Here is a 67,494-nt window from a genome sequence, read left to right as displayed (position 1 = left end):
TAGGAAGTTGAGAAGTAGAAGTTCAATCCAGGTTTGGGCTGGAGATGCGAAGACTCACCACCCTGCCTTGCCTACCTCTCATTCACAGTAATGGCTATGGAGCAGAAAGACGCCGTCAAAGTGCATAGCAACTTCTTGTCTACCTGACCTGAACTCAGTGTCTGGGTGTGGTTGGGAGAGTCCCATCTTTGAAGAGGCTGTGAGAGGAGGAGTGGAGTAAAAATCCTAAATACTCAAGAGTCAAAAGAGGAGAGAACATTCACAGTAACCCGAAGACCTTGGGTACGGTCTACACTGTTTCAGGACACTTGCCACATCCTTGTGGAACGATTCTAGTTTCCCTGTAAATATTTTCAAATATTGAGCTGAGAATAAAAATAACCTTCATGAATCAATGTGAATTTGATTATGCAATTTAGAATATGAACTAAAAGGTTTTTGTGTTTTGACCTAAACCAGGAGAAATCCCTGCAGAGAGACCTTATAGAGGAAGGCTGAAGTGAGAAAATGCTATTTTGTTCATAGGAAAGAGGAGATTGGTTATGATAGAGTAGGTGAGAATTCTAGAGACTGGGGATCTTTCGTAATGCATCATCCCCTTTTCTCTTTTTCCAAAAGCTTCAGCTATCCACCTTCTACTGTTCTATCACAGGCCATCCCTAGGCCAGTTTTGAGGTCACCTATTTGACTTGCAAAGAACTCAAGGCCTTTGCCTCTGAAATATATGTGAATCAATTGGATTCCGAGTTATAACGACTCTATCCATTGGGCTTCCAAAAATGATGGATTTGAACTGCTAACCTTTTGGTTAGCAGCCAAACTCTTAACCTCTGATGCTAGGGTGCAGGCGTATACTAAAAAAAAGAAAAAAAGTTGCCTTTGAATCAATTCGGACTCATAGGAATCCTTACAGGATGGAGTAGAACTGCCCCCCAAAGTTTCAATGGATCGACTAATCGGTTCAAACTGCTGATCTTTTTTTTTTTTTTTTGGTTAGCAGCCTGAACACTTAATCATTGTACCACCAGGGCTAGGACTGGAGAAAAGGTGGCTGAGTATGTGGTTATTGTTGATCGTCCAGAGTCTCTGACTTTCTGTGGTTACAGTCCCCGTCTTTAGACTCCTTTTGAGCTAAGAGCAGTATGTGAAGTGTAGAGAAGCCAGATACAATTCTTTAGGAAAAGTTCGTTTTCAGTAGGTTTCATCTAAGTGTAGAAATACGTGGAACAAACAGGAATTTGATTTTTTCACTCTTTGCATTTCAACAAAATCTAGCAAATTTCCCTGGTTGCAGTGGTGATTAATCTCAAAGCTGATGGCTTGTCACAATATTACTCTCAATGCTTCTCCTACCACATCCATGCACAGAAATTGAGAAGTCTCTGTTGGTGCAATTTTGTCATTCGTTCCAGAGAGGCCAATTCTGAAAGACGAGCTGTCGCTGAACAGAGGGTTTTTATTAATTTTCCATTCTCCTCTTTATTTTCAGTCATGCCATGGCCTGTTTTCAGACCGCAATACTCTGGCACATACACTAGGTGTCTTCTGGCTTCTCTAGGCTTCCTAACCTTGTTTCCCACATGTACATTAGAGTTACAAACAAATAATATTAATTTTACTTTCCTGTTTAGCTGATGGAGTCCCTGGATTTTGCAAATGGTTAACAGCTTGGTCTGATAACCAAAAGATGGAGATTGGTGTCCACCCAGAAGCCATGGGAAGGAAAGCTGTGCCATCTACATCTGAAAAAATCAGCCCTTGATAGTCCTATAGAGGACAATAGTACTCTGATATACTTGGAATCACCATTTATCAGAATTAATTCAAAAGCAACTGTTTTTTTTTAAGCTAATAATGGAAAACTGTAAATATAGAAAATAGGTTCTATTAAAACAACAAATGATAAAAATAAATAATAATATTTCCTCTGATTTATATATTCTCGGGTTCTGGGTGTGAAACCAATCTTAGAATATCATAAGCTACTACACAGTTCTAAGGCTTGATGATTAAGTGGCCAGCACCACATTCCACATACCCAATTCCTGAAATTGTTTCTACTTTATTTAATAGGAGGACTCCAATGTGCTGGCACGGTTAAATTCATATAAAAGTATCTCATGTTCACAGACAGGGAAAACACAGCTTTTAGAAGGCACCGATCTGCAGACCACAATTTGAACAGCACTAAAAGATTTTTTTTTAAAGAAGAGACAGAATGTACCGGAGGTGAGAAGATAGCCAAGGAAATCCTTCCTTCTTCTTTTTTATTTTTGCTTACATCGAGGCTTAGTTTACAAAGAGTAAAATGCATGAAATTCAGTTATTCACCCTGATGAGTTATTACTTGTGCTTATCTCATGTAACCAACATCCAGACCAAGACAAAGAATTTTTCAGCTCTCAGAAGCTCCCTTGTTCCTGTCCAAATCAATTCCAATCGTCTGAACTCTACCACTATTTTCCTGTGTTCTGAAATACTGTATATGGTATCATACAATATGCTCTGTTTTGAGTATAGATTTGTTCCCTCAATATATATTTTTTCTTTTTTTTGGTAATTTTAGCTTTTATTGTTAATCACAGTGACAGAGGACAACAAAAGGATATATATTCAAAAATGCTTTTCTTAGCTCTGAGATCACTTTGAAGTATTATTTTTGTATGAGTCCCTTAAACACTTAAAACATCCACTTGTTACATCCAGGATTAAAAAATTCTTTCTTGGAACCAATTAAATTTGAGATTATATAGTAGAAGATACTGTAGAACCCAGCTCCCTCTTCTCAAAGGCCCAGTTTAAGCAGAGCAGCAGCAGTTACATTTTGTAAACTCCTCTGTTTTTAATATAATTTGACTCATGAGAGAGTAATCTTTCCCCTGCCTATAATGGTCTCCTTCCTTCTAAATCGCACCTGTTTCAAATTACAGTTCAAAACTGCTTCTCCTACAACATTTTTTCTAACTACTTCTGAATAATGTCTCTACTCTGAATAATGTCCCGATAGCACCTGTACTTCTTTTCATAAAGTAGTTGTTTCAAAATCTTTTTTAAATTTTTTATTGTGCTTTAAGTGAAAATTTACAAATCAAGTCAGTCTCTCATATAAAAATTTATATACACCTTGCTATATACTCCTAGTTGCTCTCCCTTTAATGAAACAGCACATTCCTTCCCTCTACTCTCTATTTTCGTGTCCTTTCAGCCAGCTTCTGACTACCTCTGCCCACTCATCTTCCCTCCAGAAAGGAGCTGCCCACGTAGTCTCATGCATCTACTTGATCCAAGAAGCTCACTCTTCACCAGTATCTTTTTCTATCCCATAGTCCTCTCTGACCCCTATCTTAAGAGTTGGCTTTGGGAATGGTTCCTGTCTTGGGCTAATAGAAGGTCTGGGGGCCATGGCCTCCAGGGTCCTTCTAGTCTCAGTCAGACCAATAAGTCTGGTCTTTTCACAATATCTTTATATTTTTTATTAGATGCACCCATATTGTTTGTAGTAGCAGACATTCTTTTTCATTGCTGTCATAGTCCATCGCATTAATACTGTCATTGATGTTGTTAGTTCCCTTTAAGTTGCTTCAGACTCAAAGCAACCCAATGTACAACAGCAAGAAATACTGCCCGGTCCTGTGCCATCTTCACTATGGTTTCTATGCTTGAGCCCATTGTTGTAGCCGATATGTCAATCCATCTAGCCAAAGGTCTTCCTCTTTTTCACTGACACTCTACCTTACGAAGCACGATGTCCTTCTCCAGGGACTGGTCCCTCCTGATAAAAAAACATGTCCAAAATATGTGAGACTAAGTCTCCCCATCCTCACTTCCAAGGAGCACTCTGGCTGTACTTCTTCCAAAACAGATTGGTTCTTTCTTCCGGAAGTCCATGATATATTCAGTATTCTTTACCAACACCATTATTTAAAGCCATCAATTCTTATTCTTTCTTATTCCCTGTATAGCTTTCACATGCATATGAGGTGACTGAAAACGGCATGGCTTGAATCAGGTGCACTTCAGTCTTCAAAGTGAATCTTTGCTTCTCAACACTTTAAAGAGGTCTTTTGTAGCAGATTTATGCAATGCAGTATATCATTTGATTTCTCAATCGCTGCTTCCATAAAACTGTTTTCATTAATTTTACTGTTCATGTACGTATGAAACAACTTATACTGCAATGGACATTCTTGTACACATCTTTCAAGGGCACTAAGCATGCGTTTTCTTGGGTCTATATGGAGCTGTGGAGTTTCTGGGTTCTAGGTTATATGTATATTTTGCTTTAGGCAATATTTCCAAATAGTGTACCAGAGAGGAAGTACCAGTTGATACCCTCATCAACAATATATGAAAGTTTCAGATGTTCCATATTGTCAGCCACACTTGTTATCATCCGTTCTTAATGTGTTTTTAATTTGCATTTTCCTTATAGTTAGTGATGTCCAACTGTTGCAGGGCACCAGACCAGCAGCAGGGGTGGCTCCAAGGGTCACAGGTCAGATTCTGAAAAAAGAGGCAGTAAAAGCCATGTCGATCAGGCAAGTCATTAGTAGTTCACCCACATACAGAGATTGGTACTAACATTCTAATGATGGACAGCAAAGCATCAAATGTCACCCAGGTAGAGGTCCATGAAGAGTAATGTGGGGTGTGAGCTTATATATCTAGTCCTTATGTGCAAGGAATTGTGCTGGGGGACCAGGAAAAAACATATCTAACCTATAATGGATGGGGTTGTTCTTGTTCTAGTCAATGGATTTGAAGTGATGTCACCATGAAGCCAGGTATCTGTCGTGCTTTTTCCTGGTCCAGGCTTCTGCTCAGCTAGGTACTCCGGTTCTTCCTCAGAATCCTCTGCACACAGAACTCATCTTGTATATTTTGTGGCCCTCACACAGTACCTTTCGAAATTGTTTATTGGGCAGTTGATTATATTCTTTTGCTAACTACCTGTTCAATTTTTGGTCTGGCTCATTAATTTTTCTTAGTGTTTTATAGGATTTCTCCATATATATCATATAGGGGTCCTTTGTTAAACATAAGTTCTGAAATATCTTCTCCCAGGCTGTAGTACTACCCTCTTCTTAAGAGAAGACAGCTTGAAAAACATTGTTAGAAGAGAGAAAAAAAAAAAAAAAAGGTAGAGAAAGAGAGGAGCAGTTATTAAAAAATGTGAACTTTGGAGCGGGCTGATGGGATGAAATGTCCTAGGGGCAGCAATAGTGTTATTTGGTCTGCGACCCCCTTACGTATTTCCTAGTATAGCAGTATAAGATAATATATGTTTAGAGGCTTAAGAAATAGTGAGGTTTGATCTGCAAACAAAAGAAAGGATAGGAGAGTAAGAGAAATAAAGAAAATGTCAGGACCTCAAAAAATAAAAAAGTACTTTCAAATGACAGTAATAAACTCACACCTATCGGTGACCATACAGAACATAAATAGCTTAAATGCACCCGTAAAGAGACAGACAGTGATAGAATGGATAAAAAAGTAGGACTCAACAATATGCTGTTTACAAGAGAAACACCTTCGAAACAAAGACATAAATATGTTAATAATCAAAGGTTAGGAAGAACTACGTCAAGGAAATAGCAACCAAAAAACAAAAGGAGTGTCAGTACTAATCTCAGATAAAACAGACTTTAAAACATAATCAAGCATAAAAGACAAAGAAGGACACTATATAACGGCCAAAGGGACAATGCACCGTGAGGACATATCCATATTAAATATCTACACACCCAATGACAGGGCTTCAAAATACTTAAACTCTAACAGCACTGAAAAGAGAAACTGACAGCTCCACAATAATAGTGGGAGACATCAACACACCACTCTCAGTAAAGGACAGAATATCTAGAAGGAAACTCAAAAAAGACAAAGAAGATCTAACGGCCACAATCAACCCACTTGACCTCATAGACATATATAGGACACTCCACCCAAGAGTAGCAAGGTACACATTCTTTTCCAATGCACATGGAATGTTCTTCAAATAGACCACATCTTAGGCCACAAAGCAACCCTCAACAAAATCCCAAACATTATGATAATACAACGCACCTTCTCTGATCACAGCACCAGAAAAGTAGAAAGTAATAACAGAAAGAGCAAGGAAAAAAAAAATCAAATACTTGGAAACTTCATAACACCTTGCTTAAAAACCACAGAGCAATAGAAGAAATCAAAGACAGGCTCAAAAAATTTCCTAGAATCAAATGAGAATGAACACACATCATATCTAAACCTCTGGGACACAGCAAAGGCAGTTCTCAGAGGTCAAATTATAGCAATAGATGCACACATCTAAAAAGAAGTTACAGACAAAATCAAAACATTAAGAATACAACTCAAACAAATATAAGCAAAACAGCAAAAGAGCCCACATCCTCCAGAAGAAACAAAATAATGAAGATCAGAGCAGAAATAAATGAAAGAGAAAATAGAAAAATAATAGAAAGAAACAACAAAATCAAAAGTTGGTTCTTTGAAAGGATCAACAAAATCGACAAACCATTGGCCAAATTGACAAAAGAAAAAGAAGAAAGGACTCGAATAACTCAAATAAGAAACCAAATGGGAGATATTACAACAGATTCAACTGAGATTAAAGGAAACATAACAGTACTATGGAAAACCAGTGTGACAAATTTGAAAACCTGGAGGAAACAGACACATTTCTAGAAACACACAACATAGCTAAACTAACACAAGCTGAGGTTGAAAATCTAAACAGATCCATATAACAAGAGAAGAGACTGAAAAGGTAAAAAAAAAAAAACAAAAAAAAAAACCAACAGAATGAGTCCTTCAAGGTGCTGGCCCCTTGGCACCACAGAAGCACTATTGCTGCTGCTGACCTCTCTGCAGATGTACTGTTACTATTGAATGTTCATCTACTTGCAACACCAGGGAAACTCAGCAACTAGTATGCCCAAATATAAACTTTTTATGCTCAGAGATAGGTACTTGGAATAAGGAGAGGTGCTTTTGTAGCTGGGAGGACCAGGAACTTAACAACAAAAGAGTGGAAGAAGCTCTGAACTGTGGGAAGCAACTCAAGGAGCTAAACTTTCAGTTTGACCTTGTATTCACGTCCATCCTGAATCGGTCGATCCACATGGCCTGGCTGATCCTGGAGGAACTGGGGCAGGAGTGGGTTCCTGTGGAAAGATCCTGGCATCACCATGGAGCCTTGATTGGTCTCAATAGGGAGAAAGTGGCTTTGAATCACGGAGAAAAACAGGTGAGGCTCTGGAGAAAATGCTACAATGAGTCCCCACCTCCCTTCAAGGAGTCTCATCTGTCCTACCAGGAGATCTACAATGACTGGAAGTACAAAATGTGAGACTTACCTATGGATCAGCTGCCACCATCTGAAAGCCTAAAGGATATTTTGGAGAGACTTTTTACCTACTGCTCCAGAAGTATTAAGTGGCAAAACCATCCTGATTTCTGCTCATGGAAATAACAGTAGGGTACTCCTGAAGCATCTGAAAGGTATCTCAGAAGAAGACATTCTCAACTTTACTCTTCCTACTGGTGTCCCCATTCTCTTGGAACTGGATGAAAACGTGAATGTCATTGGACCTCACCAGTTCATGGGCAACCAGGAGGTGATGCAAGCAGCCATTAAGCAGAGGATCAAGGAAAAGTGAAACAAGCTGAACAATAGTCTTTCCCCAGAGTGGACTCGGAATAGGTGCAAAAGCACTGGCATGTAGTGTGTTGTGGGTGCTGATGACTCTCCCCATCTTTGTTCCTGTCTATCTCTCTCTTCTCTCTCATGAATTTGCATTTTGCCTGTAGGGCAGAGTTTGTATAGGTAACTTATCTTTGTCTAGATAGTGGCTTTAGGATGCCTAAGTGCTTTTGTCATAAGGTCCATGAGGTAGCAGTCCTGCAACCCTGTTTGAATTAGTTACCAACTTAGTAACAAGCGGGGCTTGAGGAAGGTCATACGTTTCTGAGATGGGAGAGTAATTAGTGGAAATAAAGTTCAAGATGTCCATCATTCAATAAATCATCATTATTGAGTCACCATTGCCAGGCACTATTCCCAGCCTGTGGTTATGGCTATAAACAAAAGATAAAAATCCTTAAAGTTTGTATTGCTGTTCATTTAGTTATCTTAAGTAGTTCACTTCACCTTTATATTAACTAAGACTTTCTGGGATGATGTTAAAGGGTATTAGATAATTCACTACACCGAAGTACTTTTTTACTAGTCTTTTCGTCTAGGAGGCCCATTGAATGGGAATGGCACAGGTGGGTTCCTCCAAGCAAACGATGATGACAACGTCAAAGGGCAGGAAGGCCCTTGAACTTGTCTCTAGTTCAGGGACATCTTGGTTTGGCATTTGGTATAATTCCTTTTGCCCACTTGAATTAATAGCACGTAGACAACCATAGCTGTTTGGGCTCTGCTTTTGTTTTTTGTGCTTTAATCTTTGGATCCTTAAAATTGGTTTAGAAATAAAGTTCTGTGACTAAAAAAAAAAACTCCCAACAAAAAGAAGCCCTGGCTTAGATGGCTTCACTGGAGAATTCTACCAAATATTCAGAGAAGGGCTGGCACCAATACTACTCAAACTGTTTCAGAACATAAAAAAGGAAAGTATATTTCTGAGTTCATTCTATGAAGCCAGCAAAATGCTGATACCAAAACCAGGGAAAGACACCAAAAATAAATAAATTAATTAACATACAGACCAATATCTCTCACGAAGATAGATACAAAAATTGTCAACAAAAATTCTAGCCGATAGAATTCAGCATCATATAAAAAAAATAATAATACACCAAGACCAAGTGGGATTCACATCAGGTATGTGAATGGTTCAATATTAGAAATCTATGAATGTGATCCGTCACATAAATGAAACAAAAGAATCACATGATCATCTCATTGGTGCAGAAAAGGTATTTAATAAAGTCCAACGACGTTTCCTGATAAAAACTTCCAATGAAATATATATAGAACAGAAGTCCCTCAACATAATAAAGGGCATCTGTACAAAACAAACAGCCAACATCATTCTTAATGGAGAGAGGTTGAAAACTTTCCCCCTAAGAACAGGAACAAAGTAAGGATGCCCTTTATCACCACTCCTATATAATATTATGCTGGTTGTCTTAGTTAGAGCAATAAGGCAAGAAAAACAAATAAAGGGCATCCTGATTGGTAAGGAAAAAGTAAAACTATCCCTATTTGTGGATGATATGATATTATACTTGAAGACTAAGGTGGGCCTGACCCAAGCTTTGGTATTTTCAATCGAATCACATGCATGCAAAAGCTGGACAGTGAATGAGGAAGACTGAAGAAAAATTGATGCCTTTGAATAGTGGTGTTGGTGAATAATATTGAATATACCATGGATTGCCAAAAGAATGAATAAATCTGTCTTAGAAGATGTACAACCAGAATGATGCTTAGAAACAAGGATGGTGAGACTACATCTTACATGCTTTGGACAAGTTATCAGGAGGGATCAGTCCATGGAGAAGGACATAATACTTGGTAAAGTAGAGGGTCAGCAAAAAAAGAAGAAGGCCCTCAACATGATGGATTGACACAGTAGCTGCAACAGTGGGCTCAAGGAGAGCAATGATTGTGAGTGAGCATGGCACAGGACCAGGCAGTGTTTTGTTCTGTAGTACATAGGGTCACTATGAGTAGGAAGTGACTTGATGGCATCTAACAACAACAACATGCTATTACACATACAGAACCCAACAGATTCCACAAGAAAACTACTGAAAATAACAGAAAGATTTGGCAAAGTAGCGGGATACAAGAGAAACATACAAAAATCAGTTGGATTCCTACACACCAATAAAGAGAACTAGGAAAAGGAAATCAGGAAAGCAGTACTATTTATAATAATTTCTAAAAAAATAAAATAATTAGGAACAAATCTCTCCGGGGACATAAAAGACAGATGCAAAGAAAACTAGAAAACACCACTGCAAGAAACCAACTGAAACCTACATAAATGGAAAAACATACCATGCTCATGGATAGGTAGATTCAAAATTGTGAAAATGTTAATTCTACCAAAAGCAATCTATGAATACAATGAAAAACTGATCCAAATATCAGCATTCTTTAACAAGATGGAAAAAGTAATCATTAACCTTATATGGAAAAGGAAAGAGACCCTGGCTAAGTAAAGCACTATTGAAAAAAAAGAATAAAGTAAGAGGACTCACACTACCTGACCTCAGAATCTACTATACAGCTGCTGTAGTCAAACAGCCTCATACGGGAACAATGACAGACACATTGACTAATGAAACAGAATCAAGAACATGGGTGTAAATCCATCCACCTATGGTCATCTGATCTTCAACAAAGGCCCACAGTCCCTTAAATGGGGAAAAGATAGTCTTTTTAACAAATGTGCTGGCAAATCTGGATGTCCACATGCAAAAAAGGAAACAAGACCCATACCTCACATCATACACAAAAACTAATTCAAAATGGATCAAAGACCTAAATATAAAACCCAAAACTATAAAGATCATAGAAGAAAAAAATAGCATCAATGCTAGAGGACTGAATACATGGCTTAAATAGGATACAAACTGTAACTAACAATACACAAGCACAAGAAGATAAGCTACATAACAGGGATCTTCTAAAAATTAAACACTTATTTATGCTCATCAAAACACTTCACCCAAATAGTAAAAAGAGAGCCTACAGACTGGGAAAACACCTTTGACTATGACAAATTCAATAAAAGTCTAACCTCTAAAGCCTATAGAAAAATCCAACACTTCTACAACAAAAAGACAAATAATCCAATAAAAAATTGGGCCAAGGATATGAACAGATACTTCACAAAGAAGACATTCAGGTTGCTAACAGACACTTGAGGAAATGCTCGAGATCACTAGACATTAGAAAAATGCAAATGAAAACTACAGTGAGCTACCATTTCACCCCAATATTACTGGCAAGAATAATTAAAAAAAAAAGTGGATAATAACAAATGCTTGACAGGCTGCAGGGAGCTTGGAACTCTTATGCGCTGCTAGTGGGAATGAAAAATGTTATAACCATTTTGGAAAATGATATGGCGCTTCCTTAGAAAGCTAGAAATAAAAATACCATAAGATCTAGCAATCCCACTCCTAGGGATATATCATGAAGAAATAAGGGCCATTACATAAGCAGACATACGCACACCCATGTTCACTGCAGCATTATTTACAATAGCAAAAAGATGGAAACAACCTAAGCGCCCATCAGCAGATGAATGGATAAACAAACTAGGGTACATGCACACAGTGGAATACTAGGCAAATCTTCGAAACATTTCACAAAATGGGTGAATCTGGAGGGCATTATGCTGAGTGAAATAAGTCAATCACAAAAGGACAAATATTGTATGAGGCCACTACTGTAAAAACTCATCCAAAAGTTTACACACAGAAAGAAACAATCTTTGATGGCGGGGTGGGGAGGGAAAAACACTAACTAAGCAATAGATAACGGATAACTTCGATGAAGGTTAAGGCGTGCTGGAAGTGCCTGATTCTGCCCTCTTGGCCATGCCTCCCAACTTACTGTTTCATTGATTTTCTCTCTTTTGTTTGTTTTCGGTGTCATTTATTTCTGCTCTTATTTTTACTATTTCCTTCCTTTTGCCTGATTTGGGTTTATTGTGGTTTTTTCTTTTTTAGGTTGTTCAAGTGAGAGCTTAGATAATTGATGTGAGGCTTTTTTCTTTTCTTCTGTAGGCATTTAGTGGTATAAAATTCTTTCTCAGTAATGCTTTAGTGTGCCCCACAAATTTTGACATGTTGTATTTTCATATCCTTGAGACTTACTCTTTGACCTACAGATTATATAAACATGTGTTGCTTAGTTTCCAAGTTGGAAGATTTGTTTTATCTTTCTGTGTCTGATTTTTAGTTTGTTTCCATTGTGGTCAGAGAACTCACTCTATGATTCAATTCTTTTACGTTTGTTGAGGTTTGTTTGATGTCCCAGACTATATGCTCTATCTTAGTACATACTCCATGGGGACTTGAAAAGAATGTGTATTCTGCTCTTGTTTGGTGAAGTGTTATTTAAATGTTAATTAGGTCTGCTGGCTGATGGAGTTTTTTAGTTCTTCCATATCTTTGCTGATTTTTTCTTCAGTTGCTTTTCAATTATTTAGAGACAGTTGTTGAAGTCTCCAACTATACTTGTGGATTTGTCTACATCTCCTTTCGATTCAATCAGCTTTTTCTTCACATATTTTTCAGCTCTGTTATTTGGTGCATACATACTTAACACTGCTGTTCAGGTAGTCCTAATTTATCTTTTATTCATGTTACAATGAGCAACACTTACAACTGTTTTTTATTTTTAATCTTGTCATGGGTAATATGTAGTACAGTGTGTAATTTTTTGATGTCATCATGTCTGTAAGTTTATATGTAATGTTTTCAACTTTCCAGGACAAATAAATATTATATTTATAATGATACTGAAAATAAAAGGCAATAGTAATAAAATTGTTTAGTTTCTAGGTTTTATTTTTTCCTGTCTTTTTATGGATTACTCAAAAAAAATTTTTTTTTCATTTTAATTTACAGAGTTTGTGAGTGTATCTCTTTGCATAGATTTCTATAGTGGCATAACCATATATGTATGTATGTATGTATGTACATATACATGCACACACATTGATAAATCACAATGTACTGGTGTCATCATTTTACCAGTTCAAGTTAAGTGCAGCAACCTGACCTCCCTTTTTTCCTATTGTTGTTGTTTTGGTGTGCCGATGAATCAATTCCGACTCATAGCAACCCTCCCTTGTTTATAATATTATTGTTTTCTCTAAGTACTTTTACAATCACATTAGATTGTGTTATACATTTTGCTTCAACATCAAACATAATACAGGAAACTCAAGAGGAGAAGAAAAGCTTATTTTATTTACTCATATTTTTGCTTACCATACTCTTCCTTCCTTCCTGATATTCCAAAATTCCGTCTTTTATTATGTCGTTCATTTCCAGAAAACTTACTTGAACCATTCTTTTAGGGTAGCTCTCCTGTGGTTTCTGATAAGGTATCCATTCTCGTTCTAATTGTTTTTTTTCTGAAAAGGTAAGATGCCATTTCTTTCACTCCTTTCAAGATTTCCTTTAGTTTTGCTTTGCTTTTAGAGCCTGTAAGTTTTGATTGACATTTCCAACTACAACCCCCATTGCCATTCAACTCACAGGAGCTTCTCCTCCCAAAACCATATAAGAACCCAAATCTCCAGGTCAGCAAACTGCAGAGTTTCAGACTTGGGTATTCCAGTGTTTAGAAAAGGACTTCACAAGGCTGTCTCTTAGGGTTGGAAAATTCATCATGTAAACATTCCATAAAGGGAAAAGCAAACAAAGTTTTAGTCAATGTACAAGCAGAATTGTACAAAATTCGTTCTGTGCTCAGTGAAAGGCATTACGTATTTTCTACCTCCTGAAATCCAAAATATTCCTGAATCTTGACTTTTTCTTTCTTCTTGCTATCTCTGCTTTTTGTCATCCCTGTCTCTTTTCCTCTGAATTACAGAAACGTTTATGCTTCTGCCTAGAGTGTCACAAAACAGACTATGACTGGGAAATGTGCTACCATTGCTTTTTCCGTTCTGGTTCTATTCAGATTCCTGTAGAGCAAAGAGAGGGAAGAGAGAAGTGAAGAAGCAGAGCTTTAAAGAGAAGTAACTAGGGTAAAATGAAAGGCTTCTACCTAAGAGAAATAATTAGAGTAAAATAAAGTTTGCCTGTACACGGTCTTGAACCCTGGGCCCTTAGATTAAAAGCCTGCTGCTCCGCCGACTGAGTTACCCAGGCCCCTTTTTTGTGTTTTTTTTCCAGAACCCATCTTTTAGGTTCATTTATGGAAGTTCCAATCCACTAGCCACAGCCTGGAAACCCCATGGGGCCCTTTTACTCTGTCCTGTAGGTTCTCTATGAGTTGGAATTGAGAATAATAGGTTTGCTTTTTTGGTTATACATGACCAATCAGTTCCATATTTAATGTTTTCAAATAACTTTCCTTGAATTCTCTTCATTGCCAAGAAGATTTTTGTTTGAAAGAGATGTTGTCATACCTAGGAGCATTTCCCTGTTTCTCTCCTTGACTTGTATCACTTTAGATTTTCAGAACCAGAACGGCATCCCCTAGACAAAGCACTGCCAAGTTTCTGACTATACTGCTAGACATGAAGGACTTCATTACCCGCCAAGTGTTGTGATTTTATCCTTGTTTCCCATTTCCCCACTAGTACCTATTTTCCTGGAAGCAACCACTCATGCTACTCTTCATATCCCTCTGCATTGTTTTATACATCTTTCTTGCAACCTTGGAAGGCAGAGGAGAAAAGAGTTGAAAGGGAGGGAATTTGAAGATGGCATGAACATTCCATAACAGTGGGTAAGCAAGGAAGCCTGAATTTAATCTTCTGCATGTCTATGCTTGCTTTCCTTCCTGAACTTCTCTACCAAGTGTGAGCCACTCCTCTGTCTCTTCATTTTGTTTCTCCCCCTTCTCTACCTTTTAATTCTCTTTCTTTTCTTCCCTCTTTCTGTCTTTATTCACTGTTTGCTGCCCATATCCAAGGGAAAAGGATAATTATCTTGATGAATAAATGTACATTAGGACATACCACCCAGACCATGATCCAAGAGAGTTCGCTAGTTTTGACCTAAACCTGGAGAAAATATTGTACAGGGGATCTGGGAACAAACAAAAGGGGGACGTTTTAGTGTGAAGAAAAGATTAACCTCTCTGGGAAGGAAAGACTAAGACGGTCATGGGAAAAGAGCATTGCTTATTTCTGCAAATATCTCAGCGATTCCCAAAATCCAAGACTATGAAAAAACTGAATTTGTTTTTTTTTTTTTACTTTAGGAATTTATGTATTTCTCATCTCTCCTACTCTACAGATATGTAAGGCATCTGTTTTCAAGTGGGTCACACAAAATTGACTTGGATTAGTTTTTGGATCAATGGGCCAGGGAGTTAGGGAAAGACTTTTAAGCAAAAGACCTGCCAGTTTAGCATTTCAATAACTCAAGCACATCTCCAAGCTATTTTGGCTGTCTTCTCTGCACTTGAAGTTAACTTGGAAACCAGCAAACTGTACCTCAGACATCAGGACCACTCTTCCAGGGAAATTTAGGACCCATAACGCTGGACCACCTGCATATTGGGTGATTCTTCTTCTTTTTGGTGGAGGATCAAGTTGTTCAAACATATGTTTTGAAAGGATTATAATAAAATATTTTCCTTGCATTAAAAGCAGGCATTTCCAACAAGGGGTACTGTTGTTTGAGCCTGCTGACCTTTCTCCCTCATGTAATGCCACCTTATTTTTGAGACAGGAAAGTTCTAAACACACCAACCTATAGCGCTCTCTCTCCTCATGCTGTCATCTGCATGCCTTTATTTCAAAGTTCAGTTCTTGACTCATGTTTCTCCACCAAAATGCATCATTATTATCAGTGACTAGAGGAGAGTGACCTTCAAGAAATATGTCATTTGTGATCCTCTCAAAATCTCAATTTATTAATTCTAAGTAATTGTGATTTTCACGGTTTTCAGCTGCTGTTTAATTCCTTTTTTGAATGTGGTTAAATTTTCTTCTGATTGCAAAGTGAGAAATTTGACAATAGAAACCCAATACTCCTTAACAACACTTTCACTTTCAGGTTTGGACTAATTCTTTAATGTATTGCTCTAGTCATCCTATGGACAACGCCTCTGCTTATGGATCAGAAGACTGAAAGTTTGAGTTCCTTCTTGGTGCCTTGTTTCTGGTTTGACAAGAAGTAAAAGCCTCTTGAATTGACTTCTAATGGACAGTGTTTATTTCAGGGAACATGAGCAATTGGGATGTATCTGTTTATTCTTACTGGTTTCTGCCCTCCCTCTCCTCACCCCCACACATAACCCTTTGGGTGCATCTCCCTCAGGAATCTGATGTGGTGTTAAATGACCACATTATGACTTTATTTAAAGCTCTAAAGACAAGAATCTGGAATTCTGTTGGAGAATGTAAGAAATGTACTTGCCGATACTCTTGTGATATTAATTCAGCTAGGTGTGTTTGTGTGGTGTGGGATGTTATCTACAACATGGTGGTTGAAAACTTCCAATGAAAGTCGTTTTATAATCAAGCAGAATAATCACACAGGAAACCATGCAACTCATTTGGTTTTTACAGTTCCCAACATTTCCATTCTTTATCCTTTTGAAAACACTTTTTGTGTATTCATATGAAAATAAACACATTGTTTGATGGTGTGCCTTTCACTGTTTCCCCATTTCTACTCCAAAGCAAGAAGCCCTTCACCACACTGATATGCTCAATAATCCTCTGATCCCCTTTTCAGTGTCATTGAAGAGCAAGACAGAAAAAGGGGGACTGAAAGAGGAGAGAAAGAACAGGCTCGATCATTTCATTTGGAATTTGCTTAGTTTTCTGAGTAGTGTTTGGATTGTGGGACAACCTGAAGTTACCAAGCAGAGGAGCTTCTTCCTGTTTTACCTTTCATTCCTGGCACTCCTCCTCTACAAACCCATCCACGGTCTCCAAAAATTGGATCACATTTTTCAGACATGGTGGCAACAGACTTCATATAATTTCAGGTTTGTGAGTTGATGACACTGAGTAGGCTTTGTATGTATAAATGCACAAGTCTTGTAAGCAATACTTTGATATATAACTAAAATGACACCCCCTCCCCCCCCCAAGCAGCTGAAATAGCTCAGTTGGGAGAGCCTTAGGCTGAAGATCTGAAGGTCCCTGGTTCAATCCCAGGATTCAACAGTTTTGTTGACCTTTGCATAATTATTATCATCACTTTTTTTTATATAACCGTTGCATTGCAAGGCTTTAAGATTGTAGTAGTACTAACTGTAAATAAAGTTTAGCAAAATCTTGTCCGGAAGGAGGGTAGACCGCACGCTTAGCATGTAAGAGGTGTAGGGATCTATCCCCAGCACCTCCGGAGTTTTCCTCTGTTTCAACCTGTTTAAACTCATTTTTAAGGAATGGAGCCCTTGGGTGGTCCACTAGTTGAGAACTCGGCTACCAACCAAAGAGTCACTGGCAGATTCTAGGAAACACTATGGAGCAGTTCTATCGTGTCCTATACTGGCACTACGCTTCGAAATCCACTTGACAGCAACCATTTTAATGTTTTTTTTTTTTTTTTCTTCCCCAAGGAATACAGATATAGTTCTCCTAATATGTAGTTCTTCCATACCATTCGTCCACACATAGAAAGTAAAAACATAACCCTGTGTATTGCCTTGAATGCTATTCCATTCACAGGCTGTGAGCCTCTACATCCCCTAAGGAGACTTTGACAACGGAAGGAAGGCGTTAAGAAAGCAGAGAAATGAAGAACCACTTGAAACACCCAACAAAAAAGCCTGCACATTGGCAGGTGGTTCACCTTAGCTCCCATTTGTACTATTATTTTACAGACAAAAAGGCAGAAAATGGCCTGGGGGAAGGCTTCTGCGGATAGTTTTCTTTAGTGCATTGTGTTTTCTGGGCCAAAGGATGGAGCAAAAGCAGAGAAGCCCATCTTAAACCCCACTGATTTCTCTACTGGTGCTCTGTCTAAAAATGAGAGATGGACGGCTGTAGGTCCCGAGTCTTTTCAGAAGAATGAGTGGCTTGGACGCTTCGCAAAGTAACGCAGACTGTCAGGGAATTAGAAGCCTTCCTAATACGAAAGTAGAAGAAATAACTAGCATCAACACATTCCCAGCTGGTATTCCATAATATCAATTTTCCTGTATTTCCTCACGGACACCATTTTCCTCCTTATTTTCAATCTTTAAATAAAACATTTACTGGAAACCTCAGTTAACATCAAAAGGAGGTAGACCATGTGAAGAAGCAGGGAAAAGCTTTTCTGTCAAAATGGAAAATAGATACAGTTAGTTTCCGACTTAGGCTATATTTGACTTACAAAGAACCGCACTTACCACTCGCATTTTTTTTTTTTTTTGTACATCTTGTAGTTAGTAATATCTTCTAAATACAATGTTGGTTATGTTATTGTTTTCGTGCCAACCATGCAATATAAATAAAGAACAAATTCATTAAAATATTGGCAATAAAAGGCAACAGTAATGAAAACTAAAAAAAAAAAAAGATATTGGACTTACTAAGAATTGACTTGGGACGCTGTCCTTAGCGGGGGACTACTACAAAATAACAGGTGAATGGATCCCAAGTATGCTGAAAGCTTTCTTTGTAAAGAACCGCTGCTGCCTCTGTTCCTTCACGGTCAATCTTAGCACATCTGCTTTGTATGACCAGTAAACTTCTAGGAATTTCCAGTTCACTCTTGGTAACTTTCTAATGCTTTATGGTTTCAGGAATGTCTGTATATGTATTCCTGTTGAATCAAAGCATCTTTAAGAAAACACAGAATTTGTTGTTTGTTCCCAGCACTTGCACCTGGAATGTCATTACTTCTCAATATTCTTCTCCAGTGAAAATACCCATAGCAGGTAGTCAGAAGAGAGACTGTATGGTTTCCAAGTGTGATTGGCCTCGGCATGGTTTTGTTCCTGGGCTCAATTATTTATTTGTTTTAGGGTCCGTTTTTATCAACAGACGTAATGTGGTCATTTCATGTGCTAGCTCTTCTTCCTGTTATCCATTTGTTCTCTCCAGGCACTTTAAGAAAGCAGTAGGAAAAATTGAGAGATGCATGTGGGGAGAGTAACATTGACTTCATAAAATAGGAAGTATTCCCTCCTCTTCCGTTTTCTGGAAACCATTTTGTGTTAACTCTTTAAATCTTTGTTGGAATATCCTAATTAATCTTTCTGGACCTGGTGATTCTTTTTTTGGGTGGAAGAGTTTTAAAATTACTAAATCAAATATCCTTAATATAGTGCTATTCAAAATACATATTCATATTGGGTGAGTAGTGGCAGTTTGAGTTTTTTGAGCAATTGGTCCATTTCAATTAAGTTGTCAAATTTATGTGTTTATAGTATTTCCTTATTATTCTTCTGTTGTTTGTAGACTTTATAGTGATATCCCCTTTTTTATTCCTGATTCTGATACCATGTGTTTTTCTCCTTTTTTTGGTTTGTTTGTTTTTGTCAGTCTTACTAGAGGTTTGTTAATTTTATTCATCTTTTCAAAGAGCTTGCTTATTGTTTCATTGCTTTTCTCCATTTTGTTTACTTTCAATTTAATTTATTTCTGCTCTTATTTTTACTATTTCTTTACTCCTGCTTGATTTGAGTTTACTTTGCTCTTCTCTTGCTCTCTCTCTCTTTTTTTTTTTTTTTTTGGTTCTTCAAGCGAGAGCTTAGATAATTGACGTGAGACTTTTTTCGTTTCTTCTGTATGCATTTAGTGGTATAAAATTCTCAGTACTGCTTCAGTTTGTCCTACAAGTTTTGACAGGTTACATTTTCATTTTTATAGCCTTGAGACTTCCTCTTTGACCTATAGGTTATATAAAAGTGAGTGGTTTAGTTGCCAATTTGGAAGATTTGTTTTACATTTCTGTGACTGATTTTTAATTTGGTTTCATTGTGGTCAGAGAACCCACTTTGTATGATTCAATTATTTTCAATTTGTTGAGGTTTGTTTGATGGCCCAGACTGTATGCTGTATCTTGATATATGTTCCGTGGGGACTTGAAAAGAATGTGTATTCTGCTCTTGTTTGGTGAAGGGTTATATACATATTGATTAGGTCTGTTGGATGGTGCAGTTTTGTAGTCCTTGTATATCTTTGCTGATTTTCTGTTTAGTTGCTTTTCAGTTATATAGAGACAGGTGTTGAAGTCTCCAACTATACTTGTTGATTTGACTACATCTCTTTCAATTCAATCAGTTTTTTCTTCACATGTTTTGCAGCTGTGTTGTTTGGTGCATACACACATTAATCACTGTTATTCAGGTAGTCCTAACTTATCTCATGTTAGTGTTACAATGAAACACTACTGTTTTTTTTTTCTTATGATTAGTAGTATGTAATACAGTATGTAATTTTTTACTGTCATCATATCTGTAAGTTTGTATGTAAGTTTTCCAACCTCCCAAGACAAATAAAGCTTGGATTTATAAAGATACTGAAAATAAAAGGCAATAATAATGAAAACTAAAAAGAAGAAAAGAAATATTCGACTTACAGCAGAACCCACTTAGCAAGGAGTCGTTAGAACGGAACCCTGTTGTAAGTTGGTGACTTCCTGTTCCTTTTGGTGGATTGATCCTTTTATCATTAAGTTATGTCTATCTCTGTCCCTGTTAGTTTCTTTTCTGAAGCTTTCATTATTTGATATAAATATAGCCACTTGTGTTTCTTTTGATTAATGTTTGCGTGATATATCTTTTTTAAAATTCTATTTAATTTCTATCTAACTATCTAGTTACATATACAAAATGAGTTCTTTGTAGACAGCTTATACAGGCAGTCCCCAGGTTACAAAAGTCTGACTTCAAGACAACTCCTTTTACCCTTTAATGTTAGGTAAATTTGCCCTCACTTTGAAATGATTGAGCCAACCCTACTCCAACAAATTCTTCATCACAACCACCTTTACACGCTGCATGTACAGCTTTTAATCGTGGAAAAGGCTCCCAGTCTTTTCTTGCACTAACCAAGCCAAACCAAACCCAGAGCCATCGAGTCGATTCGTACTCTTAGCGACCCTGTAGGACAGAGTAGAGCTGCCCCATAGAGTTTCCAAGGCACACCTGGCAGATTTGAACTGACGACCCTTGGTTAGCAGCCATTGCACTTAACCACTACACCACCAGGGTTTCCTCTTGCACTAAAGGAAAGCTAATTAAGAAACATATGTACCTGTTTTGACTTATCTACAATTTTCTTCAAAAAATTTTTATTGTGCTTTAGGTGAAAGTTTACAAATCAAGTTAGTCTCTCATACAAAAATTTATATACGTCTTACTATGTACTCCTAGTTGCTCTCCCCCCAATGAGATGGCATACTCCTTCTCTCCACCCTGTATTTCCATGTCTATTCAGCCAGTTTCTGTCCCCATCTGCCTTCTCGTCTCCCCTTCAACCAGGAGCTGCCCACATAGTCTCATGTGTCTACTTGATCCAAGAAGCTCACTCTTCACCAATATCATTTTCTACCTTCTAATCTAGTCCAATCCCTGTCTGAAGAGTTGGCTTTGGGAATGGTTCCTGTCTTCGGCTAACAGAAAGTCCAGGGACCATGACCTCTGGGGTCCTTCTAGTCTCAGTCAGACCATTAAGTTTGGTTTTTTGACAAGAATTTGAGGTCTACATCCCACTGCTCTCCTGCTCCCTCAGGGGTTCTCTGTTGTGTTTGTTGTCAGGGCAGTCATCAATTGTAGCCAGGCACCATCTAGTTCTTCTGATCTCAGGCTGATGTTTGTCTACAAATTTGAGTTAAAGACTTAAACATACACTTAGGAATGGCTACCATTTCTTTTTAGGTTCTGGTTTTCTTCAGATTCCTGTAGAGCATAGAGAGGAAAGAGAGGTGTGAAGAAACAGAGCTTCTAAGGGAACTAACTAGGGTAAAATGAAAGACTGCTATATAAAATAAATAACAAAGATCAAAGCCTGAACAGGGACTTGAACCCTGGACCTTCAGATTAAAAGTCTTATGGTCTACCAACTGACCTACCCATGCCCACTTATGCAGGGTTTCCTTAGTTCTTCTCTTAGGATCTTATATGCTGGTTGCAATGCACTAGCCACTCCTTGGTAATCCTGTGGGGGGTTCTTCTCTGTCCTACAGGTTTTCTATGAGCTGGAATTGAATTGATGGTAACAGGTTTGTTTTTTGGTTATATGTGACCAATTGGTTACATGTTTCATGTGTTCAGATAGCTTTCCTTGAATTCTCTTTGTTGGCAAGAATATTTTGTTTGAAAGAAGCGCTGTCATCCATTGGGTCATTTCTCTTCTGTCTTTGCCTAGTGTCTCTTTAGATTTTAACCACCAAAGAGGCAGCCCCTGGAGAAAGCACTACCGGCTTCTGACCATACAGCTAGAAGTGGAGGACTTCATTACTTGCTCAATGTTGTGATTTCATCCCTTTGTTTTTTATTTCCCCACCTGCACCTATTTTTCTGGAAGCAACACGAATGCTACTCTTCTTCATATCCCTCTGCATTGTCTTGTACATCTTTATTGGAGCCTTGGAAAGAAAAGAGTTGGAGAGAATTTGAAGACCTGGGTTTAATCCTCTGCATCTCTGTGCTTGCCTTTCTTAATGATGTACCTTGTCTACCAATGTGAGCCACTCCTTCTACTCAGCTTCTTTCTCCTCTTCCTCTTCCTTCTTCATGTCTTTACTCACTGTTTCCTGTCATATCCAAAGGAAGAAGATAATTATCTTGATGAATTAATGTACATTAGGACATACCATCCAGAGTATGATCCAATATAGTTCATTAGTCTGGACCTAAACCTGGAAAAAATACTGTACAGTGAATCTGGGAACAAACGGGGAAGTTTTGGTGTAAAGGAAAGGCTAATCTCTCCGAGGAGGAAAGACAGAGCATTTCCTCTGGGAAAGAGTATTGTTTACTTCCTTAAAAACTCAGAACTTCCAAAAAACCAAGGCTATGTGAAAACTGTGAGAATTTGTAATTGTTATACTTTTTTTTATATATACTTTAGGAGTTTATGGATTTCTCTTCTCTCCTACCCTATGAATACATAAAGCATAGTTGGGGGTGGGTCACAGAAAACTGCCTTGGATTCATTTTTGGGTCAGTAGAAAGAGAACTCAGGGATGACTCTTAAGCAAAATACCTGAGGGGTTAGCATTTCAGTGAGAGAAGGGCCCCTCTATGCTATTTTGGCTCTCTTTCCCCCACTTGAGGTAGCTTGGAAGTCACCAAATTGCACATCAGACTTCCAAACCAGGTCACAAGGGAGGTTTCGGACCTACTACCCAGTTCCACCTTCCTGTCAGGTGATTCTCCTACTCACTGATAGAGGATCAAATTGTTAAAACCTATGTTATGGATGGATTAAAATAAAATATTTTCCTGGCTTTAAAAACATGCATTTCCAACAGGTGGAGCTCTTGTTTTAGCTTTCAGACCTTTCTCCTTGGAGCATTGCCATCTTATCTTTCAGAAAGGAAAGGTCTGAACATACCAGTCTTTGGAGCTCCCTCTCCTCATGCTGTCATCTACACCCCTTTACTGAAGAGTTTATCTCTTGACCCGTGTTTCTTCACCCAAAGCACCATTATTATCAGTGACTTAGAGAAGAGCACCCTGGAAGAAATATGTCACTTCTGATCATCGCACAGTTTATTAATGCTATGTAATTGTTTTCAGTGGTTTCAGCTGCTACTTGATTCCTTTTGGAATGTTATTAAATTTTCTTCGAATTTCAAAACATTTGAAAACAGAAACCGAATGCTCCCTAGCAACACTTTCCCTTCACATTTGGACTGGTTCTTTAGTGTATTGGCCCCATGGCCCAATGAATAAGGGTTCTGATTCCAGGTCAGAAGACTGAAGTTTGGAGGCCCTTCTTGGTGCCTTATTTCTGGTATGGCAAGAAGTAGGAGCTTCTTGAAATGGCTTCCAATGGAGAGTGTTTATTTTAGGAAACATAAGCAATTGAGATGCATCTATCTATTCTTACCCTTTTCTGTCCTCTCTTTCCACACCCCCTCTACATAGTCTTTTGGCTGCATGTCCCTCAGAAATCTTTGGTGTGATATTAAGGGCCCATGATATGTGACTTTATTTGAAGTTCTAAAGACAAGAAACTGGAATTCTGTGGGTGAATATAAGAAACATAGCAGGGAAGGAATTTTATTCGGATACTTGCCAATACTGATGTTATTTTAATTCAGCTAGGTGTGTGTGCAGCGTGGGATATTTTCTACAACTTGGTGTTTGAAAACCACCAACGAAAGTCGTTTTACTATCAACCAGAATAACGGCTCTGGTAAAACCCAGAGTTGCACAAGAAACGTTTAAAACCTTAAGCCTAATCTCTTTCCATACTGAACTAGAGTGGCCAGTGATAGCGTCGATGGCTCAAATTTGGGAATTATAGTTTCAGTGTTCGTGTTGAACATCTCCGTGTTCCTTGAGTGCTGTAGTTTGGGTTGTCCAAGGTCCTTTAAGCACTCATCCTCCATTGACTGCTCTGTCAACAAACACAATAGAGGGCCACTGGAATCCATTGCGATTGAGTCAATTCCGACTCTAAGATCTCTATAAGACAGAGTAGAACTGCCCTATAAGGGTTCCAAGGAGCAACTGGTGGACTGGAACTGTAGACCTTTTGGTTAGCAGGTAAACTCTTAACCACTGCGCTACTAACTAGGGGCAAGAAAATCACCTGGAAACTTTCCTCTCATCTGATTGAACAGATATGACTGCTTAGATGATTAAAAGAATTAAAGGGTTTTCATAGGCAATTTCGTTTTCCCCTTTCTCTCTGTCCTTGTTTTTCTATCCTGATCTTCCATGATATGCTAACTAAAACTGAATATTAATGGCCACTTGTTGTGGTGGAAGTCTTTTGCTTTGGGGCAAGGGCTGATTTCTTTTCTTTCTCTTCCTTCTTGTTTTCCTTCTGCTGATGCCCTGCCCTGGGAGATGCTAAGCCCCAACAAGCAGAAATGGAAGAACACTAAAAGCAACGCTTGGACCATCAGCTTCCTTTTCCTGTTAGCAGAGCAAACATGATAAAAGAAATGAAATGAGGGTTGCCAAAAGGTAAAGTGGAGGTACCTGGAATTGAACCAGGGATGTCATACATGGAAAGCACACCCTCTACCACTGAGCTACACCTCCTGAAGCCTGACTGGCTTGATGATGACTTGTCTTTTGATAAAAGCATACTGGTATTTTTCCCGTGGGTATCTTCCCTATACCACCACCACCACCACCCCGCCCCAGGGAAAAAAAAAAAACCCTAAGACTTGCCTAGAAGGAGACCAGTGGGTTAAATTCTGCTCTTTCTGAAATTGGTATTCTGGATAATGTCTAGCAGCCTTACACGGACAAGGTTAACTGGATTGTAGTCTGAGTAAACTTTTCTGGTTCTAGGTTCTTCCCGCCCTGGTAATTTCCTCCAAGATGCACTCACCAGCAGACTCTTTAAATGAAAGTTACTTGCCTCCACCAGGAGAGTCCCAAGAAAATCACATCTCTCGAACATATATCACACTGATAATGACTCCTAATGGAGTGCTCCTTAGACCACTGGCAGTCACGGGCTTTAGTGGAACTGGCTAATTGAATTTCACTTCTAATTGGATCGGTGCCCTGCCAGCAACTGTTTTCCAGCTGACTCTCATTGCTCCTGTCACCTTTGGCCTCCTAAGCTTGTCCTTAGTTCTGATTCCATACCTCCATCTCTATCCCTCCCTTGAGGATCATGTCCACGTTGATTTTAGGGGTGGGGGAGACTTCAAAACTCCATGAGCTTTACCCGAACTGACTCTTTTTTCCAGACTGAAGGAATCTACAGGATAAATGCAGAGTCCAGAACGGCATATCAATAACCGAGCGATCCTGTCAAACTCCCTTCTCTCTGAGAAGCCACTGACATAACGGTAAAGCTTGCTATAGATAAAGATGTTTGAAAGAATAAAGTCAAAGAGCCCTGGAAACCATCAAAATATGCCATCGGTGAGTCAGAAAATAAGAGGAGGCTCTGAATAATACTAAACAGATAGGGTTGGACTGGAGAAGAAAGGACCTAAGTAAGGGGTGTTCTCTCACTGGGATGTTTTCAGCTTAGCCTGTATGGCCGATGATCTGTACAGTGAGTCCAAAGCCTGTTTATCCAAGATCCTCCATGTGATATTGAGGAACATATTGCAGGCAAGTCTCTATTTTAATGACTTAAAATACGGACCTTAAATATTTACTGGTATTAAAAGTAAACTATTCCCCAGAAATGTGGGCAATGCTCCAAAACTTCTGGTCATTTTGTCATTAAACATCCATCTGTACACCAACCTCATTAATCCCTCCAGAATGGCCTTTCTTATTTTCCCAAGGACCTTGCTCATTTTGAAGTATCGTATGGTAGATGTCTAACCTAAATTTTCTTTTTCTCAAGACCTGTATCTCCAGGATTTTGTGTATTCCATGTGACTTGCTCTTCTGCACTATTGTACTACATGTACATTTTTTCTTTTATCACAGAATTGTAAATGGCATAAAGCAGAAAACAGCTTTGTGATAGTCCCACTGGTGAAGGCAAGGAAGGTTGGAAGCATGCACTTTTGCTTCTCTTTGTCTTAGACAGTATGAGTGCTGGAGGGTATTTGCTCTCGGGTGACTTGGCACAGGGGGCATACATCGTTTTGACATAAATTGAGGACCTTTCCAATCCTGGGAGAGGACCCGGGACTTTTAGACCTTTAATCTAGGACTTTCCCAAGTGAGCTATATCTGTCACACTTTTACTTTCACCAATGCTAATAATTTTCTCAGCTTTCTGTTTGGAAAGCATTCCTTGAGAAATGTCCTTCCATAATTCAGATGAATTTGGGAACCACATGCCACTACATAGGGTGATTGATCCTAACTATTACTGCTAGCAGAGAAGAAGGTGGAGAATCAGAGGGGGAAGGTATGGAGGGAGTCAATGGGTAGGTCCTCAGCCTTCTGTCTTTTGACACAGGCCCAAATGAGACCACAAAAGGCTCTGTCAAAAAAAAATCCTTAACAGATTGTCTGAGGACGTCTTTACTTATCTTTCAATCCTCCTAGTTTTCTTCGTGTTGTTGTTGTTCCTGAGTTTACTACAAAATGGAGCTCAAGGGAGCAGGAGCTTTTCACTTTTTCTTATTCCTTCTTGTCTTGCTTGTTCTGATGCAACCAGATTGGGAGGTACAGTGGGATTTGAGAGGATCTTCATGATCTTTCTGTCATCAGAGGTGTGGCTCAATGGGAGTGTGTCTTTTCCTTGAGAGAGTTTGAAACCATATACTCATCTGCTTTTTACAATTCCAACATTTTGTTCTTTTCTCCTTTTGAAAACCTATTTTGTGTATTCGTATGGAGATAAACACATTATTCAAGGGATTGTCCTTAAATGTTTCCCCATTTCTACTCCAAAGCAAGAAGCCCTTCACCACACTAATGTGCTCAATAACCCTTTCTTCTCCTTTCCAGTGCCATTGAAGAGCAAGACAGAAAAAGAAGGGCTGAAAGAGGAAAGAACAGGCTCTGATCATTTCATTCGGAATTTCCTTAGTTTTCTGAGTAGCGTTTGGATTGTGGGACAGCCTGAGGTTACCAAGCAGAGAAGCTTCTTCCTGTTTTACCTTCCATTCCTCACACTCCTCCTCTACCAACCCATCCACAGTCTCCAAACCTGGATCACATTTTTCAGACATGGATGGTAACAGACACCATATAATTTCAGGTGAGTGAGTAGATTAATATGGAATGAGATTTGTATTTAAAAGCACACTAGTCTTGTACACTGTACTTTGAAGTATAAGTAAGGTTGCAGCCCTGGTAGCCAAAATAGCTCAGTTGGGAGAGCAGTACACTAAATGTGTGAAAGTCCTTGGTTCAGTCCTGGGTTTCAGTAGTTTTGTTTACTTTTGCATAATTATTGTCATCCGTTTTTTAAATATAACAGTTCCATTCCAAGACCTTAGGACTGTAGGTGAACTAAGTGGAGCTGAATTTCAGCCAACTACTCAGGTATGAACACTCTATATTTCCCACTCTAACATCAACCTATTGCTTGAGATTCTTTGTTAGGGATAACAGGTGATTTTTTTTGTGTGTGATTTTGATTTTTTTTTTCTTCTTTTCAATGTTTTGGTTTCACAGTATCTATTTTCCACTGGAAACTCATGGTCACTATCAGGAGAAAATAACCTACAGTGCACCAACCTCAGAACTGCATCAAGTCACAAAAAGAAAATTGGTACAAAGTGAGAAGCAGTATTAGGATAGGGACGTTGGCTGTACAGAAACTGGAGACCAGATACTTTACCCATTAGGTCATACAGCCCATCTGAGCTCAGATGCTTGTGTTTTCTTTCTTTAAGAAATGTTTGATTGAAAAAACAGTATCTAGAGTATTTTATTGCCTAAAGAAGCAAGGTTTCCCTTACATTCTGTTAAGATGGGAGACATACGGCATTTACCAAAACCTTAGTAGCCTCCATTCAATATCTTAAAAATGAGGCCAATGACCACTATGAAAAAAGGATGCTATAAAGATTGATCAGGCATGTGACCACATTTCCATGTCCATGTAACATGTGAAACATAAATGTTGGTAGGTCCTACTGTATCCTCTCTGCCTAGTGGGTCTCCCAGAACACATACTCAGGTAACATCTTCTCTAGCCAGTGCTATCTAACAGAAATATAATGCAAACCATAAATGAGGGACACTCATGCAGTTTTCAATTTTCCAGGAGCCACATTAAACAAGTAAATAAGCATGTGAGTTTTATTTTAACCATATATTTTATTAACCTGATGCATCTGGAACATTATCAAGCAATCAATTTAAAAATTATGACTTTTGGTTTCTAGTCTGGCATGCAAAGAGCTTGGAAGGAATCTTTCCCATCCTCAAAACAAGAAAAAAGCTGAGAAATTCACAGCTCTTCCTAGGCGTTATCGGGGAATTGAGATCACTGGGAAAACCAACACCCTGAGAACTTGAAACAAGCAAGTTGATACAGAGAAACACCCTTATTTGGAGCAGGAACCTTCAGGGCAGCTGGAAACAGCATCGATTAGAATTATTTATTGCTGGAGACTGAGTGTGGACTGGCTTAAGAGGGAAGAACTCCTGGAGGCCTAGCTTTAGGGGGCGCGTCACACTTTTTTGAGTTTTGCCTTGAGGAGCAGCACCACATTCTCACTGTGACCTTCAGAGAAAAATGCCCTGGTTCTTCCTGCAAAGGGAGGGGGAAAAGTAACTATTTTAAAACAGTGCTCTCTTCTTAACAATGGCCTGCCCTCAGGGGAAACTACTTTATGAGAGCCTAACCAATAAGGATTTTATCAGATCCTAATTTTTTTTAATCTTATAGGGTCACTACGAGTCCGAATTGACTCGATGGACCTGGAATTGTTTTTTGGTTTTGTAACCCTTGTGGAAGAAGGGATATACCTAACTGCAGCCCACTCTAGCCTTTAACATGGAGGAAGGGAAATACCCAACTAAACCCCCTCTAGCCTTGGAGGTGGGGGAGACTTTTGTAAGTGAAAAGGTTAAACAATACTTTGAAGATATATCTAAAAATCATGCCCCAAAGCAGCAGAAATAGCTTAGTTGAGAGAGCCTTAGCCTGAAGATCTAAAGGTCCCTGGCAATCCCGGCTTTCAGCAGTTTTGTTTTCATTTATAAAATTATTATCATCCTTTTTTTTAATGTAAGAATTGTATTCCAAGGTTTTAGGGTTGTAACAGAACTAAGTGTAGATAACTTTAACAAAAGTATACCCAGATGCGGGATGTAGCTTAGTGGTAGAGCTTATGCTTTGCGTGTATGAGGGCTGGGTTGGATCCCTGGCATCTCTGGAATTTTTCTCTGATGAAACACTATTTAACCCATTCTTTAAGATATGGAGCCCTGGGATAGTACAGTAGTTAAGAACTCGGCAACAAAGCAGAAGGCCACCAGCAGGTTCTTGGAAACACTATGAGGGCAGTTCTGTCGTGTCCTATACTGTCACTGTAAGTTGGAATCCTCTCTACCAGAACATTTTTTTTTTTTTTTGAGGGCATACAGATTTAGTTCTCCTAATACATTCCATACCATTCCTGAACACATAGAAAGTAAAAACATAACCTGGTGGATTGCCTTGAATGCTCTCCCATTTATATGCTGTGAGCCTCTACATCTCATAAGGTGACTGTGACAATGGAAGGAAGACATTCAGAAAGGGGAGAAATGAAAAACCTGATTCCAAGGGAATCACTTGAATCACCAGAATCAAAAGCCTGCACTAAAGAGACAGAAAGACAGAAAAAGGGGTGGGCGAAAAGTTTCCCCACAGAGAGTTTTCTTTAGTGCCTTCTGTTTTCTGTGCTAAAGGACTGAGCGAAAACAGAGATGCCCATCATATGCCCACTGACTTCTCTACTGGTGCTTGGTCAAAACAGAGAGATGGAAGGCCGCAGATCCCGAGTCTTTCTAGAGAAGCGAGTGGCTCAGATGCTGTACAAGGGAACTAAGATTGTAAGGAAATTGGAAGCCTTCCTAAAACAAAAGTAGAAGAAATAGGTAGAATCAACACATTCCCAACTGATATTCCGTAATACCAATTTTCCTATATTACCTCACTCCATTTTCCTCCTTATTCTAAGTCTTTAAGTAAAACATTTACTGGAAACCTCAGTTAACATCAAAAGGAGGTAGACATATGGGAAGCAGCAGGGAAAGGTTTTTCTGTCAAAATGGAAAATAGACTCCGGTAACATACTACTTAAGTCTTATTTGAGTTACAATGAACCGCACTTACCGCTCACTCTTTTGTGTACATCTTATCATTAGTAATATGACCTATATGCAATGTTGCTTACATTATCATTCTCATGCTAACCCTGCAAAATAAATAAAGATCAAATTCATAAAAATATTGACAATAAAGGGTAACGGTAATGTAAACAAAAAAAAAAAGAGAGATATTCGAATTAAGAACTGACTTGGGACACCACTGTTAATGGGGGACTACTACAAATAAAAGATGAAGGGATCACAGGGGTGGTGTAGTAGTTAAGAGCTATAGCTGTGAACAAAAAGGTCACCAGTTTGAATCCACTGGGCGCTCCTTGAAAATCCCATAGGGCCATTCTACTCTGTCCTACAGGGTCCCTAGGAGTCGGAATTGACTCCAGGGGAGCCAATTTTTTTTTTTTTTTTTGGTTATCACAGGTATACTGTACGCTTCCTTTACAAAAAGGTATGCTGCCTCTGTTCCTTCATGGTCAATCTGATCACATCTGCTTTGTATGATCAGGAAACTTCTAGGAATTTCTGGTCCCCTGATTGTACCTTTTGAAATTTCTGATGCTTAATGGTTTCAAAACTATCTCTAACACTGGTTGTATTTCCTTGAATCAAAGATCTTTGGGAAGACAGAATTAGATGTTTGTTCCCAGCCCTTCAGTCTGACCCTCTATCAAGCTGGGATGACCTCACTTCTTGATTTTCTACTCCAACACAAACATGCATAGCAGGTATTCAGGGGAGAGACTGTCTGGCTTCTAACTTGGACTGGTCACATATTAGCTGTGTTCCTGAGATCAAATACTTATGTCTTAGGATGCATTTTATGGATAGAGGCAATGTGGTCATGCTATGTATTTGCTCTTTTTTTTTCTGTTATCCATGCGTTCTCTCAAGGCCCTTTAAGCAAACAGTAGCGTGTTTGCCACAGTCATCACTGAGCAGAGGAGCAAGGAGTGGAGAAAAATTAGGGTGCTATGAGCAGAAATTCCAAATTCAAGGCCCAACTCTAGATCCACTGAATTTGAGGTTCAAGCCCTCAAAGTGATACAAGATGCTAAAACTTGAGAAACACTGCTGTGTACATTTGAGAAGGAAATGCTAAGGGCCAGGTGTGTGCTGAGTAGGAACAGTGGCTCCTGGGGTTTGCAGTTCATTCCCAAGCAATTGCTGCATCTCCCTTACATGGAGAGTTTCTCATGTTTTCAAGACCTCCAATAGTTTAGATGACTTTGGAGGTCACACAAACAGCCCTTGTTTTTTCTGGATGAATTCACAATGGAAGCAAAGTGTTATTCTCTAGTCAAAATACCTGGAGTTCGATCAAGCTATTTGGGTGTCTATTATGGATTGAATTGTGGTTCACCAAAATGTGTGTTGTAAATCCTAACCTCTACACCTGTGGTTTTTTGTTTGTTTTTATGTTATGAGTGGATTAAAATAAAATATTTTCCTGACATTAAAAACCAGCATTTCTGACAGGAGGTGCTCTTGTTTGAGCTTCCAGGCCTTTCTCCTTCAAGCAATGCCATCTTATCTTTGAGACGGGAAAGGTCTGAACATACCAACTTTTGGAGCCTCCTCTCCTCACGCTGTCATCTGCACCCCTTTATTGAAGAGTTTCCTTCCTCACTCTTATTTCTCTACCCAAAAGTATCATTATTATCAGTGTCTTAGAGGAGAGCGCCCTCGAAGAAATACATCACTTCTGATCATTGCACAGTTTATCAAGTCTGTGTAATTGTTTTCAGTGGTTTCAACTGCTACTTGATTTATTTTTGAATGTTATTAAGTTTTCTTCCAATTTCCAAGTTAAAGATTTCAAAACAGAAGCCAAATGCTCCCTAGCAACACTTTTCCTTCACATTTGGACTACTTCTTTAATTTATTTGTCCTGTGGCCTGATGGATAAGTCTCTCATTCTGGGTCAGGAGATTGAAAGCTGGAGCCCCTTCTTGGTGCCTTATTTCTGGTATGGCAAGAAGTAGAAGCTTCTTGAATTGGCTTCCAGTGGGGAGTGTTTATTTTAGGAAACATAAGCAATTGAGATGCATCTATCTATTCTTACCTTTCTCAGCCCTCTCTCTCCTCACCCCCTTACATAGTCCTTTGGCTGCATCTACCTCAGAAATCTTGGTGTGTTGTGAAATGACCATGTTATGTGACTTTACTTGAAGTTCTAAAGACAAGAAACTGGAATTCTGTAGGGCAATGTAAGAAATGTAGAAGGGGAGGAATTTCAGTTGGGTACTCGCCAATTCTCACATTATTTTAATTTAGCTAGGTGTGTGTGCACTGTGGGATGTTTTCTACAGCAGGGTGTTTGAAAATCTCCAATGGAAATCGTTGTAGGAAGAACCAGAATAACCGCCCTGCTAAAACCCAGAGTCGCACAAAAAACTTTTAAAATATTAAGGCTGATCTCCTCTCGAACTGAGCCACTGTGGCCACTGATAGCGTCGGTCGCTCGAATTCGGAAATTCTACCCAAATGTTCGTGTTAAGTGTCTCCGCGTTTCTTGATCGCTGTGTTTTAGGTTGTCCAAGGTCCTCTAATCACGCATCCACCACTGACAGCTTTGTCGAGGATTCTAAGAGAGGGCCATTTTAAACCACTGCGATTGTCCCTACAGGACAGAGCGGAACTGCGCTATAGGGTTTCCAATGAGCGGCTGGTGGACTCGAAATGTAGATCTTGTGGTTAGCAGCTGAGTTCTTTATCACTGTCCGCTAAACCAAAAAACCAAACCCCTTGCCGTGGAGTCGATTCCGACTCATAGTGACCCTATTCGACACAGTAGAACTGCCACTTAGGGTTCCCAAGGAACACCTGCTGGATTTAAACTGCTGAACGTTTGGTTAGCAGCCGCAGCTCTTAACCGCTAGCCCACGAGGCTTTCCAATAATGAATGGAAGAAAACAAGGGCTCGTCCGGGGTTTGAACCCGGGACCTCTCACACCCAAAGCGAGAATCATACCACTAGACCAACGAGCCACCACGTTATGGCTTTGCAAGGGACAAGGGAAAGGGCTTAGAGCTTTCCTTTTTTTTCTAGTCTGAGCATGTATGACTGCTTAGATGATTAAAAGAATTGAAACATTTTCGTTGGGCCATTTAGTTTTCTCCTTTCTCTCCGGCCTTGTTTTTCTACCCTGGTATTCCATGGTATGCTAATTAAAACCCAGCATTTATGGACTAGTTGTGGCAAAAGCCTTCTTGCTCTGAGGTAAGGACCGGTTCCTTTTCTTTCTCTTCCTTCTTGTCTTCCTTCTGCTGACACCCTGCTCTGGCAGATACTAAGCCCCAGGAAGCAGAAATGGAAGAACGCTAAAAGCAATCGGTCGGACCATCGGCTTCCTTTTCTTGTGAGAAGAGTAAACATGATAAAAGAGATGAGAGGATGAGAGTTGCTAAAAAGTGAAGAGAAGGTGCCAGGTATTGAACCAGAAAACCCATGCATGCAAAGCACGTTGTCTACGACTGAGCTACACCACCTGATGGCTGACTAGCTTGGTGATGACTCTTGTTTTCATAAAAGCAAACTGGTTTTTTTTTCTGTGGGGCTTCTCCCTTCCCCTTCCCCCCAAAAAGCAAAAAATTAAATTCTAAGAGTTGCCTAGAAAAAGAACACTAGGTTAAATGCCACGCTTTCTGAAATCATTCATGTGGATACACTCTAGCGCTGTCACAATAAGAAGGTTAACTGGATTGTAGTCTGAATAACCTTTTCTAGTTCTAGGATCTTCCCACTCCGGTAGTCGGCTCCAAGGTCCACTAGCCAACAGATACTTTAAATGAAAGTTACTTGCCTTCAACAGGAACGTCCCCAGAAGATCACACCTCTCCAACTTATATCACACGGAAAATGACTCGAATTGAGGTCTCCTTAGACCACCAGCAGCCACCGGCTTTAGTGGAACTGGCTAATTGAACTTCACTTCTAGTTGGATCAGTGCCCTGCCAACATCCCTTTTCCAGCTGACTCTCATTGCCCCTGTCAAGTCACACCTTCTGAGCTTGTCTCCTTAGTTCTGGGTTCACAACTCCATCTCTATCCCTCACTTTAGGATCATTCCCACAAGAGATTTTAGCGGTGGGGCAAACTTCAAAACTCCATCAGCTTTAGTTAGACTAACTTTTTTTCCAGACCAGAGGACTCTACAGATCAAAGTCAGATTCAGGATGGCAGAGGAAGGACAGAGCGAAGCTGTCAAACTCCTTTCCCCCTGAGAACCCACTGACATGGTGAAGCTTGCTATGGATATAGATGTTTGAAAGAATAAAGTCAAAGAGCCCTGGAAATCATCAAAATGTGCCACCGGTGAACTGGAAAATAAGAGGAAGTCCTGGATAATACAAAACAAAAAGGCTGGGTTGGTGAGGAAAGGGTTGAAGTTAGATCTGTTCTCTCACTGGGCTGCTTTCAGCTTAGTTGTGTATGGCCGATGATCTCTATTTTGAGTCCAAAGCCTGTTTATCCAAGATCCTCTGAAAGATATTGAGGAAAGTGTTCCAGGCAGGTCTTTATTAAAAGACTTAAAATACTGAAATACTGGTAATAAAGATCAAACAACTCCCCAGAAGCCTGGACTGTGGTCCAAGACTTCCGGGTATTTTATTGCTAAATATCCCACTGTAAATTAACCTCATTAATCAATCCAGAATGCCCCTTCTTCTTTTCCCAAGGATCTTGCTCACTTTGAAGTAAAAGATGGTAGGTATCTAACCTAAAAGTTTCTTTTTCCCCAAGACCAGCGCCTCTAGGATTTTGTGTATTTCATGTGACTTCTTCTAAACTACTGTACCAACTATACTTTCTTTTTTATCACAAAACTGTAAACAGTATAGAAGCCAAAAATACAAAGGCTTTGTGATAATAGCAGCAGTTTCTCTAGAAATCACAGCACATTTGCAAACATCTCTCATTCACTCAATAAATAGTTCAGCTCTTTAATCTTATTGTTTTTAACATTGGGGAAGGCAAAAAAGGTTGGAAGCACTCAGTTTCGACTCTCCTCATCTTAGAGCTTTAGAAAATTTACTTGAGAAAGTGAGTGTTGGAGGGTATTTGTTGTAAGATGACTTGGTGCAGGAAGGAGACATCATTTTGAAGTAAATCGAGGACCTTTCCAACCCTGGGAAAGGATCTGGTACTTTTAGAGCTTTAGTCTAGCACTCTCCCAACTGAGCTGTGTCTGTCACACCTTTACTTTCACCAAAAACTAATGATTTTCTTAGTTTTTTGTTTGGAAAGCATTCCTTGAGAGACGCCCTTCCCTATTTCCTAGCTCAGAGAATTTTGGGCATGCTGTGCTACCGCTTATGGTGATGGAGCCTAAGTATTACTGCCAGCTGCAGAGGAGGTGGGGAGTCAGACCAGGAATAGGTGGAGAGAATCAATGAGTAGGTCCTCAGCCGTCTGTCTTTTAATTGACAGAGGCCAAACTGAGAACACAAAAGGATCTGTTAACAAAGATGGTTAACAGATTGTCTGTTTATTTTTCTCTCAATTCAATTTTTTCTCTTCCTCAGTTAACTACAAAATAGAGCACAAGTGAGCCTATTCCTTCTGGTCTTCCTTGTTGTGATGCAACCAGATTGGGAGGTCCAGTGGGATTTGAAACAGTGGAGTTTCTCTCTGGCCAAGATTCAGATCTGAGAAGTCTCCTTAGAAATGCGGCTAATATTTCAAGGTAGATCTTCAGGACCTTTCTGTGGTGAGAGAGGTGTGGCTCAATGGGAGTGGATCTTTTACTTGAGGAGACTGGAAACCATACAACTCATCTGCTTTTTATAGTTCCCAACATTTCTGTTCTTTTCTCCTTGCAAAACATGTTTTGTGGATACATATGGTAATAAACACATTATTTGATGCATTGCCTTTAAATGTTTCCCCATTTCTACTCCTAAGCAAGGAGGCTACCACCGCGTTAACATGCTCAGTAATCCTCTGTTCCCCTTTCCAGTGTCATTGAAGGACAAGTTAGAAAAAAGAACTGAAAGAGCAGAGAAAGAACAGTCTCGGTCGTTTCATCTGGAACGCCATTAGTTTACCGAGCAGCTTTTGGAACATGGAACAGCCAGAGGTTACCAAGCAGAGAGGCTACTTCCCATTTTACCTATTTCTCGCCTTCTTCACCCTCCTCCTCCTCTACCAACCCATCAAAGCTTCCCAATAACTGGATTGCATTTTTCAGACAAGGGTGGAAACAAGCCCATAAAATTTTGGGTGAGTGAGTGGATAATATTGAATGAGATTCAGTATTTAAAAACACACGAGCCTTACATGTAAAAAGGTTAAACAGTACTTTGAAAGGATAACTAAAAATCCTTTCCTCACACAGCTTAAGTAGCTGAGTTGGGAGTGTCAGCCTGAGGAATCTACAGTCCCTTGTTTCAATCCTGGGTTTGGCAGTTTCGTTTACCTTTGCATAATTATTACCATCCTTTTTCTTATATAACAATTGCATCACAAGACTTTGGGATTGTGATAGGACTAAGTGTAATAAATCCATCTAACAGAGAACTTTTTTTAAAAAAAGATACATGTATTTCTTTATATGTCACTATACTTTTTACTGATTTTAGCAAATTCGACCAGGTTGTGTACATACATATTTTTGTCATCCTCTCCTTTATTTACATATTACTATGGTCTCCCATGAAGTGTTACATATTTTATTTAAAATTAAAAATAAAAACACCAGGAGCCCTGGTGGCACAATGGTTGCCAGCTAGGCTGCTAACATAAAGGTCTCTGGTTCAATCTATTCAGCTGCTCTGCAGGAGGAGGACCTGGAGATCTGCTCCTGTAAATATTGCAGCCTAGAAAACCCTATGGGATAGCTCTATTCGGGAAATTGTGGGGTAAGAAATTCTAATATAGTACATGACAGTGCACTTATAAAGTGCTTGGCTACTAACAGAAAGATCAGTAGTTTGAACCCACCAGATGCTCACAGGGAGAGAGACATGGCAGTCAGGTTCCATAAAGATTACAGACGCTGAAGCTCTATAGGGGCAATTGTATCCTCTCTTGTAGGGGAAACACTATGAGGCAGTTCTACCCTGTCCTATACAGTGGCTATGAGTCAGAACCAACTTAAAGGACATGCATTTTGGTTACACTTAAACGTTTCCTTTGTGCTTTCATGTTATGCATGAGGAGGTAAGAGAGAAGGGATATTTTTAATTGCAAGAAATGTTTAAAAGTTCTGTAGAAAAAGAATCACTATGTGGTATAAGTGCACATATGTGGGTGTGGCGTACACAAGAAAATTTTTGCAATAAAAAACCTGGGTTGGTATCTTGAGCCCACTCCATTATTAAATTGCTGGAATAGGGAAACTTGTTGAACATCACCGAACTTTTAGAAAATTTTAAGAACATCCTGAATTTTCTTGCTGATAAGACATCCCTCGCACCCATGTTTGAAATTTCCAAATCTCAAAGTATTTCTGTTTGAGGAAAGAACAAAAATAAACTTTTCTATATGAAAAATTCCACTGAACATTTAAGAGGGAACCTAGAATTCTGAACAATGAGAGCAAATGGCAGTGAAGTCATCAAGACTCATGTATGAACATTGCCTATTTCCCACTCTAACATCAACCTGTTTCTTGACATTCTTTATCAGGGATAACAGGTAATGTGTGTGTGTGTTTGCCATTTTTGTTTTCTTCTTTGCAGTGTTTTGGTTTGACAGTATCTGTTTTTCACCAGAAACTCGTGGACACTGTCAGGAGAAAATAACCTACAGTCCTCCAAACTCAGAGCTGCATCAAGTTGCAAAAGGAAAATTGGTACAAAATGAGGAACAACATTAGGATAGGGATACTGAGTGTACAGAAACTGGGTGCCAGATAGTTTATCCTTTAGGTCATACAGCTCATCTCAGCTCAGATGATTGCATTTCATTTCTTCAATAAATACTTGATTGAACAAAGAGTGTCAGAGTATTTTATGATCTAAATAAGCAAGGATTCCTTTACATTCTCTTGAGGTGGGGGACATAGGGCAGTTACCAAAATGTACTTAGCCTCCATTCAATATCTTAAAAATGAGGCCAATGACTACTATGTAAAAACAGATCCTCTAAAGATTGAAGGAGACCTTGCATGTGACCACATTTCCATGTCTATGCCTGATCTGAAACATAAGCATTGGTAGGTCCTGCTGAATCCTCTCTGCCTAGTAGTTCTCCCAGAACAACACTTACTCAGGTACCATCTTCTCTAGCCAGTGCTGTCCAGTAGAAATAGAATGCAAGCCATAAATGGACACTTATGCAATTTTCAATTTTCCAGGAGCCACATTAAACAAGTAAAATAAGCATGTGGGTTTAATTTTAACAATATACTTTATTAACCGGATGTATTCGGGACATTACCAAGCAATCGATTTAAAAATTATGACTTCTGGTTTCTAGTCTGGCATGAAAAAGTGCTTGGAAGGAATCTCTCCTATCCTCAAAACAAGAAAAAAGTTGCAAAATTAACAGCTCTTAGTAGATACATCAGAGAATTGAGATCACAGGGCAAACCATCAACTTGAAAACTGGAAACAAACAGGCTGATACAGAGACTCACTGCTCATCAGGAGCGGAAACGGTCACTGCAGCTGGAACCAGCACTGATTAGAATGATTTATTGGTGGAGACTGAGTGTGGAGTGGCTTAAAAGGAAAAAACATCTGGAGGCTCATCCTTAGGGCGCCCCTCACATTTTTCTGAGTTTTACCATGAGGAGCAACACCACATTCTCATCGTAACTTTCAGAGAAAAATCCCCTCGCTCTTCTTGCAAATTGTATCCCAAGACTTTAGGATTGTAAACCGATTTTAAATAGCGCTCTGTTCTTAACAACGTCCCACTCTCAAGGGAAACTACTTTATCAGAGCCTAATCACCACGGACATTATCATACCCTAACATATATGGAGAGACTCTGCTGGCGCAGTGGTTAAGAACTACGGCTGCTAACCAAAGGGTCAGCAGTTCGAATCTGTCAGGCGCTCTTTGGAAACTCTATCGGGCAGTTCTACTCGGTCCTATGGGGTCGCTATGAGTCGAAATCGACTGGGCAGCCCCGGGTTTGGTTTCTTGGTTTTAACCTGTGTTTTTTTTTTTTTTTTTGAAAGAAGGAATATACCAAACCACAGCCCACGCTAGCCTTACACATGGAGGAAGGGAAATACCAACTAATCCCCCTCTAGCCTTGGAGGTGGAGCAGAGTTTTGAAAGTGAAAAGGTTAAACAATACTTGAAAGCATATCTGAAAATCATGCCCCAAAGCAGCAGAAATAGCTCAGTTGAGAGAGCCTTAGCCTGAAGATCTAAAGGTCCCTGGCAATTCCTGGTTTCGGCATTTTGTTTTCGTTTACATAATTATTATCATCCTTTTATTAAGGTAAGAATTGTATCCCAAGACTTTAGGATTGTAATAGAACTAAGTGTAGATAACGTTTAACAAAACGCTCTTTTAATGGGGGATGTAGCTCAGTGGTAGAGCGCAGGCTGTGCGTGTATGAGGCCTTGGGTTCGATCCCTGGCATCTCCAAATTTTTTTCTCTGCTGCAACGCTATTTAAACTCATTCTTTAAGGTATGGAGCCCTGGGATAGTACAGTAGTTAAGAACTCAGCTACTAAGCAGAAGGCCACCTACAGGTTCTTGGAAACACTACGGGGGCAGTTACGTCGTGTCCCATATCGTTACTATCAGTCAGAATCCACTCTACCGCAACTTTTTTTTTTTTTGAAGGCTTACGGATTTAGTTTTCCTAGTATTTTCCGTACCATTCCTGCACACATAGAAAGTAAAAACATAACCCGATGGATTGCCTTGAATACGTGTCCATTATATCCCCTAGGGTGACTGTGACAACGGAAGGAAGACGTTCAGAAAGGGGAGAAACGAAGAACCGGATTCCAACGGAATTGCTTGAATTACCGGAATCAAAAGCGTGCACATTAACAGGTGGTTCCTTGGCTCCCATTTCTACTATTATTAAAGAGACAGAAAGACAGAAAAAGGGGTGCAGGAAGGTCCTCCCCTGACAGTTTTCTTTAGTGCTTTGTGTTTTCTGCCCCAAAGGGCCGAGCGAAGGCAGAGAAGCTCATCCTATGCCCACTGATTTCTCTACTGGAGCTCGGTCATAAGTGAGAGATGGACAACTGCACATCCCAAGTCTTTTTAGAGAAGTGAGTGTTGGATACCGGAAAAGGGAACGAAGGCTGTAAAGAAATTAGAAGACTTCCTAAAATAAAGTAGAAGAAATAGGCAGAATCAACACATTCCCAATTGATATTCCACAATATCAATTATCCTTTATTTCCACACTCACTGCATTTTCCTCCTTATTTTAAGCCTTTAGGTAAAACATTTACTGGAAACCTCAGCTAACATCAAAAGGAGATAGACCCATGTGAAGAAGCTGGAAACGGGTTTTCTGTCAAAATGGAAAATCCAGGTAGTTAATGACTTAGGTCTTATTTGAGTTACAAGGAACCGCAGTTACCACCCACCCTACTTTGGAAATCTTATCGTTAGTAATATGACCTACATACAATGTTGCTTATGTTATCATCCTCATGCCAACGCTGCAAAATAAATAAAGATCAAATTCATAAAAATACTGACAATAAAAGGCAACAGTAATGTAAAGTAAAAAAAAAAAGTGAGACATTCGAATTATTTAAAATTGACTTGGGACACCATAGTTAGTGGGGGACTACTAGAGAGAAAAGGTGAATAAATCACAGGTGGTGGTGTAGTGGTTAAGAGCTATGGGTGTGACAAAAAGACTGGCAGTTCGAATCCAGCAGGCTGCCTCTGTTCCTTCAAGGTCAATCTGATCACATTTGTTTTGTATGACCAGGATACTTCTAGGAATTTCTGGTCCACTGATTGCACCTTTTGAAGATTTCTAATGCTTAATGGTTTCAAAACTGTCTCTAACGCTGTTTGTATTTCCTTGAATCAAAGGTCTTTAGGAAGACCAAATTAGATGTTTGTTCTCAAACCTCCACTCCTCTATCAACCTGGGATGCCCTTACTTCTCGATTTTCTTCTCCAGCACAAATATTCATAGAAGATACTCAGGGGAGAGACTGCCTGACTTCTAATTTTAGCTGGCCGCATGTTAGCTCTGTTCCTAAGGTCAAATATTTGTTTTAGGGTGCATTTTATGGACAGTGGCAATGCACTCATGCCATGTATTTGCTTTTCTTTCGGTTATCCACCTATTCTTTCTAGGCCCTTTAAGCAAACAGTAGTATGTTTGCCACAGTGGACACTGCACAGGGGAGCAAGGAGTGAGGAGAAATTAGGTGCTGTGAGCAGAATTACAAATTCAAAGCTAAACCTAGATCCACTGAATCTGTGGTTCAAGCCCCGGAAGTGATTTAAAAAAAAAATTTTTTTTTATGCCAAAACTTCAGAAGCACTGCTGTGTACATTTGAGAAGGAAATGCTAAGGGCCAGGTGTGTGCTGAGGAGAGTGGTTCCTGGTGTTTGCTGCCCATTCCCAAAAGGTTGCTGTAGTTGTCTTACATGAAGACTTTCTCATCTTTTCAAGACCCCCAATAGATTAGGTGACTTTGGAGGTCACACAAAACATCCCTTGTTTTTTCTGGATGAATTCACAATGGAAGCAAAGTGATGCTCTCTAGTCAAAATACCTGAAGTTCAGTCAAGCTATTTGGGTGTCTGTTATGCATTGAATTGTGTCCCACCAAACAAGTGTGGTAAATCCTGACCTCTATGCCTGTGGTTACAATCACATTTTGAAATGGGTAGACTTTGTTATGTTCATGAGGCAGAATTAGTGTTGGGTGTATCTGGAGTCAATCATTTACAAGATATAAACGGAGCAATTAAGGAAGCAGAGATGGCTTAAGATAGATGCCATGCCACATGGAGATCTCCAAGGAATCAGGGAACAAAAGCTGAAGCAAAAAGGAACTTTCCCCAGAGCTGACACAGAAAGGAAGCCATCCTCTAGAGCTAGTGTCCTGAATTCAAACTTACAGCCTCTGTTAATCAATGGTGTTCACTTGTGGTATTTCTGTTTTAGTAGCACTAGGTAAGTAAGACAGAGCAGTGCTCCTCAATTCAAAATCCAAGCTAAAAAGACTGCAAGTTCTAAAACAGAGACTGTAATCTTTATCTCTGTCCTCACAGAAAGACTTGGCAGTCTGGATCCTGCTGCCTCTCCAGGTGCCACATCATGATTAGGCCAATCTTCTGGTCTAGGACCAAGTTGTTAAACTTATAACATAAGGGAATTGCAACTATTCTTGGCATTAGGCAGGCTTGTGATCTGAAAGAGACTGCTCTGTGGCTAACGGATCCTTCCTCTTCCTCCCTGGAGGAAATTGTGCCACTACCCGCTTTCTTCTTTGTGCTCCCATGTGCATTCTTGTTTCCTAAGCCACTGCTTTAGTTCTGTTGGACTCTTGTAAGGGACTTTTGTTGAATGGCAACTTTGGCTTTCCCAGTTATTCACTCTTCCAAGAACCAGATGTAAGCAGTATAGAAATCCATTGTAAAAGTATGGGTGAGCTTTGTTTTAGGGTAAAAACACCACAAAATTTAGTAAAGCAAAAATAAAGTTTTATTTGGCATATCTTCAAAGAGACAAAAGTAGGAAATGGACAAGTATGCAGCCAGAGCCATGTTTGTCCAATCTAAAGAATATTATAGAATAAACAAAAGCAGAAAAACAGGCAAGCATGCTGCCACAGCCGTGTCTGTTGGAGTCCAAAAATGTTCTGCAGTAACCAGTATATATCATACAAAGTGGGCGAAACCAAAAATTCACTCGTACTTTGAAATGATTGAACCAACCCCACTCCAACAAATTCTTCATGAAAATCACTTTTACATGCGGCATGCGCAGCTTTTAAATCACTGAAAAGACTTCCAGCCTTTTTTGCACTAAACGAAGGCTAAATCAGAACCATATGCACCTGTTTTGACTTAACCTACAAATTCAACTTGAGGACACCTTCAGGAAGAGATCTGTTTGTAACCCAGGGATGACCTCTAGTCATATTTTACAAACCACTTGGTAATTTGTGTTTTAATAGGTATACTTAGACCATTTATATTCAATGTGATTGTTGCTTATTCCAGAGCTTACGTTTGGCATTTTTTGTTTTCTGTTTGTAGTTTCTCCTCATTTTTATTTTTTTGCTGTCTTTCCACGGATTACTTCAACTTTTTAAAAATTCAAGTTAATAGAGCTTTCGAGTGTAACTCTGCATAGATTTTTTTAGTGGTAAAACAGTATGTATATATATACACACATGTATGTAAGTATGTATGTATATATAAATCACAATGTGTCATCATATTACCAGTTCAGATTAAGTGTAGCAACCCGTCTTAGGCTGGGTTCTCTAGAGAAGCAAGACCTGTCAAGTATATAAATATACTCTCTCTATAGAGAGAGAGCTATATCAACAAGATGGCTCACGTGGTTGTAGAGGATGGGATGGATGTCCTAAGTCTCTGGGTAAGGCTGGAGAATTCTCCTGATTCAAGTAGCCATGGCCTGGCAAACCCAATATTGGCAGTTCACACAGCAGGGCTCTTGCTCACAGGCTTTGAAGACTGACAAATATCAAGATCAGTAGGCAAGATGGCAGGTAAGCTGCTAGCTCAAGTCTGAAGAACTAGAAGCCAGCTGCAGGTTCCAGAGCAAGCAAAAGCTTCAGATCCTTGCCAAAAGGTGGACCTATACTGGATGTAGGCCATACCTCCGAAGAAGTTTTCCTTCACCTGATTGGCTACTTACTGCAGATCCCATCATGGAGGTGATCCGGTATCAAATGTCATCATGGAAGTGATCACATCATCATACAACTGCCAAACTACATCAAAACTGCCAAACCACTGAGAATCATGGCCCATCCAAGTTGACACACAACCTTAATGATCACACAAACTTACTTCCCTATTTTTTGGTCGGGGGTTTAATCTTCTGCAACCCTATGCTTGCTTTTCTTAATGATGCAACTTGTCTACCATACATGAGTCACTCCTTTTCATGTTCTTTCTAATCCTGCTCCTATTCCTCCTTCTTCTGTTCCTTTTTTATGCCTTATTCACTGTTTGCTACTCATATCTAAAGGAAAAGAATAATTATCTTGATGAAGTTTGTACATTAGGACATCCATCCATAATATGACCTAAGCCTGGAAAAACTACTGCACAGGTAATCCGGGGGCAAAAGGGAAGTTTTGGGGTGAAGAAAAGACTAAGCTTTCTGGAGAGGAAAGATGGCATGGGGCATGGCATAAGACTATTGTTTATTACTTCCAAACAATTCAGCCCTCCCAAGAAACCAAGACTATGTGAAAACTGGGCGAGTACATAGTTGCTTTACTTCAGGAATCTGTGTATTTCTCATCTCTTCTACCTTAAGAATATATAAAGCATAGTTGGTGGTGGGTCACACAAAATCATCTTGGATTGGTTTGTGTGTCAAACCATAAGGAAGTTATAGAAAAGTTCAAAGCAAAATACCTGGGAAGTTAGCATTTCAATGACACAAGCATCCCTCCAAGCTATTTTGGCTCTCTTCTCCCTACTTGAAGAAGCTTGGAAGTCTCCAAACTACACTTCAGACATCAGAGCCCACAACCCTGGCCCACCTGCATATCCGGTGATTCTTCTACTTGTTGGTAGAGGATCAACTTGTTAAAACTGATGTCATGAATGGATGATAATAAAATATTTTGCTGATGTTAAAAGCTGGTGTTTCTGACAAGGGAAGCTCCTGTTTGAGCTTTCAAACTTTTCTCCCTGGAGCAGTACCATTTTATCTTTGAGACAGAAAAGGTCTGAACATACTAACCTATGGCACTCCCTCTCATGCTGTCATCTGTTCTCCTTTATTGCAGAGTTTAGTTCTTGACTCGTATTTCTCCACCCCACCCATCATTATTACCAGTGACTTAAACCAGTGAGCCCTTGAAGAAATATGTTACTTCTGATCATCTCACAGTCTCACAGTTTATTAATTCTAAATAATTATTTTCAGAGCGTTCAGGTGATATTTGATTTCCTTTTTGAAGGTTGTTAAATTTCTTTCCAATTGCAAGGTTAAAAATTTGAAAACAGAAACTGAATGCGCCGTAGCAACTGTTTCACTTTCAGGTTCTGGATACTTCTTTAGTGTAGTGGTCACATGGCCCGAGGTACAGGCTTCTGATTCCAGATCAAAAGATTGAAGTTTCCAGTCCATATTTGGTCCTTTGTTTATTGTTAGGCAAGAAGTGGAAGCTTCTTGAATTGACTTCCAGTGGCTGGTTGTACAGTTGTTGCTGGAGGGGAGGGGTGGACTTTGGGGTGGGTCTCCTGTCACAGGTGAATGGACAAACCAAAAACTCAGACAAAACCCTTTGCCACTGAGGTTGAGTTGATTCCATTAAGATTAAACCTGTTGTGGTCCAGTGCATTCCCACTCATAGTGACCCTATAGGACAGAGTAGAACTGCCCCATAGGGTTTCTAAGGCTGAAAATCTTTACGGAAGCCAATTGCCCCATCTTTCTCCATCAGAATGGCAGGTGGGTTCCACCACAAAGCGCTTAAACACTGCACCACCATGGCTCCTCAAAGATCAGTAGTTAACATTAAAGAGTTTTCAAAACCAAAAATGGGCCGAGTCTCAAGAAGACAGTGAGCAAACCTATGTACTCACTAATTGTTATCATACTAGATTTGGTCAATAACTTGCATTATGTCACCTTCAGTAAACCACTAAAAGTACTGTATAAAGAGTTGTTATCAACATTACAGTGACACTGGTTTTCCTGACTCACAATCTTGCTCTAGGACTGGTAAGGCGGTGGCCAACAAAAAGATGTGAGGAGTAGAAGAGCCCACTGTAAGTGATGGAATAAGTTTCTTTGCCGAATGCTAGGTTTCAAATAGCTTCTAAGGAAAAGTTAGAAATACATGTGTCTGTGTGGTGGCGATGCAGTTATTAAGCCTAAGCCTGCTCTGGAAATCTAGACCCTCACACAGAATCTGTTGCACATCCACTGAGCTATCCTAGCTCAAGGATTCAACTTTTCCTGACAGTTACTGTCAACCACTCCCTGGTGAAAACCCTGATGGCTTAGTGGTTAAGAGCTATGGCTGCTAACCAAAAGGTCAGCAGTTTGCATCCATCAAGCACTTCTTGGAAGCTTTATGTGGCAGTTCTACTTTGTCCTATATGGTAGCTGTGAGTCAGAATCGACTAGAGGGCAACAGGTTTGCTTTTTTGGTTTTATTCTTTAATATTCTTTCTGTTATTTGGTTTGCTTTGTAAGCAAAATGCACTAATATTTGAGAACCTCGAGGCAAAATCTTCAGGCAGATCCCCCTTCTACATTCAACATTGCTCCCTACCATCACCAATGGAATTTCTTTTGGTTCTCTCAGAAGCCCCTAGGATCGGTTCTTCTGCACTGAAAACAAAAACTACCTCTTGCGTGCCCTCCAAACTGTGCAGTTTGTCTAACCTGTGGCTGCAAGACCAGCTCTGAACCCTCATAGCCAGAGTTTCCAATGTAAGGAGCTGGAGTTCCCTGCAGAATAAATGATCTCAGTCCACTTCCTTAAAGAGAGCCTTCTCATTACTTGTGAACTTAAAGGAACCACAAGAGAGGGAGAACTCAGGAACATCTGTCTCCGTGATGGTTTAGAATCCTTTGCATCCACAAGGATCCAGGTACAAGCCTTCTTCCACCTACTTCTTTTTTCTTTTCTGTGCAGCAGCCATCTATGTTCCTTCCCAGCATCTTCAGCCTCCCTTTCTTCATCACTGGACACATCACTCTGCCCATCCCACCCATCTTCCCATTCCCACTTTCTTTGTGTCTACTGCCCCTCTTCTGGGGTGAAGTTTCCCCAGGTTTCTTATTTCCCATTCAATTTCTAGGCCTGTGGTTCCCAAACCTACCCGATGGTAAGAATTACCTGGAGATAATTCTAAACTGTATAAATTTATGCCCCACCTTGTTTCAAACCAGTCACGAACTGGGAAGTGGACCCAGGAATCCGTATTTTTATAATGTTCTCAGGCTATTATTCCCAGGCTTTGGTGCCACTGATATCCACCCTATAGCATGTACAACCCTTACGTCTTTGTGTAGGAGGATCACTAGTGTTATTATATTGCCTTTTACTATCTTTCTGCTCCTGGCTTTACAATCCTGAAGGCTAGTAGTTCAAACACAGGGTGTCAAAAAACTCATTGCCATCAAGTTGATTCTGACTCATAGTTGACTCATAATGACCCTATAGGACAGAGTAGAACTGCCCCATAGTGTTTCCAAGGCTATAATCTTTACAGAGAGAACCTTGGTGGCACAGTGTTTAAGAGTTTGGCACCTTGATGGAACCCACCAGCAGCTCAGCTAGAGAAAGATGTGGCAGTTTGCTTCCATAAATACTCACAGCCTTGAAAACCCTGTGGGGACAGTCCCACTCTCTCTTACAGGGTTACTGTGAGTCAGAATCCACTAGAGCCCAGTGGGGGGGTTTAATCTTTATGGAAGCAGACTGCCACATCTTTCTCCCCACAGTGGCTGGTGGGTTCCAACCACTGACCATCTGGTTAGCATCTGAGTGCTCAACAACTGCGACAGCAGGCTTATGTTTTTATGAAGGCTCTAGGGGAAGATCCTTTTTTCTTTCTTCCAGGTCCTGGTAAACCCATGTGTCCCTTGGTTTACACATGCAGCAGAACTCTGTGGCCATCTTTCCTCTGTGTGTGTCTCTGTCTTTTCCCCTCTTTTATAAGGATACCACTCAGATGGAATTAGGACCCACACTAATCCAATATGACGTCATGTCACGTTAGCTGATCACATGTTCAAAGAACCTATTTCCAAACAAGATCACATTCGTAGATACTGGGAGTTAGGTCTCCAACATATCTTTTTGAGGGGGACACAAATAAATCCAGAACACAGCTGTATGTATATACCATAGATTATTCAAACAGTTTCCAATTAATGGACATGTGATATATTTTTAGACTTCTTGTATTATAATATTTAAAAAGATTAGCCATGGTCATATTTTATTTTGCATTTTTACCCGTGTATGTTTAGCTGTGATTGTTAACAAAAGTCTTGCAGATGTGAGGGTAAATGCAAATAATATATTGCTAGCTACAGCTGTGTAACTTTTGAATCTGTGCATATCACATAGTAGAAGCTCAATGAACATATGTTGGAGAACAAGAACTGGCATAATTTAATGTAAAACTTACATGAAAAGTTACTTAGGGCATATCACTTTTCTTTTCGGAGTGAGAATTCTGCAGCCACAACTGCTTTTGATGAACAGAATCTGAACATACAGTACAATAAGTAAGGTAGAGAATTTAGGGGTGAGGGGGATAGAGGGGAGATTGGTTTTCCATGGAGAGGAAAACACCAAGGTCTTATTAGAAATGGAACCCAGGATCTCTTATTCACATGACAAGACTTCTAAATGGCTAAGCCATAGAGCTCACAGAAATGCATGGCTTAGTACTATTTTTGTCCTGTCTAATTAGATGAAATATTCTTGCTGCAAAATCTACACGATCCATATCTATTTACATTGAGAATTTGGGCAAAAGCAGGAAGAAGTTTTGCTTACTCACATGTGCTGTAAAAGTAATACAGCAGGAAAAGTTTTGATCTGCTTGAGTGTCAGAGCCAATCATTCAATTAGTCCAAAGATAACCCTCAGTAAAAGTCGAGGCAGCCCAGTTATTCCAGACTGGATATAAGTTTGGAAAAACAAACTTCTCTGTTGTTACGCCTCATATTTTGTAATTTAGATTCTTCATTAGGATGCCCTAAGTGAGGGTCTCTAACAAAGGAATCCCAGTGAGACTCAGACTGCCAAGTGATGGTCACTCCCACTCAGAGCAAGCAGTGATTTGTAGGGGACCAGACTGAAGAGAAGATAAGGCTGGGAGGGTGGAATTTAGCGATTGAATCTCCCCCAAAACCATAGCTCCCTTAAATCCTACAATGCCAAAATCGAGGGCTGTAATGACTCTAATCAGAAAACCAGAGGTGTACAGCCTCTTGGGAGAAGGGAGAGGAAAAGCGGGGCCTGCTGGCCACACTGAGTTCCTGGATGCAGGTACAGTCCTCCTACAGTGAAGAATCCTATGGCTCCAGCAAGCCCACAGTGCCTTCTACTCACCCAAGGCTAGTCTGAAGTGCAGTAGGTCATTCACTGGCAAAGCAAGTGAAGTCTTCTGGTCTCTAACCCGGCCCTTGCACACTGCAGTGACCCCTGCTCCGGTCCCCTGTTGCATCCCCTACCACCCGGATGCTCAGAAGGCCGGGTCGGATAGCAGTGAACCTGACCTCAGAAGGTCACGCGTGCGATTGTAGAAGGGCGATGGAAGTCGAAATGAGGCTACAAGGCCCCAGGCCCTTAGGACACGCGGGGACTGAAACACCTGAGGGGATGAGTAGGGGAGGCCGACAGGAGAGGGGAGATCCAGGGACCTCTCCCAGGTTGCGTTAGTGGGATAAGACCTGGCAAGTTGGGTCTTCTCGGGTCATGGGGAAGACGCCAAGGCACGCGTCAATTGCAAACTGACGCAGGCTCTCAGATCTGGGAAATAAGACCGTCGACACTTGCATCAAAAACTGGAAGATCTGCTGCCAACAAGGAAACTGTCTCACAAACCCATATATTTACACACAACACACACACTCACACACAACCGTGACTGGATTTCCAGGTTGGTGAGGCAGGAGCTCCTCTGTTCTCTGGTTGCGGAAGTAAAGAATAACTTCCCGCTGCCCACACCCAACCCGCAGACGCAGCTGACAAGAGGCTTCACCTCAGCCTGGTTACCGTCCGGGCGCCTTGTCAGCCGTGTGATTTTTAATAATTTTCTGAAGATGAATTTTTTTTCTCTCCTGGAATTTATTTATTTATTTATTGCCTGTCTTTGGGCTTTGTGATATCCGGGTATCATAAAGAGACAGCAAAGGAGGCGAACTCAGCTTTCCAGCGTCCCTGCTTGACCAACAAAAGATCAAATTCGTCGCCGCTGTAAAAAATGTGAAAGTCTCATGGCTGACTCTCCCCCAACCCTCTCAGTCCCCCAGTTCCTCCTTGTACAGCAAACTTAGTCTCTCGGGGGTATTATTTCCTCCATCTTTTTTTTATACAAATAAGGAAATTGCAAACCCTTCTAGGGCATTTTGGGTTTTCCATTTCAGATACGTTATAGTAATTTCCAAATCAATACAGAAAAAGCTGTTTCTTTGCTTGATAGCATAGAATTCATTTTATGGATATGTCATAATATATATTTTGCCCATAGAAACATGCTGCAGTAAGTAATATTCTGTATCTGACATGCCAAGTGGGTGTTAGTACTTCCTAGGCATGGAATTGCTGGAGCAATCTACATGATGTACAATGCCAATTCTGATGGATTTTGCCTAATATACATTCTCACCAGCATGCCACAATGGTCTGGTCCCCCACACTGTTTATTGCCACCACTTTGTGTTAATACATTAATGACAATAACAATAATAACAAACCCATTGCACTCTATTAGATTGACACTGACTTATGGTGACCCCATGTGTTACCGAGTAGAACTGTTCCCCAGGGTTTTTTTTTTTTTTTTTTTGGATTTAACCTTCATAGAGTTAGATTCTCAGGCCTTTCTTCTGCAGTGCCACTGTGTGGGTTCAGCCATTAACCTTTAGGTTACTAGTTGAGTGCAAACTGTTTTTGTCACCAAGAGACCTTTGTGTAGACATAACACAAACCAACAAACAGAAAAGTTCAAACCAGATGCAGTCAAGGGGATTCCTTGGGTTAATGACACTTTCAGATATTAACAAAGAATAAACAAGCCATTGTTATTAGTCCACCTGGATCTTACCTGGTCCAATGGAGCCACCAGAATTTGTAAAAGAAATTGCTATTTAAGTTCCACCTGTAATTGGTGTAGCAAAATGGAAAGTTCAGATAAATGATTTTGGGCTAACTGGGTAGTCATCAAGGAATATAAAGTTTATATCAGTATGTTATCTATGATACTTAAATAAAGTAGAAATATATATAAAATTAAAAGGTAAAAATGAAAAACAAAACCAAATATAAATACTGGAAAGTTTGCATAACTTTGGGTAGAAAACCAATTTTTACACAAAACTTAGAAATAATGAAAGCTTGACATAATTCAGTACATTGAAAAAAATTTGCCTGAATACACCTCCATTCTCTTAAAAAAGCGAGACAAAATTAAATAATAACAACCAAAAACCCAAACAAAAATGCCTAAGACCAAAAAAAAAAAAAAAAAATAGAATAAATTCTAGAGAAAATATTTGTAATTTCCCTACTACATAATAGGGAAATATTAGTTTCCTTAATATGTAATGTGCAATAGAGTAGGTTTGAAAAGCGTGAAATGTGGAAAAAATAATAGGTTCCTATTTTTTTTACTGGCTTATTTGTCCCTGAGTGGAGCAAACTTAATTGGCTGGGGCTATTAACTGAAAGAATGGAAGTTGGAGTCCACCCATAGGCACCTCAGAAGAAAAGCCTGGTAATCTACTTCCAAAATATCAGCCATCAAAATCCCTATGGAGTAGTGCTTCCAAACACCATGTCCAATGATTCTGCTATACACAGCATTGGAAAGTGAGACGAGTTGTTCATTTGACTTAGCATTAGGTAATGAAACGAATCTGGCATTGAAACGGACTTTGTTTTTTGCCAACGGGTTTAGACTGAAAAGAAGTGCTATATCACATGATTCCATTTTCAGATTAAGCAAGAAAACAAGAGGGGAAGGACCACCCGGGTTCTCCAGGCTAAGGGGGGAGAGCCACATTGCCCCAGAGGCTTCCAGTAGAGGAAATGAAGGAGAAACTGAAACCCAGCCCACAGGCCCTGCTTGCTTTATTATGGGGGTGGGGAGGGGGCTTTTTCAGAGACTCTGACTGTGTAATTAAAATTTTCACAGTTGGCAGAACTTCGTATTCATTGGTATTTTAAACTAGAAACTTCCGACCTAGCTATTCCAAGCACAGAGCTTTTGAAAAGAACTCCGTAAAAGAAAAAGAAAACCCTATGAAACGCAGTTCAACTCTGGTACAAGTGGAGTCTCCATGAGTCAGAGTTGACGCCATGGGAACTGCGTACTGGCTTGCTTACGCGAATAATATTCCTTGCAGGTAACCCCAGACTAATAGAGTTGCCTGAACAGGCAGAATCCGGTGCAGATGGAATGTGGAGGTGAGGTGGTGAAAGGGAAGATTTTCACTGTGTATAAAGTCTTAGGTGTTTGTAATTTGTAAATATATGAGTTATATTTGTTTCAATATAAACATTTTAAAAACCATGAAGGTTTACCCCTTGGACACGAAATACTGTTCTTAGATATAAAGAATAATCAGAAAAGACGATAGTCTCATTTTCTTTAAAAGACCGTAATTGATCTTGACCTACTATGAGGGAGATAAATGCGTTGCTTATGTTCTCCAACAGCGCCGTTGTTGACAGCTCAGGTGCCAACCAAAAGGTCAAATTCACCAGCTGGTCGTTGGAAACATTACAGGGCAGTTTCGCACTGGGGTATATAGGCTTGCTATCAGTCAGAAACCACTGCATCACAACAAATTAAAAAAAAACAACAACAAAAAAAACCCAGTGCCATCGAGTCGATTCCGACTTAGGTTTTTGATAATTTCGTTCACTGATGGATTCAATTTACAATAGAATTGGCAGCGGTGGGATTCGAACCCACGCCTCCGTAGAGACTGGAGCCTTAATCCAGCGCCTTGGACCGCTCGGCCACGCTACCCTGCACCTGGCATGATTCAAATCATTATATTTGCCAAGATACGAGATTGTTTTCCACTATGTTATACATTTCCTAGAAGATTTCTACACAGTTCTCGTCTAAAATTTATTGGAAATTTGTGATGTGCCATGCACTGTCCTTACATTTCCTGTCATTCAGTTCTCTAAACTGCCTCAATAATAGGTACTGTTACTATGATCTCCATTTTCCTGACGGAGAATATGAGGCACAGAGATAAAAAGTGACCTGCTGAATGTCACCAGCGGCCTAATGGACAATGCCTCCGATTCTGGATAAGAAGATTGAAAGTTTGAGTCCCTTCTTGGTGCCTTGTTTCTGGTTTGGCAAGCAGAAGAAGCCTCTTGAATTGACCTCCAATGGCAAACATAAATAATCCAGATGCATCTATCTATTCTTATCTTTCTCTCCTCTCCCTCTCCTCACCCCCACACATAGCCCTTTGGCTGTATCTCCCTCAGGAATCTGATGTGGTGTGAAATGACCACCTTACGACTTCATTTAAAGCTCTAAAGACAAGAAACTGGAATTCTGTAGGCGATTGTAAGAAATGTTCTTACCGATACTCTTGGGATTTTAATTCAACTAGGTGTATGTGTGTGGTGTGGGATGTTTTCTACAACACGGTGTTTGAAAACCTCCAACGAAAGTTGTTTTATCATGCAGCTCATTTGCTTTTTAGAATTCCCACTCTTTCTCCTTTTGAAAACACTTTTTGCGTATTCATATGAAAATAAACACATTGTTTGATGGATTCCCTTTAAATGTTTCCCCATTTCTACTCCAAAGCAAGAAGCCCTTCACCACACTAACGTGCTCAGTAATCCTCTGTTCCCCATTCCAGTGTTACTAGAGAATAGGACAGAAAAGGAAGGACTGAAAGAGGAGAGAAAGAACAGCCTGGATCACTTCTTTTGGAATTTTCTTAGTTTTCTGAGTAGTGTTTGGATCATGGGACAGCCTGAGGTTACCAAGCAGAGACGCCTCTTCCTGTTTTACCTGCCATTCCTCCCACTCCTCCTTTACCAACCTATGCGCAGTCCTCAAAAATTGGATCACGCTTTTCAGACATGGACGGCAACAGACCTCATAGAATTTCAGATTTGTGAGTAGATAATATTGCATGAGATTTGAATTTATAAACGTACGAGTCCTGTAAACAATACTTTAACGTATAACTAAAACGGCACCCCCCACCCTCCTCCCCCCACTCGGCTGAGGAAATAGTTCAGTTGGGAGAGCGTTAGACTGAAGATCTAAAGGTCCCTGGTTCAATCCCAGGTTTTGGCAGTTGTGTTGACCTTTGCATAATTATTATCATCCCTGTTTTATATAACAGTTGCATTCCAGGGCTTTAGGATTCTAATAAAACTAACTGTAAATAAAGTTAAGCAAAAACAAGTCCGGAAGGAGGGCGTAGCTCAGTGGTAGACGGCATGCTTTGTATGTTAGAGGTTTAGGGATCGATCCCCAGCACCTCCGGAGTTTTCCTCTGTTTCAACACTGTTTAAAGTCATTCTTTAAAGAATGGAGCCCTCGGGTAGTCCACTATCTGAGAACTCGGCTACCAACCAAGTGGCCACTGGCAAATTCTAGGAAATACTATAGAGCCGTTCTATCGTGTCCTATCGTGTCACTATGCGTCGGAATCCACTCAACAGCAACCGTTTTATTTTTATTTTTCCCCCTGAAGGAATACAGATGTAGTTCTAATATTTTCCATACTATTTCTGCACACATAGAAAGTAAAAACATAACCCGGTGGATTTCTTTGAATGCTCTTGCATTCACATGCTGTGAGCCCCTACATCCCCGAAGGAGACTGTGACAACGGAAGAAAGACGTTAATAAAGGAGAGAAATGAAGAACCGGATCCCAACGGAATCACTGGACACACCCGACACAAAAGCCTGCACACTAACAGGGGGTTCGCCTTGGCTCCCATTTGTCGTATTATTAAAGAGACAGAAAGGCAGAAAAAGGGATGGGGGAAGGGTCCCACCTACAGTTGTCTTTAGTGCATTGTATTTTCTGGGCCAAAGGATGGAGCAAAGGCAGAGAAGCCCGTCTTAATGCCCACCGATTTCTGTACCAGCGCTCGATCTAAAAATGAGGGATGGACGGCTGTAAGTCCCGAATCTTTTTAGATGAGCGAGCAGCTTGAACTCTGGGCAAGGTAACGAAGACTGTCAGGGAATTAGAAGCTTTCCTAATACGAAAGGAGAAGAAATAGCTAGAACTAACACATTCGCAATTGATATTCCGTAATATTAATTTTCCTGGATTTCCTCACTCACTCTATTTTCCTCCTTATTTTAAATCTTTAAATAAAACATGTACTGGAAACCTCAGTTAACATCAAATGGAGGTAGGCCCATATGAAGAAGAAAGGAAAGGTTTTTCTGTCAAAACGGAAGATAGATACAGGTACTTTCCGACCTAGGCCATATTTGAGTTACAATGAACCACACTTAAGACTCTCATTTTTTTTTGGCTATACATCTTGTCATTAGTAGTATGTTCTGCCTACAATCTTGGTTATGTTATTGTTCTCATGCCAACCATGCAAAATAAATAAAGAACGAATTTATAAAAGTATTGACAATAAAAGGCAATAATAATGAAAACTAAAATAAATAAATAAATAAAAGATACTCGAGTAACCTAAGAATTGACTTGGGACACTGGCCTTAGTGGGGACTACTACAAATAAAAGGTGAATGGGTCACAGGTATAGTGAATACTTCCTTTGTAAAGAACAGCAGCTGACTCTTTTCCTTCACAGTCAATCTTATCACATCTGCTTTGTATGTCCAGTAAAGTTCTAGGAATTTCCAGTCCACTGCTGGTAACTTTCTAATGTGTTGTGGATTCAAAAATGTCTCTAATTCTGTACTTATTCCTGTTGAGTCAAAGCGTCTTTAGGAAGACACAGAATTTGATGTTTGCTCCCAGCACTCCCATCTGGGATGTCATTACTTCTCAATTTTCTTCTCCCTCGAAAATAACCACAGCAGATAGTCAGGAGAGAGACTGCCTGGCTTCCAAGTCTGATTGGCCTCGGGTTGGTTGTGTTCCTGGGGTCAATTATTTATTTGTTTTAGGATGCATTTTATCAACAGAGGTAATGTGGTCATTTCATGTGTTAGCTCTTCTTCATGTTATCCACTTGTTAGCTGCAGGCACCTTAAGAACACGGTAGGAAAAATTGAAAGGCTCACGTGGGGACAGTAATAGGGGCTTCATACAATGAACTAGGAAGTATTTCCTCCTCTTCTATTTTTTGGAAATGATTGTGCATAGTTTGTGTTAACTCTTTAAATATTTGTTGGACTATCTTAATCTTTCTGGACCTGGTGATTCTTTTTTGGGCAGAGGTGTTTTAAGATTACTAAATCAAATATCCTTAACATAAAAAACCAAAACCAAACCCAATGCCACAGGGTGGATTCCGACTCATAGCAACCCTATAGAACAGGGTAGAACTGCCCCTTAGAGTTTCCAAGAAGCGCCCGGCAGATTTGAACTGCCAACCTTTTGGTTAGCAGCCCTGGCACTTAACCACTACACCACCAGGGTTTCCATCCTTAACATAGTGCTATGGAAAATACATATTCATATTGGGTGAGTAGTGACAGTGAGTTTTTTGAGCAATTGGTCCGTTTCAAGGAAGTTGTCAAATTCAAGCGTGTAGCATTGTTTATAGTATTTCTTTATTATTGTTTTGTTGTCTGTAGAGCCTATAATGACATCTCCTGTTTCATTCCTGGTTCTGACACTTTGTTTTCCCCTCTTTTTTTGGTTGCTCTGTTTTTTTGCAGTCTTGCTCAAGGTCTGTTAATTTTATTCATCTTTTCAGAGAACCTACTTATTGTTTCATTGATTTTCTCCATTTTGTTTACTTTGAATTTAATTTATTTCTGCTCTTATTTTTACACTTTCCTTCATTCTGCTTGATTTGAGTTTATTTTGCTCTTCCGTACCCCTCTTTTTTTATTTTTAGGTTCTTCAAGTGATAGCTTAGATAATTGATGTGAGGCTTTTCTCTTCTGTGTTCACTTAAATTTTCTTCTGTATGCTATAAAATTCTTTCTCAGTACTGCTTTAGTGTGTCCCACAAATTTTGAAATGTTGTATTTTTATATCCTTGAGACTTCCTCTTTGACCTACAGATTATATAAAAGCGTGTGGCTTAGTTTCCAATTTGGAAAATTTGTTTTATGTTTCTGTGACTGATTTTTAGATTCCATTATGGTCAGAGAACCCACTTTGTATGATTCAATTCTTTTAAATTTGTTAAGGTTTCTTTGATGGCCCAGACTATATGCTTTATCCTGATTCATGTTCCATGGGGACTTGAAAAGAATGTGTATTCTGCTCTTGTTTGGTGAAGTTTTAATATAAATGTTGATTAGGTCTGTCAGCTGATGGATTTTTTTAGTCCTTGTATATGTTTGCTGATTTTCTGTTTATTTGCTTTTGAATTATTTAGAAGACTCCAAAGATAATTGTGGATTTGTCTACATCTTTCTATTCAATCAGTTTTTTTCTTCACCTAGTTTGCACCTCTGTTGTTTCGTGCATAACACATCTAACACTGCTATTCAGGTAGTCCAAATTATCTCATGTTAATGTTACAAAGAAACACACAACTGTTTCCCCCCCCATTAGCAATGTGTAATACAGCATGTAATTTGTTACTGTCACCATATCTATAAGATTGTATGTAATTTTTCCAACTTCCCAAGTCAAATAAAGCTTGGATTTATAAAGATACTGATAATAAAAGGCAATAATAATGAAAACTAAAAAGAAGAAAAGAAATATTCGACTTACAGCAGAACCCACTTACGAAGGAGTCGTTGGAACGGAACCCCCTTGTAAGTTGGTGACTTCCTGTTCCTTTTAGAAGAATGACCCTTTTATCATTAAGTGATGTCTATCTCTGTCCTTGTTAATTTTTCATTCTGAAGTTTTCATTATTTAATATAAATATAGCCACTTGTGTTTTCTCTTGATTAATGTTTGCATGATATATCTTTTTTAAAATTCTCTTTGATTCTAACTAACTGTATAGTTACATATATGAAATGAGTTCCTTGTAGACACCTTATACTGGCACTCCACAGGTCACAAAATTCTGACTTCAAGACAACTCCTTTTGCCCTTTAATGTTAGGTAAACTTGCCCCTACTTTGAAATTATGGAGCCAACACTACTCCAACAAATTGTTCATCACAATCACCATTATATTCTGCATGTACAGCCTTTTCTTGCACTAAAGGAAGGCTAAATAAGAAACATATGTACTTGTTTGACTTTTCTACAAAAAAAAAAATTTATATTGCTTTAAGTGAAACTTTACAAATTAAGTCAGTCTCTCATACAAAAATTTATATATATCTTCCTATATACTCCAATTGCTCTCCACCTAATGAGACAGTACACTCCTTCTCTCTACCCTGTATTTCCGTGTCCTTTCAGCCAGCTTCACTCCCCCTCTGCCTTCTCATCTCCCCTCCAGACGGAAGATTCCCACATAGTTTCGTGTGTCTACTTGATCCAAGAACCTCTCTCCTCACCAGTATCATTTTCTGTCTTACACTCCAGTCTGATCCCTGTCTGAAGAGTTGGCTTTGGGAATGGTTCCTGTCTTGGGCTAACAGAAGGCCTGGGGACCATGACCTCTGGGGTCCTTCTAGTCTCAGTCAGACCATTAAGTCTGGTCTTTTTAGGAGAATTTGAGGTCTGCATCCCACATCTCTCCTGCTCCTTCAGGGATTCTCTGTTGTATTCCCTGTCATGGCAGTCATCGGTTGTAGCCAGGCACCATCTAGTTCTTCTGGTCTCAAGCTGATGTTTATCTACAGATCTGAATTAAAGACCTAAACACACAGTTAGAAATGGCTATTATTTCTTTTCCCATTCTGGTTTTCTTCAGATTCCTGTAGAGCAAAGACCAAAAAGAGAGGAGTGAAGAAACAGAACTTCTAAGAGAAGTACTTAGGGTAAAATGAAGGGCTTCTATGTAAGAAAAATAATGAAGATTAAATAAAATCCCGTGAACAGGGACTTGAACCCTGGACCCTCAGATTAAAAGTTGGATGGTGTACCTCCTGAGCTAAGCAGACCAGCTTATGTATGTTGTCCTGAGCATATCTTTTAGGTTTCTGCACTGCAGTTGGAACGCACTAGCCATTCTTTGGTTCCCCTGTAGGGTCCATTCTTCTGTGTCCTATAGGTTCTGTATGAGTCAGAATCAACTCGATGGCAACAGATTTGGTTTTTTGTTTACATGTTGCTAATTGGTTTCATATTTCATGTGTTCAGATAGTTTTCTTAAATTCTCTTTGTTGCCAAGAATACTTTGTTAGAAAGAGGTGCTGTCATCAATTGGATCATTTCTCTTCCCTCTCTCTTTGCCTTGTATCTGTTTAGATTTTAACAACAAGAGAGGCGACCCCTACAGAAAGCACTGCTGGGTTTCTGATCATACGACTAGATGTGAAGGACTTCATTACTTGCCAAATGTGGTGATTTGTCCCTTTGCTTCTTATTCCCCACCCGCACTTATTTTTCTGGAAGCAACACGAATGCTACTCTTCTTCATATCCCTCTGCATTGTCTTGTATATCTTTCTTGCAGCCTTGGGAAACAGGAGAAAAGAGTTGGAGAGAATTTGAAGACCTATGAACACATACCATAATAATGGGGATGTAAAGGAGCCTGGGTTTAATCTTCTAAATCTCTGTGCTTACCTTTCTTAATTATGCAATTTATCTACCAATGTAAGCCACTCCTTCTCAGTTTTTTTCTCCTCTTCCTCTTCCTTTTCTTTCTTCTCTTCCTTCTTCCTGTCTTTATTCATTGTTTGCTGCCACATCCAAAGGAAGGGGATAATCATCTTGATGAATTAATGTACATTAGGACACACCATCTTGAGTATGATCCAAGATAGGTCATTAGTCTTGATCTAAAATTTGAGTAAATACTGTACAGGGAATCTGGGAACAAATGGGGAAGTTTTGGTGTGAAGAGACTAACCTCTATGAGGAGCAAAGCCAGAGTATGTCTTCTGGGAAAAGAGTGTTGTTTATTTCCCAGAAAAACTCCACGCTTCCAAGAAACCAAGGCTATGTGAAAACTGAGAGAAGTTATAATTGCTGTACTTTAGGAATTTGTGGATTTCTCTTCTCTCCCACCCTATGAATATATAAGGCATAGTTGGGGGTGGGTCACACAAAATTGCTTGGAGTCATTTGTGAATCAACACAAAAAGAGCTAACTTTTAAGCAAAATACCTGAAGAGTTAGCATTTCAATAAGAGAAGTGCCCTTCCAAGGTATTTTGGTTCTCCTCTCCTCACATGAATTAGTTTGGAAATCACCAAATTGCACATCAGACCACTGGAATACTCACCAAGGGAGGTTTGGGACCCACTACCTTGTTCCACCTCCGTATCAGATGATAGAGGATCAAGTTGTTAAAATCTATGCTATGAATGAATTCTGATAAAATATTTAGCTGATGTTAAAAACAGGCACTTCTGACAAGAGGAGCTCTTGTTTGAGATTCCAGACCTTTCTCCTTGGAGGAATGCCATCTTATCTTTGAGACAGGAAAGGCCTGAACATACCAACCTCCGGAGCTCCCTCTCTTCATGCTGTCATCTGCACATCTTTATTGAAGAGTTTACTTCTTGGCTTGTATTTCTCCATCCAAAAGCATCATTATCATTTGTGGCTTAGAGAAGAGCGCCATTGAAGAAATACATCACTTTTGATTATAGCACAGTTTATTAATTCTATGTAATTGTTTTCAGTGGTTTCAGCTGGTAGTTGATGCCTTTTTGAATGTTGTTAAATTTTCTTCCAATTTCAAAGCTAAACATTTGAAAGCAGAATCCGAAGACTACGGAAATTAGAAGTCTTCCTAAAACGAAAGTAGAAGAAATGGGCAGAATCAAAGCATTCCCAATTGATAGTCCATAATATCAATTTTCCTGTATCTCCTCACTCACTGCTTTTTCCTCTTTATTTTAAGTCTTTAAGTAATACATCCACTGGAAACATCAGTTAACATCAAAAGGAGGTAGATAGACGTGAATGAGCAGGGAAAGGTTTTTCTCTCAAAATGGAATATAGATCCAGGTATTTACAACTTCGGCCTTGTTTAAGTTACAGTAAACTGCATTTACCATCGCCCTTTTTTCTACATCTGATCGTTAGTAATATGTCCTACATACAACGTTGCTTATGTTATCATTCTCATGCTAACTCCACAAAATAAATAAAGATTGAATTCATAGAAATATTAGCAATAAATTGAAATAGTAATATAAAATAAAAAAAGAGATATTCGAATTAAGAATTGACTTGGGACACCATTATTAGTGGGGGACTACTACAAATAAAAGGTGACTGGGTCAGAGGTGGTGGGGTAGAGGTTAAGAGCTACATCTGGGAACGAAAAAACAGCAGTTAGAGTCCACCAGCACTCCTTGGAAACCCTACAGGGCAGTTCTACTCTGTGCTACAGGGTCCTTATGCGTAGGAATCAAATCCATGGCAGGGAATTTGTTTTTGTTTTAGATCAAAGGTATGTTGTATGCTTCCTTTATAAAGAAGATAGGCAGCCTCTCTTCCTTCACAGTCAATCTGATCACATCTGCTTTGTATGACCATGAAACTTCTAGGAATTTCTGGTCCACTGGTTGTACCTTTGAAGATTTCTAATGCTTAATGGTTTCAAAACTACCTCTAACACTGTTTGTATTTCCTTGAATCAAAAGTCTGTGGGAAGACAGAAACAGACGTTTGTTCCCAGCCCTCCAATCTGACCCTTTTTCAAGCTGGGATGACCTCACTTCTCGATTTTCTCCTCCAACACAAAAATACACAGGAGTTACTCAGGAGAGAGGTTGTCTGGCTTGTAACTTTAACTGGCCACATGTTGGTAGTGCTCCTGAGGTCAAATATTTATGTTTTAGGATGTATTTTATGGACAGAGACAATGTGGTCATTCCATGTATTTGCTTTTTTTTCTGTTATCTACATGTTCTCTCTAGGGCCTTTAAGCAAACAGTAGGATGTTTGCCACAGTCAGTACTGCAGAGGGGAACAAGGAATGGGGAGAAATTAGGGTGCTGTGAGCAGAATTCCAAATTCAAGGCCCAAACCTAGATCCACTGAATCTGTGGTTCAAACCCTCCATGTGATACAGATGCCAAAACTTCAGAAGCACTGCTGTGTACATTTGAGAAGGAAATGCTAAGGGCCAGGTGTGTGCTGAGGAGAGGTGTCTGTTGTCTATTCCCAAGCGGTTGCTCTATTTGCCTTACATGAAGATTTTCTCATCTTTTCAAGACCCCCAATAGATTAGGTGGCTTTGGAGGTCACACAAAACATCCCTTATTTTTTCTGGATGAATTAACAATGGAAGCAAAGTGACGCTCTCTAGTCAAAATACCTGAAGTTCAGTCAAGCTATTTGGGTGTCTGTTATACATTGAATTGTGTCCCACCAAACAAGTATGGTAAATCCTGACCTCTATGCCTGTGGTTACAATCACATTTTGAAATGGGTAGACTTTGTTATGTTCATGAGGCGGGATTAGTGTTGGGTATATCTGGAGTCAATCATTTACAAGATATAAACGGAGCAATTAAGGAAGCAGAGATGGCTTAAGATAGATGCCATGCCACATGGAGATCTCCAAGGAACCAGGGAACAAAAGCTGAAGAGAAAAGGAACTTCCCCCAGAGCTGACACAGAGAGGAAGCCATCCTCTAGAGCTAGTGTCCTGAATTCAAACTTATAACCAAAACACAGTGCTGTCTGACTCATAGCGACCCTATAGGATAGAGTAGAACTGCTCCGTAGAGTTTCCAAGGAGTGCCTGGAAAGGATTTGAACTGCCGACCCTTGGGTTAGCAGCTGTAGCATTTAAACACTACGCCACCAGGGTTTCCTTCAAACTTATTAATGGTGTTCACTTGTGGTATTTCTGTTACAGCAGCACTAGATAAGTAAGACAGAGTAGTGGTCCTCAATTCGAAATCCAAGCTAAAAAGACTGCAAGTTCCAAAACAGAGACTGTAATCTTTATCTCTGTCCTCACAGAAAGACTTGGCAGTCTGGATCCTGCTGCCTCTCCACGTGCCACATCATGATTAGGCCAATCTTCTGGTCTAGGACCAAGTTGTTAAACCTATAACATAAGTGAGTTATGACTATTCTCTTTTTGGCATTAGGCAGGCTTGTGATCTGAAAAAGACTGCTTTGTGGCTAACAGACCATTTGTCTTCCTCCCTGGAGGAAATTGTGCCACTACCTACTTTCTTCTTTGTGCCCGCCGTATGCATTCTTGTTTCCTAAGTCACTGCTTTATTTCTGTTGGACTCTTGTAAGGGACTTTAGTTGTATGGGAACCTTGGTTTTCTGGATTCTTCACTCTTCCAAGAACTAGATGTAAGCAGTATAGAAGTCCACTGCAAAAGTATGGGTGAGCTTTGTCCTAGCGTAAAAACACCACAAAATTTAGTAAAGCAAAAATAAAGTTTTATTTGACATATCTTCAAAGATTCAAAAGTAGGAAATGGACAAGTATGCTGCTAGAGCCATGTCTATCCAAGTCAAAGGAATATTAGAGAATAGTCAGATAAAAAAATAGACATGCATGCTGCCACAGCCATATCTGTTCAAGTCCAAGGAATGTTCCACAATGAACAGTATATATTAACATTACAAAATGGGCAAAACCAATAATTCACCTGCACTTTGAAATGATTGAACTAACCCTACTCCAACAGATTCTTCATGACAATCACTTTTACATGATGCATGCACAGCTTTTAAATCACTGAGAAGACTTCCAGCCTTTTTTGACCTAAAGGAAGGCTAAATAAGAACCATATGCACCTGTTTTGACTTATTTACAAATTCAACTTAAAGACCCTGTCAGGAAGAGATCTGTTTCATAATGTCGGGGACGGCCTATAGTCATATGTTACAATCCACTTCCCAGTTTCTGTACTTTAATTGGCATATTTACAGCATTTACATTCAATGCAATTGTTGATTATTCCAGAGCTTAGGTTTGGCATGTTATTTTTTGTTTTCTGTTTGTATGTTCTCTCTCTTTATTTCCTTTTTTGCTGTCTTTTTATGGATTCCTTGAACTTTTTAAAAATTCATGTTAATTTATAGGGTTTTTGAGTGTATCTCTTTGCATAGACTTTTTTAGTGGTAAAAGAGTATATATATATATGTATGTATGTAAGCAGGTATGTATATATAAATCACAGTGTGTCATCATATTACCAGTTCATATTAAGTGTAGCAACCTGCTTAGGCTGGCTTCTCTAGAGAAGCAAGACCAGTCAAGCATATAAAAATATATATGGAGAGAGGTAGTTACATCAAGGAAATGGCTTCTGTGGTTGTAGAGGCTGGAATGTCCAAAGTCTATGGGTTAGAGTAGAGACTTCTTCTGATTCACACAGCCATGGGCTGGCACAGCCAAGATTGGTAGGCCAGACAGCAGGGCTCTTGCTCACAGGCTTTGAAGATTGACAAATCCCAAGACCAGTAGGCAAGATGGCAGGTAAGCTGCTAGCTCAAGTCCGAAGAACCAGAGGTAAGAGAAACAGAAGCCAGCTGCAGGATCCAGAGCAAGCAAAAGCTTAAGATCCTTGCCAAAGAGTCCACCTATACCGAATGCAGGCCACATCCTCAAGGAAATCCTTTTTCATCTGATTGTCTACTCATGGCAGATCCCATCATGGAGGTGATCACATATCAAATCTCATCGTGGAAGTGATCACATCATCATACAACTGCCAAACTACAGGGAAGCTGCCAAACCACTGAGAATCATGGTCCAGCCAAGTTGACCCACAACCTTAATGATCACACAACCTTACTTCCCTTTTTTGGAGGAGGGAGTTTAATCTTCTGCATCTCTATGCTTGCTCTTCTCAGTGAGGCAACTTGCCTACCATGAGTGAGTCAGTCATCCTTCTTTTCATTTTCTTTCTAATCTCCCTCCTCTTCCTTCTCCTCCTTCTCTTCCTTTTTTATGCTTTATTCACTGTTTACTGCTCACATCCAAAGGAATAGGATAATTATCTTGATGAAGTTTGCACATTAGCATATCCATCCATAATATGATCTAAGAATGTTTGTGACTTTGACCTGAACCTGGAAAAATACTGTACAGGTAATCCAGAAACAAAAGGGAAGTTTCAGGATAAAGGAAGAACTAAGCTGTCTAGGGAGGAAAGATGGCATGGGACATGGGATAAGACTATTGTTTATTTCTCTCAAATAATTTGTCACTTCCAAGAAGCCAAGAGTATGTGAAAACAGAGAGGATATGTAATTGCTTTACTTTAGGAATTTGTGGATTTCTCATCTCTCCTCCCTTACAAATATGTAATGCAGAGTTGGTGGTGGGTCCCACAAAATCACCTTGGATTGATTTGTCTGTCAATCCGCAAGGAAGTTAGAGAAAATTCTAAGGAAAATACCTAGGAGGTTAGCATTTCAATGACGCAAGTCTCCCTCCAACCTTTTTTGGCTCTCTTCTCTCTACTTGAAGTAGCTTGGAAATCTCCAAACTGTACCTCAGAATACAGGACCACTCTCACAGGGAGGTTTGGGACCCACAACCGTGACCCACCTGCATATCAGGTGATTCTTCTACTTGTTGGTAGAGGATCAAGTTGTAAAAACCTATGTTATGAATGGATTCTAATAAAATATTTTCCTGAGGTTAAAAGCTGTCATTTCTGACAAGTAGAGCTTCTGTTTGAGCTTTCCAACTCCATGGGGCAGCACCATCTTATCTTTGAGACAGAAAAGGTCTGAACATACCAGCCTACGGCATTCCCTCTCATGCTGTCATCTGTGCTCCTTTATTGCAGAGTTTAGTTCTTGACTCGTATTTTTCCACCCAAGTGCATCATTATTGTCACCGAATTAGACCAGTGAGCCCTCGAAGAAATATGTCGCTTCTCTTTATCTCACAATCTCATTTTATTAATTCTAAGTAATTCTGTTCAGAGCTTTTAGGTGATATTTGATTTCCTTTTTGAATGTTGTTAAATTTTCTTCCAATTGCAAAGTTAAAAATTTGAAAACAGAAACTGAATGCTCCGTAGCAACTTTTTCATTTTCAGGTTTGGGCTACTTCTTTAGTGTATTGGTCACATGGCCTGATGGATAGGCCTCTGATTCCAGAGCAGAAGATAGAAGTTTCCAGTTCATACTTCGTCCCTCGTTTATTGTTGGGCAAGAAGTGGAAGCTTCTTGAATTGACATCCAGTGGTTGGCTCTAGAGTTGTTGCTGGAGGGGAGGGGTGGAGTTTGGGTTGTGTCTCCTGTCACAGATCAATAAACAAACCAAAAACTCAAACAAAACCCGTTGCCATTGAGGTTTAGTCAATACCATAAAGATTAAACCTGTTGGGGTCCACCGCATTCCCACTCATAGTGATCCTACAGGGCAGAGTAGAACTGCCCCATAAGGTTTTTAAGGCTGTAAATCTTTATGGAAGCCAACTATCCATCTTTCTCCCTCAGGATGGCTCTCGGGTTCTACCACAAACCGCTTTACCATTGTACCACCATGGCTCCACAAAGATGAACAGTTAACATTAAAGAGTTTCAAAAACCAAAAATGGGCCAAGTCTCAAGAAGACAATGAGCAAACTTATGTACCCACTAATTGCCATTCTACTAGATTTGGTCAATAATTTGCATTATGTCACTGGCAACAAACCACTAAATGTACTGTATAAAGAGTTGGTATCGACATTACAGTGATCCTGGTTTTCCTGGCTCACAGACTTCCTCTAGGAATGGGAGATGGTGGCCAAGAAAAAAATGTGACAAATAAAATAGCCCACTGTAAATGATGGAATAAGCTTCTCTGGAGGATGCTCTGTTTCAAATGGCTTCTAAGGAAAAGTTAGAAATACGTGTGTGCGTGATGGTGATGTGGTTATTAAGCCTGAACCTGCTCTTGAAATCTGGACCCTCACTTAGAGTCTGTTGTACATCCATTGAGTTATCCTAGCTCAGGGATTCAACTTTTCCTGACAATTACTGTCAAATGCTCCATGGTGAAAACACTAGTGGCTTA

General features: G+C 39.7%; 5 non-coding genes and 1 pseudogene across 5 annotated transcripts; 3 read left to right on the top strand and 3 right to left on the bottom strand.

The window, feature by feature from the left end:
* Window positions 1-6,824: 6,824 nt before the first annotated feature.
* Window positions 6,825-8,421, top strand: LOC100670100 (bisphosphoglycerate mutase-like; annotated as a pseudogene).
* An 8,341-nt stretch (window positions 8,422-16,762) lies between these two features.
* On the top strand, window positions 16,763-16,835 carry TRNAF-GAA (transfer RNA phenylalanine (anticodon GAA)). The gene has a single exon. It is a non-coding gene; the product is annotated as a tRNA-Phe (tRNA).
* Window positions 16,836-21,611: 4,776 nt separating this feature from the next.
* On the bottom strand, window positions 21,612-21,684 carry TRNAK-UUU (transfer RNA lysine (anticodon UUU)). Its single transcript has one exon. It is a non-coding gene; the product is annotated as a tRNA-Lys (tRNA).
* An 11,719-nt stretch (window positions 21,685-33,403) lies between these two features.
* Window positions 33,404-33,475, bottom strand: TRNAP-UGG (transfer RNA proline (anticodon UGG)). Its single transcript has one exon. It is a non-coding gene; the product is annotated as a tRNA-Pro (tRNA).
* Window positions 33,476-53,249: 19,774 nt separating this feature from the next.
* Window positions 53,250-53,331, bottom strand: TRNAL-AAG (transfer RNA leucine (anticodon AAG)). Its single transcript has one exon. It is a non-coding gene; the product is annotated as a tRNA-Leu (tRNA).
* Window positions 53,332-54,563: 1,232 nt separating this feature from the next.
* TRNAF-GAA (transfer RNA phenylalanine (anticodon GAA)) lies at window positions 54,564-54,639 on the top strand. The gene has a single exon. It is a non-coding gene; the product is annotated as a tRNA-Phe (tRNA).
* The last annotated feature ends 12,855 nt before the right edge of the window (window positions 54,640-67,494 follow it).

This window comes from Loxodonta africana, chromosome 1 (assembly GCF_030014295.1).
Source record: "Loxodonta africana isolate mLoxAfr1 chromosome 1, mLoxAfr1.hap2, whole genome shotgun sequence".
Classification (NCBI taxonomy): domain Eukaryota; kingdom Metazoa; phylum Chordata; class Mammalia; order Proboscidea; family Elephantidae; genus Loxodonta; species Loxodonta africana.
Note: the sequence above shows the minus strand (reverse complement) of the source record. Positions and strands in the feature narration are given on the sequence as shown.